Source organism: Megascapheus bottae, chromosome 12 (genome assembly GCF_031878675.1).
Source record: "Megascapheus bottae isolate mThoBot1 chromosome 12, mThoBot2.hap1, whole genome shotgun sequence".
NCBI lineage: Eukaryota > Metazoa > Chordata > Mammalia > Rodentia > Geomyidae > Megascapheus > Megascapheus bottae.
In genome coordinates, this window is record NC_143520.1 from 53,310,501 (window position 1) to 53,382,589 (window position 72,089).

Sequence of the window (72,089 nt, forward strand, 5' to 3'; positions counted from 1 at the left end):
GATCAGTGTTTTATGATTCCTAACTGTATCTTGAAACATTCAATGCCTGCAGACAGTAAGAGAGCATTAGCACGCCTTAACTCAGTGTAATTGCATCCTGACTTTGTGATGATTAGTTATTTACTTCAATTATGCAAATGTTTCCCCACAGGAGGTAAATTCATGTGCAATTTACTTTACCTGTAGTGGCGGAGACTTTTCTTATTCCTGAAATTATGTGTGTCATTTCCCTTTCCCCACTCACCTTCATACTGCGGTGAGGTTTGTTATCCATTTGTGACTTTTTTCCTCACACATTCTATCTCGAGATCCCCCACATGCATTTTTCATTTTGCTTTGTGTTTATATAATTAGTAAAAATATTGCCCTTCTTGTCATTTTCCTTTATTCTTTAGAGAAATGTTCACTCATGTCTTCCATCTATTTTTTCTATTAATGTTAGCTGTAAAATGAGAAACACTTGTAGTTGCTTGTTCTGCAACTGTGCTGTTGCTGTTGTCCTCCTCTGGATATCTTAATAGTGACTCTCACAGAAAAACAGGTTTTTAAGTTTAGGAATGCCCAAACAATCAATTTTCCTTCATAATTAATGATTTCAGTGTGGTAAGTAATTTTTTACCAACTAAACCCATTGAGATTTTCATCTAAAAAACATACGTTTAGATGTATATATATATATATATACACATACACATATATATATACATATGCATTCTTTAGTTCTATCATAGATATATGTATATGTACATATTTTTACATCCATCATAAATTCTAGACTTTTTAAAAAATTGCATGTTATATTCTGCTTCTAAATTCCTTAAAATAAATTTTACACTTAAAATACCTGCAATAATAAAATGTCAGTCTTCATTCACTGAGTTTCCCTCATTACTTTGTCAAAAAGCTGTTAATTGTACTCATATGTTTATTTTCCTGGGATCTTTTATGAATATTGAAAGATACTTTTGTATTAATTTTCTGTTTGCTCACTGTGAGTTCCAGGACTTTTTTTTTTGAGATTTTTGACCAGATATAGATGTTGTCTAAAGAACAAAGCTTTGTTTTTTCCTTCACAGTGGGCTTATTTCATTTACTTTTCCATTGTTGTTACAGTAACAAGAGTTTCTGGTACAATGCCAAAATGAAACAGCAAACAAATCCTGTTCCTGATCATAGATTAGAAAAAGCATGAAGTCAGCACAGAGGCTCACACCTGTAATCCCAGCTACTCAGGAGGCTGAGATCTGAGGACCCTGATGCAAAGCCAGCCTAGGCACTAAAAAGTCCACGGGAGTCTTACCTCCAATTAACCAGAAGTGGTGCTGTGTCTCAAGGTGTATGGTGGTAGCCTTGAGCTGAAGAGCTCAGGAACAATGTCCAGACCCAGCGTTCAAGTCCCATGACCAATAAATAATTAAATAAATAAAATTAAATGAAAAGGAAAAGGAAATGCATGAAATCTCTCATTGAATTTTTATAACCAATGTGGTGTTGACTGAAGTGTTTTAATATTGCCAATTTTTAAATCTTCTTTATTGATAGGCACTGATGGCTCACACTTTTAATCATAAGTATACAGAAGGCTGAAATCTGAAGGTTGCAGTTTGAAGCCAGACTAAGCAGGAAAGTTGGTGAGACTCTTATCTCCAATTTACCACCAGGAAACCAGAAATGGTGCTGTGGCTCCAAGTAATAGAGTACTAGCTTTGAGCAAAAGAGCTCAGCGGCAGGGCCCAAGTTCCGAATTCAAGCCCCATGACCCACCTTGCTCTCCCATCAAAAAGAAAATCTTCATCACTTTGAGAACTTTTCTTCTATTTCCACACTAGAATACATTTTGAAAGTTACAAATAAATGTTCAATTTTTTCCAAATGTTATTCCTCACTAGTTGAGATTATATTTTTCCTTAATCTACACTAAATTGATATTTAAATATCAAATAAACCCTACTTGTTTTTCATGTTTAATTCAATTATCATGCTAAGTCTTATTAATATTTTTGTCTGAAGTATTTCCTATAAACTTAAAAGATCCTGTGACGTTTCCACCTATTCCGCTTACTTCCCATTAACCATTTTCCTTTCTCTACTATCCTATAAAGCTGATCTGGGGTTGCTGCCATGACACAATAGATGAGTTTGTGCTACTTATACAAAGTGGATCTGTATTATTTGCACCATCATTCCCAAATTGAAGAGAGAAGAGTGAGTCTGAAGGTTTCATAACCTTGATCTTTCATGTTTCTTTCTTCCATTGTTAGCTCTTGTCATTATGTACATAATTGTGGTAAGTAATGTTTCCTCTATGTCTGTCATTTACTAACACCAATCACTTAATTTGCATTGTCATTCCATGCAACATAAAAACTTCTTCAATATCCTTTGCCACCTGTGTCTAATTCCTGCTCTTTAAATAAGTCATTAAATTATTTTCATCATGAACAACTTTTTTTTCGCCAGTCCTGGGCTTGAGCTCAGAGCCTGCGCACTGGACTTGGACTTTCTCAAGGTTAGAGCTCTACCACTTGAGTTTCAGCACCACTTCTGGCTTTTGTCTATGTATGTCATACCAAGGAATCGAACCCGGATCTTCGTGCATGTTAGGCAAGCACTGTACCACTAGGCCAAACTCCTGACCCTCATCATGAACAATTTTAAGGGTGATTTTATTTTCCATTGCAAGTATGACTTCCCACTGCAGTCAAGCAAAGTAAAAATCTTGCAATTCTGGTTTTTATCTTTCTATTTGACATTTTCACTTCTCTGTCTCTCATCCTACACTATATGATGATGCTTTTCTTCAACATTTTACAGTGTGATTGCATTGTTATTTTTTTCCCTTCAGAACAACAAATGCCTGTATACCTTAAAATCTTAGTTCCTATGCTACCTACCAAAAATAAAACTTTTTAATCACCCTTCTGTGTGGAGGAGACAAAAGAGTCAAGCATAATATATGTTGGAAAAGCTAATTGAATTTGTAGATATCATTGCGTCTTATTAGGATGTGCAATTCATAAATGCAGGCTCAAAAGTTCTTCAGTTATGTAGTATGTAGAAACTTTCGACAGGACCACTGAAATCTCCATTTGGAATATCAAATTAAGCAAGTAGTAGTTAACCTTTTATGACTTAGACAATATTATCTCAACAGTGAAAGGTTATTTGCATAATCTACATATGTATATTCTGAACTTTATCTTCCCAGTATCTTTCTGCAATTTGAATGTGTCTACAAGGCACAATCATAATAATTCATTTAGGCAGTCCCTTTTCATATACAAAGAAGTCTTGTCTTTTTGGTGTTATTTCCAACAAAATGTGTAAACATTTGCTTGATTTAATAACAATAGAAAAATTATGAGAAAAGTATCTAGGAAGAGAACCATCAACCCACCACTATAATTTATACTCTGCCATGTGAAACACCTTTTCAGTGTGTTTGTATTAAAATGTCCATAAAAAATGAATGGCTGGGTGGAATTCATTATTGAATAGTATTTGCATGAAAGGTGAGTTTTCTGCTGAACAAAGACATTGTGAATGCTTTAGAAAAATTTGGAACACTAAAGACTGACAATTTAATTTTTGTGACTAACAAAACAGTCTAAGGTTTAAGCTAGCAAAAGATAGATGCCCTAGAAAATCTGATGTATGGAATCACCTTAGGAATCTTGCTTTCACCATGTCTGAGTCATGTCACTCAAGGCAAAGACCTAAGACTCCACTATCTTACACTGTGAAGGGAAATTGAATTGACTTGCTGGTGGAATCACTAACCTGGAAACTGAAGCACATAGATTAGTAACTTAAATAGGTACTTCAGTTCCTGGATTATTTTAAGACCATCAATACTCCATCACAATGTCTCAGCTTTTTGGAAATTTCTGCCAAACTGAAGTACAGCAGAAATCCTATTGAAATGACACACTAATTAATTATACTGTGCCAAAAACTGGAGCTGCTGATACTCCAATTGTGTGCACATCTGTAGATTTGTGATTCTCTTTAGAATACTGGACACAAATTTACATTTGCATGCTGGGATTCCTGGCTCGCTTATGCCCTTTCTTTCTGTCACAAAAAAAAAAAGGAAAACAAGTTGGTGCCAAAATGAACAAAGCCTATTTATCCATGCATTGCCCATTTATTAATGGATTCATGAATATTCATAAATTTGATTATTCATAAACCCATCTGCCCTCACTTTTGTTTCCACATGGGTTCAACGGCATTTGAGAGGAAAAGGTTTGTTAGAGAGTAAAGCACTGATTAACATTGCATTGCTCTAGCCAAGTTGGAAAATTGGAATCATGAAACTTGGTCTTTGAGTACATTAGTTCCTTGGTTATCTGAAATGAAAGAAACAAGCAGGTGGAGCTATCTCAAGAGGAAGGGCTATTACTTGTTAGAGAGTTCAATGTATCTGGCCATTAGCAAGTGGAAACTGAGGGATGGTTTGTGTGCTCGTGTAGTTACAATAGTGTTTGTATGAAAATGAACAGCAGGAGGTGGCTTACTGTTCATGCCAGCGCTTCTTTGGCAAGGTTTGATATTTGCCACTTGAACTTTTCTCTGAAATACCTTACCACCTTTTGTGATGTGCTTTCCAGCAGTGACATGTCCTAGGTGATCATATTGTCCACTTGGCTTGTCAACCACTTGTGAAGCAGAGCATAGGAAGTGGCCTACATTTCTCACAAGTGGAGAGGGAGGCCTTTCACCTAATTCTGATTCCCAAACCCAAACTTTCACCTTATTTAGTGCTTTATATTATTTTTTTCCCAAATCAAAAGGTAATAGCATACTAGAAACTTTGGAGCCACAGAAGCCCATGTTTACATTTGAGCTTAAATGTCTATAGCCCAACAATAAAATGCCAAAGAGCATGGGACTGTTGAACAGCAGATCACATTGTTGATATTGACAAGGCCTGAAACTTATCTCTGAAGAATTTAGGCTTACACAATGCTTCACTTCTGTGATGAGCTGGATGACTCCCAGACAGCCTGGTCATAACACTGCTTTCATTTTGCTTTTCAGAGCAGGATATAAGAAATAAATAATGCATTTCTCCTTAGGTGTTATCATAAGGCTTCAAATTAGTACAAATGAATCCCTATCAGCTGTGGGACAATGTAGCGTTAGATGGGAGACAACAAGAGAGTAGGACAAGGGTGTTTCTTAGCAACTACCTGGATTATCTGTATGTAGATATTTGTTAATGCCATATTTTGACTCAGAATATAGGTAGATGGCTCCCAGCACAACTCTGGGCACACATCTCACATACTCTGCCCAACCTGTCTTTGGGTGTATATCAGCTCTAGGTAAGTGTGAAACAAAAAGCTAGCATAGGTAATTTATGAATTGGAAGGAATTCCCTCTTTGGGTTTCTACTAAGAAATGCAGAGCCAATGGACTTCTAAGTGAGACTTCTCTGTTCAGCCTCTGAGCTAGGTGAACCAGAGGGCAATGAATCTATTTATTTAAATCAATATGCATTGATTTATAGTTGATGTGTTTGTCTTTATATATTACGTACTCCAAGAAGGGTACCTAAGCTTTATTGCTTAAATTTTCTAAGTTGCTCCAAAAGGGCATAAAATCTTTCAAATACATGCTATAGGCAAGAAAAATGCTGATTCACTCACAATGACAACCCACCTGTAATATTAATTCTAATAGCTTCATCTCCATAGACACCTTTCTAATTTAATGCATTGCAATAGGCAAACAATCATTCTTAAGGATTATCCTCCCCATTACTAGAGGTTTATTATACTTATTCCTACATCCTGTCCACAAGCTTCAATATTATTACCTCTGAACAAAGGAACATTCAGCTGAGATCTTATGAATGTGAAACTTTTTTCATTAACTATAACTCTCCTCACCTCCAAAAACTGACTGAACCCATGTTTTACTGGATTTATATTCATATTGTCTATGTATATATATACATATATACAGATACACATATAGGTATCTATCTTGATATTTATTCTTGTCATGTTTATTCATGTTGTGTATAAAATTGATTTTACTATATATACATATATATACAAAATCCACATTGCATATATTCACATTGTACATATACAAAAATTTGCTTTATATTATATATACACATTATATTTATGCATAGATTATGTAATATATATGTATGTGTGTGAATATATTATGTCTACTTATTACATAATTATATTCCCAAAGATTCCCTGAAGATGGACTAAAACCACATACTTTGGAGAAGAAAAGCCATTTCTTCCAAATTAGTGCAATCTGCATTTGCAAAGTTAGTGGCTTTCAACAGGATACCAGGCCTTATTTTGGTGAAGCAGCATGCAGCTCTGCAGAGTACACACACACATGCTCATCTTGTTACAGGGCTTTACCCCACAGTTCATTGGCATTGTGGCCTTGAGCATGTGACATACAGTCCCTGACCTTCAGCTTCTATCAGAGAGTATTGTGGGGTAAACTGGAGGTTTTGATGTGTTTTGTGAATGAGAACCTCCTTCCTGACAATCAGCAGAATCCTTCTTACAAGAAGTATCCAGAAGACAGCTTCCCATTGCTGCAATGGAATGTGGGGGAGGGAGGTTGGGGGTTGTTGAAGGCTTTGTGAGAGGCTCTTGAGATTTTCCCCTTAGCAAGCTCCTTAGCCCTCATTCACAGGCAGGCAAAAAACAAAGGAAAAGAAATGGGAAGGTACTTTGGAAGTCAATGTGCTCTATAAATCACAGGTGTTATTCTTAAGCAGATGGGTAAGCTTTTTATCAACCACTCAGTCTCCTAAATTCTCAGCCCTGCAGGGGTTCTTTGCCCTGGATATCTATTATACACTGAGAAATTCTCTGTCTACTTTTCTTTCCTCTACCATTTCTTCCTGATTATGCAAGAAAACACCATACCATGAACCTCAAATGGAGCCCACTCTGCCACTGGAGTTGCTAGGAAATGAGAAGATGGAGGAGAAATAGTAAAGTCAGCTTCCATTCTTTAAGTGAATGCAGAGTGCTAAGTTTCTCTTCCTGACCTATCCTTTGTTCTGTGCACCCTGTCATGTCACTGTCCCCGCTTCTCTAGTGGTCAACACGTAGATACTATTCCAGAAACTCCTTGTGCATTGTACCTCATTATTATCTTAGGTTCCCCCCAACAAGCTGCTTTAAGGAAACAAAACATGATCTTAACTACCATCCTTTATATACCAGGTCCACAGCTGACCTAGCATGCACCTATTGATTTCACTTAGTCTTCTGTCTCTGATGGGATCCATAAAGTGTGCCAACTGTGGTGAGAGAAGATCTGTCAGTCCTTGGGAGTATTAGACACACAAGAGAGCCCAGAGAAGACAGCATTCTCTTATATCTTCTAACAAATAAACCCATGGAATAATAGAAACTAGAATTTAATCAAACATTTTAGAATTAGCAGTTTCATTGTGAGTTCACATGCCACATATGTCCAGTTTTAACCTGCAATGTATTCATAGATCTGTGCAGCCTCTGTCATCCAAGTGTATTTTAAAACTTAATTCTCTACCACTTATCTTTCACTTTCATTTTCCCCTCTTCTAATTGTGAGCATCACATGGCTGCTTGCCTGCACTCTCTCTAGACTTGCTTCCTTGAAGCAATGCATGTTAATAATGGCATACTACATGAATGGTTGTGTCAGTCTACTGTGACTTAGTATAGTGTTTTCAAGGTTCATCCACATGTAGAATGCATCTATATATCTATCTCAAGTTGCCCAGATACCATTGGATGATGGGAAGAATCAGATTGCTGATACGTGTTAGACTTCTCCATTCACAGAAACATGAGAAAATACATGACTCCTGTTGTTTATAGGGAAAAGCAGAGAGAGGGCAAAGAAAGGGTTGGCACTGTCGAAAATGAAATGCACTCTTTGCCTAATTTATGTAAGAGTAGCACTTCAACATTTCAAATAAAAACATAATAAGAATAAAGAAATTACTTTTCATTATTAATTATCCAGTCTGTAGTTCTGTGTCTGCATAGCCTGAAACCAATCGACCAGCACCCTCAAAGATGAGCAATCTTACTTCTGAACTCTCAATTCAGTGTTATTTATCTACAGGTGTTTGTACACATACCACACAGATCTAATTACTGTAATTTTGTAGTAAGCTTCGAAGTCAGGGAAGTTCATTTACTTTGTTCTTTTCCTGGATTCTTTGCCAATTGTGTTCCGTTGCTATTCTGCATGAATGTTATAACCAGGTTGCCATTTGCAGATTTCTTCAAGGTCTCCACTGAGATCATGTTGATCCTGGAGATCTCTTTGGGGTCTTGCAATCTTAGGAGAATTCAATCCATAAGGATACCATATTTTCCAATTTTTGCACATTTATAATTTCTTTTACTAGCATTTAGTGAGATTAAATATAAATTTTCTACTTCTTTAAATTTAGTACTATATTTTTTTACTTTTGGTAGTATGTATATGTGACTGTTTTCCTTAATTCAAACAGTGCATCTGAAATGTAAAAAAAACAAAACAAAACAAAAAAAAAACTCTATTTCATTTCATTTGACCTTGCTCATTGTGTATCTTGAAGCCTAGACAAATTTATTAGTTCTAATTGCTTTGTAAGTGAGTGTCTTACTTTTTTATATGCATATAAGATCAAAGTATCTAGAAATACTGATCATTTTACTTCATTCTTTCAAACCTGGATATCCTTTTTTTCTTTTCTTTTCCAACCTGCGCCGGTTTACCCCTCCTTAGGCAACCTGGTGTTCCTCCGATTCTGGGAGATTACCATATTGATGCTGAATTTAGTGAGGACACTACAGTCCAGAAGTCCTGGACTCAAGCCTTCTGAGTAGCTGGGACTTACAGGCCCGCACTCCACCGCACCCAGCTCTTCTTTTTTTTCCCCATATATTTTTTATTGTAATTAATATAAGTGTTATATTATATTCACCAGATAGAAGGTGCATTACTTCACAAACATTGATACCCTTTTTCATGTCTTGGTCCCCTCCACCCTCACCCCTCATCTTGTTTTCCTCCCTTCCTTATCAGATTTCAAATAACCAGAAAGGCATTTATAAAATATATCAGATATCAAGGTGAAATACTGTAACAATATGAGATAACCAAGGGATAGCAAAAGAGATGAGAGATACCATAGTACATTAAGGACAACAATCACTCATTATATGGCTTTTGTTTTTATATCCTGGAGGTCCTTTCATTTGGCTTCATACTGTATGGCCTTATGTATCCAGGTTTTGTTCTATTGTAAATCTCTGCTAGGAGAGCCCAAGGTTTTTACTGATTATGACAAATGAGGGAAACCATTGAGCCTATGTTCCTTTGAGTTTGGCTTACTTCACTTAATACGATTTTTTCTAAGTCTTTTAATTTCCTTAGAAAAGGGGCAATGTCGTTCTTTCTGACAGCAGCATAGAATTTCATTATGTATAAATACCAAATCTTGTGGATCCACTCATCACCGAGGGGCATCTGAGTTGGTTCCATATCTTTGCTATGGTAAATATGCTGCAATAAACATCATTGTGCTAGTGGATTTAGTCTGTCCTTGCTTCTGGAAGATTGGGTAAATGCCAAGTAGTGGAATTGCTGGGTCATAGGGGAGCTCTATGTTAGTCTTTTGAGGAACTGCCAAAGTCCTTCTCATAGTGGATGAAAGCATTTGTACTTCCACCAACAGTGTTGTAGTGATCCCTCCTGGCCACATCCCCTCCAGTATCTATTATTACTAGATTTCTTGATCCTGGCCATTCTAACTGGAGTGAGGTGGAATCTTAGAGTTGTTTTAATTCACATTTCTTTTATCTGACCCTTTTCTTTAATTTCATAATTGCACTGGGTAGAATCTTCAAAGTTATATTGGAGTATGGATATCCTTTTGTTTAAGATCTTAGGCACACATGCAGTCTTTCTTTTTCACTTTATTTATTTATTCATTTAGTCTTCTTTTATTTATTTATTTATTCATTTACTCGTGATGCTTGAACTCTGGGCCTGGGTGCTGTTCCTGAGTTCTTCAGCTCAAGCCTACTGCCCTTCCCCTGGGCTTGGGCATTGTTCCTGAGCTGTTCAGCTCAAGGCTTCTGCCCTGCCCTTTCCCTATTTCTAGTGATTAATTGGAGATAAGAGTCTCAGAGTCTTAGGGTCTTTATTATCTGACTGTCTTTAAACTGCGATTCTCAGATCTAGCTTCCTGAGCAGTTAGGATTACAGGCATGAGCCTCCATGTCTGGCTGTAGTCTTTTACTTCTAAATAAGCCTTATTTGTGTGTTTTACTCATACTCTCCTGAGTGTTTTATTATCAAAATGTGTACATTTTGCTGAATAGTTTTTCTGCATCTGTTGAAGCAATCATGTGGAAAACTCTGTTGATATGTTATTTCACACCAACTGATTGTCAGGGGTTGAACTGACATTGCACAATAACATCTGTTGAACTTTCTGTTGGTTTTAAGAGCCAGGCTATCTTAAGCTTCCTAACTGTTACATGCTACTGACAGTTCCTGTTAACAAAGTCATCTTATTCAAACCCACACACTTGTTTAATATATTTTGAACATACATTCTGTATGTAATATAAGACTGCTCAGGAAATTCCACTGTGTGCTTCTCCTCATCCTCTTCTTTTGATGCTGCAAATCTCTTTGTCTTTGCTCTAGTGCATCTTCTGACGTTGGTCTATTTTCTTTTCTTCACACTTAGAAAAAAACATTTCCAAATTTTATTTATGTGTATGCTTACTTGCCTCGACTTAGTGCCTCATTCATATCATGTTACTCATCTTTCCTGACTTCTCTGATCCCTCTGCTCCATTTTCTCACCTTACATTTACATTACTTCTTAAGTTATTTCAGGTAAAGCAGGAAATATCATCCAAATGCTTTCATAGAGAATCTACTATGTCAAAGATACTGAGTTAAAATCCAGGAAACAGAAGTGACAAGGTCAGATTACCTGCCCTCCATAAATTCCCCAAGGGGAAAATGCATTCCTAGTCAAGACTACTCATGCATAAGAGGCCTAAGACCAACATTCAATTCTAAGGAGAAGCTACAAACTGTATCATCTTAAACCAGAAAGCTTGATTTACCAGGTTTCCAGTTTTATATAACTTCATTTTTCCAACTTTGTTTAATTATCTTATTTTCCTGTCATTGTCTCTCGGGTAATGGGAATGCAATTCACAGCTAATTCAGTAGTAGTACTCACTAGACATTATGTTGAAAATGAACTATACAACTGGAGGGGAGAGGATTCAGGAGGGAAAATTTGGAAAGAAAGCAGGAAGAGGTAAAAGGGTTCAAAGTAACTTGTTCTCATCAATTCTTTTGTTAGTGACTTTGAGCATTTGATTGCTGATGTGCTTGTAAACAATGGTATAAGGTGATATTTAGGTACACAAATAGGTGTTCCGGAAATAGGCTGATATTAGGCTATTAATTATGAGGAGAATCTTGAAGAAAAAACTTAGAGTGAAGCTGTGAATTACCTCTCACACCTTTCTGGAGATTAACAGCACTGCCTCTTCTTGGAAGAATTAGGAAGCACTGAGTCAGACCAGCCTAAAAGGGGTTTGTAGTACCTTGAAGTACCTGCCAGGTGATCTGAATACAGAATAGAGGGTAAGAACTTGTAACTAACAGACCAAATAACAAGTTCAATTCAATACTTCTCGAGCATTTCCTTGTATTTTTATATCAAAAAAGCTTAGGTTTCTATCGTGGGAACAGAGATTCGACATGCAACACTATCAACTACTTTTCTTCCCATAATTCAACTTGTCTTATATTTTCTAAGTAGATTTGTTCTTGTTTTCTGCCTCTTTCCCCAACAGAACAGTGCCACTTATACAGCTGTCACTCATAGTTATTATAGTTCTCAGTTGGGACGAGAAGAGGCTGCTGTGGGATATAACTCAGAGCAAGGACCAAGGTTTGGGGCATGCAGTATGCTAGGACAAGAGTGCTTATTTAAAAATAAGGAAAATATGAGACAGCTCAAGGACCTTTATACTATTAACCTTGCTCATGGGGAATAGTGGTCAAATAAAAATGAAAAGAATATGAGAACATGCCAAGCATTCCACAGAGACATTTAATAGCACTAATCATTATCTTTTAGATATATTTTGGGTGCATGTAATCATTATTTAAAACTAAGGTTTATTTTGAGTCCTCAGATTTAAAATGAGTCTCTCACAATACCATGCTGGACCTTAAAGATAAAGAAAAGCTATTGATGCCTGTGGCAGTCTCATAGAAACACTAGTCTTGTGTAAAATTTTCTTCCTACAGTTTTAAAATAAAACAAATCAATATACTCATATGATTTTCCTTCCCTATAATGAACATTTTATATTTATTCCTTCTCCCCCCACCCTTTCTCTTCTATCCTTATGGTTTATCTCATGTTGTTACTGCATCTGACTTTCATATACTGTATATATGTTTCTTTGTTTATTTGAAATAAGGAAGACAATGAAGGAAAGCAAGATGATTGGGATGGGGTGGTGGGAAGGAACCTGAGAGAAAAACTTGAGAAGGGATATCAATGTTCAAGAAGTAATGTACCTGCTACCTGAAGAATGTAAATATAACCCCTCTATACATCACCCAACCATTAAAATACATTTGAAAAAGAAAAAGAAAAACCTTATCTGTATGAAATGAGCATCACTGTGAACACAAATTATTACCTTTATTTTATGCTGGTCTTGGAGCTTTACCACAGGACCTAGGAAGTGTCCCTGCATTTATTTTGCTCAACATTTACAATTTACCACTTGAGCCTCTGCTCCATTTCTAGCCCTTTGGTACTTACTTGGAGATAAGTGTCTCAGGGACTTCCTTCCAGGTCTTGCTTTGAAACACAAACCCCAAGTCTCAAGCCTCTTGAGTAGCTAGCATTACAAGAATGAACCACCAATGCCTGGCCTGTATTTTAAAAAAAGAAAGAAAGAAAGAAGAGGTGGATCTTTGTGATTTTTGTTCTTGTCCTCAGTGTATTAAGAAAAGTTATTTCATTTCTCTTTTTTCCCCCTTATGGTTTATCTCATGTTCTTACTTTACCTGACATTGGTCCCTGGTATATTATATATACATTATTTTGAAATAGGGAAGGGAAGGAGGAAAACAAGATGATTGGGAGAAGAAGGGAGGTAAACTGGGAGAAAAACATGAGAAGAAGTAACAATGTTCAAGAACAAAAGCACCCACAACCTCACGAATGTAACGTACATCAGACCAACAATAAAATACAATGAAAAACAAATAAATATAGACTTTGAATAAAAAAGGAAAGAAAGAAAAGAGAAAAATAAATCAAATAGTTTTTTTGTTTTTGTTTGTTGTTCACTATTCTGTATTGCAATTGAGACAGTGACATCTATGCAAGGATCTCAGTTTATTTTTACAGCCATCATTATCCTTTCCTTAAGCTTTCAAGATATGTATGAGAGTCGTACAAATTAGATGAAAATGATTTTCTTGCTTGAATCCAATGGACGCCATGGAAATGCTTCTCAACCCAGGACCTCTCTCAAGCCCGTTCTTCAGTTTATTAGAGAAAGAGAAATAAATTATTTCATGGTGGATATAAATATGGGAAATCATTTTTAGCATTAACTTTTTGTGTAGACTTCCAGTGTTATTTTCTTATTTTTTAAGAAGGTATATAAGACAATATTATGAACCAACTAGAATTTCAATTTAGAATTTTTTCTCTTTTTGGGCATCTAATTTTAAAACTTGTAGGATGACAAAAATGTTTTGCAGTTCTTTGCTCCAACTCGGGAATGCAAAATAGAATATAAAACAATGTATATAAGCCATTACCTTATCCAGAAATTCTCATTAATCTAAGTGTTATTTAGCACACATGGGAGAAAACAAACAAACAAAAATACCCTTCTTTAATTGTGTATCTTTCTATAGCCATCTTCTATTGGTGCGTAAGTTTAAAACTGCAAAAGTAAATGGCATTGATTTCTTTCAAAATTGGAGCAGTCATTAGACCATACAGAATATCCTGAATAATCACAATAATTCTTTAAGAAATGAAAAAAAATTTCAAATAACCAAATACGCATTAGGGAAGGGGGGAAAACAAGATGAAGGGTGGGGGTGGGGGGAGGTAAATGGGGACCAAGACATGAGAAAGGGTATCAATGTATGTGAAGTAATGCACCTTCTATCTGATGAATATAATGTAACCCTTCTATTAATTACAATAAAAAATGTATGAGAAAAAAAGAAATGAAAAAACGAGGGCAAAATTCTTTGATACTGCTACCAATGGTATATCTAAACTTTCTCTTAGAAAACAGCATTGCTGATGTTCATATTTTCCATTTCAATTCATGAATTTCAAAATTCATAAAGAGGTCTGAGAAACATTTTTCAATGTTGGAAGGTTAGAGTAATATCAATTTTTGATAAAGATCTATGCTCTATGTAACACTCTGTAGATGCATAATGATAGGTCATAGGCTGGTCTGGGTCCTCAGAAAACATTCTGACACACATTTTTGCTGCCCTTCTAAAGCTTACCAGGTACTATACTATCTACACTATTTAGTAGCTTCAGTGCAGAAATAAGCATGCATAAAGAATTGATTAGTTTACTTTTCATTTAAAAAAAAGTCCTTCTGAATCAACATTTTATAGCATATTTAGGTCAAGATTTTTTTCTTACAGTATGAAAGACAAAGAGAATAAAGATCCTGGAAGAAATTTTCATTAAATGAATCAGTGAGGGCATAAGTATAACATAAACTATTCTTCACTAAAAACCTGCAATTTTCAAGCTTTACAAAACCTTGTTTCTTTCGCATGATATGCCCAAACATTCTAACTTTAACAAAAATCTTATAAAATGTAATATGTTACACTTCATTCTTCTAGACCCTGACAAGTTGCGTATTTCATCTTACATTGGACATAAAGTTTTAGTAATCTTTACAGGAAAATAATTCAGAATTCTAATTGCTGCGCCAGCCCTACCACAATGGCTAAATATGATTGGCAGATGGGTCAAATATTGATCATTCACTTGCTTCTCTCCTTATTGATGTGCAACATTAAATGATGTTCCTTCCCTCACAGGATTCCATTAGAAACATCTGATATACCTGATCTAGGAGAATGGCTTCTTATAACCACAAATGAGAAAATAAGCCATGGAAAGAAAGATAAGGAAATTTAGTTCAGCTGTATTTGATCCGTTTTATTACCTGGGAGAACATAATCTCTGTAGTTTTTTTTTTCAAAATAGCTCATAGCCTTTATTACTTAAATCCCATTAGGCATAAAATTGTTTGTATTTATCACTGGGTATACACACACACACACACACACACACACACACACACACTCACACACACACACATTCTAGCCTAAGGAAGAAAAGGAACTTTTAAAAGTAAATCTTCTATGTGATATTTCTTGTATCTCCAGCTGACAGGGAAGTTTCTGATACTTTTGAACCCTGAATTTTTAAGAACATTCACTAGAATATAAAGGACAAATAGCTAGTCGAGGATTTTCAGAATTGTTCATAACATTTATAAGAATAGAAAATCCACTAAGTATCCAATGTCTATTGGTAAGTAAGATAAGCTGAGATCAAATTGCTATGACTGACAATGACTGGAAAGCAGTTTATTTGTATATTATAAGTCAGCACATCTCTAAAGTCCACACAGTTATTATGAAAGCATTCGTAAGTTAGTGAGTTATTTCACACTTTAGTAGTATGATTCTTTAATAGAAGTGTGATCTTTAGGAAACTCAAGCATTCTCCTTTTAGCACTAAATGTATAATAATCAGTGAATACTCATTCCATTCTTTAATAATTTACCATGCATATAAACATGATGGAGCATGGACACAAAGACATTCTTTGCTGAACTAAAGACCTCAACTTGTAGACACAAAGGCAAAGAATTTTATCTAATTATGGGCAAGCTCCCAAATATTGTAAGTTTAGTTTAATGTTCAAAGAGTGCCTGGGACAAGACTGATCTATATAGTGGTGACAAACCTTGTATAGATATGCAGGTGGCAATCCCTGGGAAAAGGTGTGTTTGTATCTAATGTGCCACTGAGAAATATGACTATTATCTGAAATGTGTCATTATGAGAAGTGGGCCATAGATGACTCCCGCTGTTATTGTTCAACTGTCCATCTCTTTGATTCTGTCTGTGTCCATTCATAAATCTAGCGGCATTCTTGTTTAGGCATATGCATATGAATATGTATATTATTATGCCTTTTTGAAAGATTTCTGTATATTTATGGGGGGCTTTAGCAACATTTTTTTCTCTTCAGGTCTACTTATGTAATATTTCTATGTAGTCTCCCTCTGAAATTGGAGTGCCATTTCCTTCTTTTACTCAATCTACTTGTGTTTTTAAAGCGAGACTATCCTATTTGTAGATAGTATATACAGCTGAATTAAATTTTGGTTTTCCAGTTTTCCTCCATATTTATACTTCAAATCTTTATGCCGCTCTCTGCTCTTGAATTGGAGTGACTAATGTATTCATATTTAACATATCTCCTGCTAGAGTAAAAGATACATGTGCTATTTGGCTTTGGTTTGTAGTATGTTTCATTTCCTTTATTGTTTTTTGTACTCTTCCTTGAGTTTTTAAATTTGAGGTAGAGTTTCACTATACAGTCCAGGCTGACTTGAAATTCACAATCCTTCAGCCTCCAGAGATGTATGATTGCAGCTAAACACCACCACGCCTGTTTAATGAATTTATGTTTAAAATTATTAAATGTTGTATTACCTTAATTTCTATATCATTTTATCTCTTTTGCTTTTCATGTGTTTGCTAGCAGTTGTCATGAAGATTAGTATCTTCATTGCTAAAAATTTAGTTTTACTCAACTTAATTTTAACAGTATGTAAATATTTCATTCTTATAATCTCCAGTTTAAGCTTTATCTTCTTTGCATGTATAGATCATAAAATCTCACTTCATTGAGTGTTTTTTTTTCTTTCTTTTTTGTAATGTCACTGCAAATCCTAAAATCTTTGGATATCTCTGTGTTCAGCTATAATTGGATACAGATACTCTCAAAGCTTGGAAACAGTACATCTTTTTTGTCATTGTTGATAAAAGGCACACGTGTGTGTGTGTGTGTGTGTGTGTGTGTGTGTGTGTGTGTGTGTTAGTGGGCATTTCTTAAACACGAAGCCAGAAAACTGGAAACTTTAACCTTTCTTCTTGTTTATAATGGAGCCTCAAGGCATTGGGTCCGGTGGCTCATGCTTGTAATCCTAGCAACTCAGGAGGCTGAGATCTGATGATCTCAGTTTAAATCCAATGCAGGCAGGAAAGTCCATGAAACTCTTATCTCCAATTAACCACCAGAAAACTGGAAGTGGCACTGTGGCTCAAGGGGTAGGGCAGTGGCCTTGAGCTGAATAGCTCACCAGACACCACTCAGGCCCATAGATCAAGCCCCATGACTGATCAAAAAAAAAAGAGGGCCTCAAGTTTAGCAGAAGTGGGAGCTAACAGCCTTTTTAGCTGTTTTCTGACATGTGTATAGCAGGTTAAAAATGAGGCTCATCACTGTGTATGGTCTTCTAAAGTCTCAGAAGCACATTAGGTATTTTCAAAGCTTTCTATAAACACTTGATTCTTCCTTAGATTTTTCTCTTTGAGCTTTTTTTTTTTTTTGACAGTCCCGGGGATTGAACTCAGGGCTTGGGCAATGTCTTTTGAGACAAGGCTAGTATTGTGTCACTTGAGCCACAGCTCCACCTCTAGATTTTTTTTTTTGTGTGTGTGTGTGTGTATGTGGTACCAAGGAATTGAACCCAAGGCTTTATGCCTGCTAGGCAAGCACTGTGCCACTAATCTTTGCTTCCAGCCCTCTCTTTGAGCTTTGTGGATAGCTTGTGATTTGTCTAGACTGTTATGCAATGCGGAAGGTAGCTACAATATGGAATAATTTCCACTTCCTTTCCTTAACAAAAGTCCCAAGGAAAAGACTGTTGGCACTCGGAGGACTGAGGTGGTCCCCAGTGAGAGTGGAACCCTCCTGCCAAGCTTTCAGATAGCATAATAGGAAGTCTGCTTCTAGGCAAAAGGCCAAGGGGTACAGCAGTCCCAGAGCTGCCTACAGAAACTGCAATGTCACTCTCTCCACCACAGATTGCTCCTGGCCCTTAAAGCAATCATGGAGGGATACGAGGTGGAAAAACGCACAAGTTAAAATGCCTCAAACTTCAATTTCTTGACTTGCACATTTTTAAAGTTAAATAAACATTCCCAGCCAGGTTATATATTGTTGGTTAATTTCCAAACTTCTGGAAAAAAGAAGAAAAAGAAGCCCAACATTTATTCTAAAAATGTTTTCCAGATTCCTTGCTGCTTTTATGGAGAGGAGACTATATGGCGTTCCAAACATGCTGCTCCTCCTGACACCTGAAACTCCTAGGTACAAATTCCAAGGCATATTTCTCTTAATTGTATATAGATTTCAAAAAAAAGGTAGTAAATGTACATTTGAGGTAACTTGTTTTTCCCTTCAGTTTTTATGGACATTAATTAGATGTGTGAGGGACTTTCAATTTGACCTGACAAGACATGCATATGATGTGCCCTGATCAGACTCATCCCAAACAGCACTGTCTCTTCTCCTCCTCCCTGCTTCCCAAGTCAATCTCACCAATCTTCATTGCTCCATCTCCACACATGCACATAAAGTTTATTCACTATATTCACCCATCATCGCCTTTACTCTTCAAGTACTCTTTTGTTTTTGCCAATCCTGGAGCTTAAACTCAGGGCCTTGGCACTATCCACCATTTCTGGCTTTTTTCTATGTATGTGCTACCTCAAAATAGAACCCGGATCTTCATGAATGCTAGGCAAACACTCTACTGCTAGGCCAAACTCCTGGCCCTGTAATTGCCCTTTTTTAATGTGTCCAGGTTTATGAATCCTGGATACTCCTTCAATTCATACTGAATTAAGACTGTTAACATCTCCTCTCACAAATTCTGATTGCTTTAGATTCTAACTCTACTCTATTTCCAACTTATTTCACTTGTGACTATATCTTTATCCTGTATTCTATTCTAGCTATCTTTCAGAAAGATAGTCTTATTTGATACTTCCATGTATATTCTGAGAGCTCACCCCATTCTTCCTTTATGAAAGTCAAACTCCATTATGCTGGTGCCAAGTATCAGACTTGTCAGGAATACAGTAAAGGCTTTGTCATCAGACATCGGAGCCTTGATTGAAAATTAGTTCCAAAACATTGCATTTGGGACACTCCCTGTGTGAAAAGTTCTAACTCTATTATATGATGAGAAAGCAAAATCAAGTCCCGGGAATAAAAGCAAATCATAACTATCACAGTTTGACACAGTAACTTGACAACATAAAGTCAGTACCAACTAAAAGAGGTTATACTTCATATAAGTCAGAAATTTGAGCCAGGAGTGTGGCCTAGTGATCAGTGCTTGCATAGCATGCATAAAGCCATGGGTTTGATTCCTTGGTATCACATAGAAAAAGCCAGAAATGGCACTGTGGCTCAAGTGGCAGAGCACTAGCCTTTTGTCCAATTATAGTGCCCAGCCCCTGAGTTCAAGCTTCAGACTGGAAAAAAATAGATATTTGATGCCAGTGGTTCGCATCTGTACTCATAGCTACTCAGGATGGTGGGATAAGAAAAGCAAAGGTCAAAGTTCAGGCAAAACAGTCCATCTATATCTACCTTTTGGTATATTACAATTAGCCAGCAAAAATCTAGAGTGAAGATGTGGCTCAAGTTGAAGAGTTCAAGCCATGAACAAACAAGCCAAAAACAAAACAAGAAAGGCATAAAACTCTGAGTTCAAGCTATGGAACTGTGATAAAAATCAAATAAAATAAGTCAGATATTTTCAGACCAAATATTTTAAGAAAAAAGAAAGCACATGACACATTTTTCAAATCATCCCCTTAATTATTCTCTAGCACTTAAAATTGTATTGTGTGTCTAGTGACTCTAGTATGGTAGAAGGTGTAAGTGATAGGAAACCATTATTGCAAGAAATCTCCCATGGTTCTCCTGGGACCAGATAACGTCAGGCCTCTTGTCATGGCTTTGAGAAGGTATACCAGCATCTTTCTCTTCCTCATCCTCTGTTTTCAGGTTGCCTTTGCTGTGCAGGGTCTCACTGAGTAGTGCAGGTTGCCTGGAGACCTTACTTCCTTCAGCTCCTTGGTGCCAGGATTATAGACACACACCAGTTTCTTCCTTCTCTGTGTTTCATGCTTAATACATAATCAGCCTTATCTTCCCCCAAAGCAACAGCTTCTCTTTAAACTGAGGATACATGTTTCCCAAATTGTTCTTATCTGGCCCTTCTTTGCTCTGTTGCATTTTCAGTCAGTTGACTGCCAGGCAATTGCAAAGAAACTGTCTTTATGCTGCTGCTTCTCATTAACTTTACTAATCTCGCTGTAACTGTGATTTCCCAGTGTTATTTTTGTTATTTGTCTCCACTATGAATTTGGAGATGCATTCAGGATATACTTACATCGCATCCTTGGCATTCCTCAACACAGAGACTAAGTGGATGCCAGGCTACTAAATTAAAAAGTCTATGAATATGAATGTATGATAGGAATGTAACATAAAATGAAACTGCTTGTCTCCCCCCCCCCACACACACACACAACCAGATCATGGCAAAAAAATGTCAAGTTGGCTAAACAAGTTCATGTGATGCTTTCTCATCAGAGTTTTCTTCCCTGGGCAGAAAAAGGCCAATTTACATTGAATGTCTTGTCCTTTCTTTTCTTTGTGTGAGTTGCCAGTCTTGAAGGGAATGACACCAAGTGCAAATGAATGATGGTCACATAACAGCTTCCATTGCATCTTAAATGGCAGAGGGTGATGGATTCACTTCTCCTGCTTGTCCTTGAGAAATGTCGGCACCATGTTGGGTAATAATTGCTCTGCCTTACTTGAAGGCATAGCACTTGGCTTACAGGACATTGATGCATTTGAATCTTGTGTCTATTCCAGCCCTGGGGCACTTCCCACTGTTGAATTGTCACAGAACAGGAAGAGATGTATATGTGAAGGTTGGGGCTTTGGGGACCCCTGAGGCTGATATTGATGAGGCAGTAGCCTTAGCAGTTTGCTTCCTGTGGCTTTTATTCCATCACAGGAAAAGCAGACAGAATCCACCACCAACCTATTGGAAGCCATCTTTGAATCATTTCACAGAGACAGAAACATTAGAGAACTTCCAGCACTAGTAGACAGGGACTAGAAATGCAACCCATAAAGAGTAATCACATTCATGTATTCTTCAGGTCTTCAGATGAAAGTTCAGCCACTTTCTTCCTTACCCTGTGGAAACCCCAGCATCTTGAACATACAATAATAACTGGAACCATGCAGATACTCTCCTGATTCTATGTTCAACAATTTTGTGATGAGGACTAGCATTGTGATGATTAGTACCAGGCTAAGGTTAAAACTACTTAAATTTATCACCAAGAAACAGTTACCTGGAGATTAAAGCTGTGTCTCACTTCACTCATAAAGATTACAGCTGTCTGGACAACATTCTCCTTGAGATTACATGTCCACAGCTCAGCTCCCATATTCCTTAGCCCAGACTCAAGCACATGCTGGGTTTAGAGCCATTTCAAACCCTGCCAACTTTATCTGAGAGCCATCCATTCCAGATATTAAGTCTCTAGCTATACCTTTCCCTAACTTTTAAAAAATACACAGGCAAGGTTCTGAAAAGTGGTATTCTTCCTCAGTGGGTAATTTTAATTCTAATTATCTCATTACTAGCAATGATTTCTTTCTCTGTAAAGACCTTTTTCAGCTTTGCTTTCTGCCTTATTTCTCTGCATTTTGTAAGCTGATGGAAATCACCCAGACCCATCCCTGTAGCAAGTGATCTCCCCTTTCCCAGCCTCCCAGATATTTCCACAAAATACTCTGAGTTGTCCTTCTGCACTTGTCCTTCTGACTTGTATCTCAAATTCCTCCATGAACGAAGCCCTTATACATGCATGTGTGCATGTTAACTTCTACTTAACTCTAAATCTTAATTGCTTCTACTTCTCTATCAAGCTGACTAGCTAAGGACTAGTTTGTGAGCATTGATAGGAAAGCCCTCTGTCTTCCCTTATGCAGCTCCCATCATGTAGGTTTCAAATCCCTGTTAGAATCCCACCTTATCATCTTCTCTGCTAATGAAAATGTGGAAGGTACACACTTTCCCTCTTAAAAGATTATCTATTCCCCACTCAGTTCACTGTGCTCGAGTCTTTAGAATAGAATGTTACATACAACACAACAGCCAACTCACAATGGTGACAGTCAAATTATTAATATTATGAGATTAATTCAATATATTTTTCTGTTCCAGCACATTAAAAAAGCTCCTTACTGTACCTACATACCATTTTGTGTGGTTAGAAAAGCTGAGAGTCTCATTGTCTGACTTGCTGAACTTAGTGATCATTGCATTCTTATGGTCAGCTTATGCTCATACATGGAGACCTGTCACAGTCTGACTGGTGCAGGCATCATAGACTTATAATGAGTGCAACTCTAGACCTCTATTCCCAGAGAGGCAAAGGGCTAAACCTTTTTCAAATATGTGAAATGGTATATTAGTCATTGGTTACCAATACCTGAGATACACAATTTAAAGGCAGGAAGGATTCATTTAGGCTCATCATTTCAGATGTTTCAGTTCATGATTATGAAACTCCATTGTTTTAGGGCTCATTGTGAAAAAGAACACCAAGTAGCCAGAAAATCACAGCACAAAGCTGCTTCTTTCATGGTGACCAGTAGAAAACAGAGAAAGCTCAGGAGCTCAATGTCCTCTTCAGGGATGCCCCAGTAGCCTCATGTTCTTCCACGGGAGCAGAAGAGTCAAATGACTATACCTTCAATAATATGTGGTCTTTGGGGGACATTTAAAGTCCAAATATAACAAATATGTCAAGCAGAACCTCAAGGAAGATGTTTAGTATCCACTGAGTTCTAACACATTATCTATTTTGGTGCCCAGTTGGTGTTTACAGATAAAAAAACAAATACCAGGGACTACTTTAGCTATAAATATCAGTTTTTTTTGTTAGTCATGGGGCTTGAACTCTGGGCCGGGTATTGTCCCTGAACTCTTCAGCTCAAGGCTACCACCCTACCCCTTAAGCCACAACGTCATTTCCAGGTTTCTGGTGGTTAATTGGACTTTAGTGCCCACGCTGACTTTGAACCATGATCCTTAAATCTTAGCCTCCTGAGTAGGTAGGTTTATAGGCATGAGCCACCACACCTGGCTCATTCTATGATTTTTATCAGAGATTTACCCTATTTGGCCTTTTACAATAACTTACAGTGAGTTGTGACATGCTATAATTGCTAGAGACAGATTTTACATATCAACACAGACTATAGTTGCTTATTAATAATTTATTGGAACAAGCTTCACTCTAATATAATAAATAAATTATTAATTGATGCTTTTAAGGAAAACAGTTCTGAACAGAAGTTGATTTCTTTCTTTTTTCCTGCTTAGGTTTTAGGTTAACATAATATTTACTGAAGAAACAGATTCCAACAATTTAATTATATAAACAAGTCACACAATCACTTTTCAGGATCTATCACATATTTTTCCAAAATATATCAATATTAGTACACTCAGCGACAAACTAATTTAAAGTGTATACTCAAGCAGGGAAGAAGAGCCATTCTGGGCTTTGGAAGAATTAATAGGTCAATGCTACAACAATACTAGTTTATTTCTAGGTAGAAAACTTTATCCATATTTATTAAAGAACAGAAGCTTAATCGTGTATATGTGTGTGGATCCTGGTGCTTGAACTCAGAACCTGTACACTGTCCCTGTGCACCTTTTCTTCAAAGCTCATGCTCTACCACTTGAGTCGCAATTCTAATCAGGTTTGTTTTTAGAAGTTTACTGAAGGTAAGAGCTTCTTCCAGTCTGGCTTCTAGTCACAGTCCTCAGATCTTAGCTAAGATGACATGCCTGAGACACCAGTATACAACTTAACTGATACTTTAAAACAACAGATGCTACCAATTGTCTGGTTGTTGTTGCTGTTGTTTGTTTGTTTTATACTGCTAGTCATGGGGCTTGAACTCAGGGCCTGCAAACTGTCCCCGAGCTTTTGCTCAAGGCTAGTGTTATATACTTGAGCCACAGCACCACTTCTGTTTTTTTCTCTTTATGTGGTACAGGAATCAAACCCTGGGCTTCATGCATGCTAGGCAAGCACTCTACCACTAAGCTACATTCCCAGCCCTGTATCAATTGTTATAATATAAATGACTATTAATGAATAAATACCTATGAATTATCGTGCGTGTGTGTGTGTGTGTGTGCGTGTGCGTGTGTGTAGGTCTATACCACTTGATCCATGTCTTCAGTCTCTTTTCCTAAATTAATTTTTCACAAAAAGCATCACCTTTTACCTAGGCTGATGTGGCAATTATCTTTTAACCTATGGCCTTCAGATGGCTAGATAACAAGCATGTGTATCCCAAGATGAATGTGTTTATTGACATAGAGTCCTGCTATTCTTTACTTTAGGCTGGCTTCAAATCATTATCTTTCTGATCTCTAACTCCCAAGTAACTGTCATTTTAGTCATGAGCTAGTGTATGCTTCTTCAACTCTTTAAATGTAATGATAAAATATGGTATTATAGTTGTTGACATTTTTTAAAAATAAAAGTATCGGCCAGGAGTTTGGCCTAGTGGTTAAAGTGCTTGCCTAGCATGCATGAAGACCCGGGTTCGATTCCTCGGTACCACATACATAGAAAAAAGCCGGAAGGGGTGCTGAGGCTCAAGTGGTAAAGCTCTAGCCTTGAGAAAATCCAAGGACAGTGCTCAGGCCCTGAGCTCAAGCCCAGGACTGGCAAAAAAATAAAATAAAATAAAAATAAAAGTATCAAGCTAGCTCAAGACAGAAAATTTACACTGTTGAAGCATTCTAGGATAATTTAAAAACATCCACAAATGGCAAATGCCTAGAGGAGAATTTCTGCTCTCATCCATTATTAATTGATCAAGGGTATATACCTGAGATGGGTCAAGAACTTTGGTTCTCACTAGAGATTTAGAATTGAATGCAGATATTGTCCTTACCATTGACCTTAACTGAATAGAAAAAGAATATAAACAATTGGAACTACAATACTCAGAAATAGCTCAAAGAATGATTTTTCTTTAAAGGTTCCAAATCCAATCACGTAATTATCTTACTAAAAGCCCATTTCTGGCTTTTTAGTGTCTGCAAAGTAAAACTACACTCCTTAACAGTAGGCATTCTGCACAACCTTTTCTGACCTATCTATCTGTTCAATATTAACAATTCTTTTCTCCCTCATTACCATGCTTAACTGGAGTATCATTTGCCTCTCGTATTCAAATACACACGTTCTCCACAAGAATCTCACCTCTCACTTCCGACGTGCCCTCTCTCAGCTCCCCACATCAGTTCAACTCCCTGTAAAGCACTAGTTTCTAGTTCTTCTTACCCTTTCAGATCCTGCTGGGATGTGATCTTTTCCAACAGCTCTCACTGACAAAGAACGACCGATTATAGGCATCAGTGTTGGTGCTGTAAGTGTTAAAGGCATGTCATAAAGCCAAGGGTTGAGAAGAAGGCTTACCAAGCTGAAGAAAAGAAATCACAAGCAGATTTATTTTGGGGGATAAAAAATATTATTTATTGTACCTATGTGAAAATAGGTACAGGTAACTCTAAGGGTGAAGAGGATTGGGAAAGATGGAGAAGACCAATGCAAGAGGTGATGTTAATAAAGATATAATTTACCCATAAACTGAAATGTTCAATTGAAAACCCTTGATAGGATTATGTGAAGAAAATAAAAATCATGTAAATAAAAAGTATGGAAGGTGGATATAAATTATAAACATATATGAAAACATACTTTTTTATTTTGTGTTCAGGTATGTGTACAGAGTCAAATCAGCTAAATTATGGTATATGCAAAGGATGATTCCACTAACAGTTTAACAAATGACTATACATACACATCTAAATAACAGTTTAACAAAATAAGTGCCAGGAAGCTGAAACATGTTTGGTCCAAGGGAAATTAGACTCAAGACAGATGAATGAAGCACAGAATAGTGAATGAATACAGTCATACTATTGAATGTACAGATGTGAAAATGGAACCAGGTAGCTTGAGGGGATGGAGAGGGTTGAGAGAGACGGGGTTGGTGAGGGAATGGATGACATTGATCAAGACACATTTTATTCAGAAACTGATTATTGAATTTAAAACTCTTTGTATAACTACTTAAAGATCATTTTTTCGCATACTTTTATTGTAATTAATAGAAGGGTTACATTATATTCACCAGATAGAAGGTGCATTACTTCACATACATTGATACACTTTCTCATGTCTTGGTCCCCATTCCCTCCCCCTACACCCGCCCCTCATCTTGTTTTCCACTCTTCCCTATTCCAATTTTAAATAACTAATCAAGCATATATACAATATATCAGATAACAAGGTAAAATACTGTAACAATATGAGATAACCAAGGGACAGCAAAAGAGATGAGAGATAATATAGTACATTAAAGACAACAATCACTCATTATATGGCATTTGTTTCTATGTCTTGGAAGTCCTTTTTAAAGATCATTTTTAAATCAAGCCCCAGTACTTACAACAAAGAAAAGCTGGAAGGGCAGGAGTAGGAGGAGGCAGAGGAGAAAGAGGAGGAGGCAGAGGAGGCAGAGGAGGAGGAGGAGGAGGAGGAGGAGGAGGAGGAGGAGGAGGAGGAGGAGGAGGAGGAGGAGGAGGAGAAGGAGGAGGAGGAGGAAGAAGAGGAAGAAGAAGAAGAAGAAGAAGAAGAAGAAGAAGAAGAAGAAGAAGAAGAAGAAGAAGAAGAAGGAGAAGAAGGAGGAGGAAATAAAGATTCCCTGATTCAAAAACAGTTATAATTTTGCAGTGTATTTTGTTTTTCACCAATGATATGGTTGAAGTTTTTTTCTCAGCTTTAGTTTACTTTTCATACTTGAATAAAAAACCCTTCTTTCGTTAGTTTATTTTTGCTTTGCTTTCTTCTCATGGATATGAATATTGCTATATTTCTTTAGTAGAGGAAAGTATAACAAATTACCTCTAGATGTAGTCTAGATGTAGTGGGTGTATGGTCCTCATAGCTCCCCATTGCCATCAGGTGTGGTTGTTTTTCCTGTCCTGGGAACCTCTGGAGTACTTCTGGGGTTTATCACGTGGTTGTCTATTGTCTACAGCATGTATTTTTGACTAGGATTTCTATCTAAGTGGCTCTCTTTTCAACATCTTAAAGTCATGCAATCCTTGAAAGCCCCTTTCTTTCTTTTTAGTGGTGTATATGTTTCCTCAAAGGTCCTTATTTATTTTACTTCACTAAATATTCAGTGAAATAAAAAAAGAAATATAAAATTAAGAAGAAACACAAATACACATCTTTTTCTCCAAATGTTTTTATTTATTAATTTTTAAGTAGTATGCTGGTTTGCACTCAGTGTTTGGTGCTTGCTAGGCAAACAAACGTTTCTGGAGTTTTTTTCATATATTTTTATTGTAATTAATATAAGGGTTACATTATATTCACCATGTAGAAGATGCATTATTTCAGATACATTGATACCCTTTCTCATGTCTTGGTCCCCATTTTCCTTCCCCCACCCTGCCCCTCATCTTGTTTTCCTCCCTTCACTGTCTGACTTCAAATAACCAAATACTCATTTATGCAATATATAAGATAACCAGGTGAAATACTGTAACAATATGAGATAACCAAGGGATAGCAAAAGAGATGAGAGATAACATAGTACATTAAGGACAACAATCACTTATTATATGACTTTTGTTTCTATATCCTGGAGGTCCTTTCATTTAGCATCATTCTATATGGCCTTATGTATCTAGGTTTTGTTCTATTATAAATCTCTGCTAGGAGAGCCCAAGGATTCTACTGATCATGACAAATGAGGGAAACCATTGAGCCTATGTTCCCTTGAGTCTGGCTTACTTCACTTAATATGATTTTGCAAATACACATCTTAAAAGCATCTTGCTCTGTGTACCTACTCACATTTTGTAAATCGGTTCTTCATTCTACTCAATTATATAACATGACTCAAAACCTATAATGATAATTTTAATTTTTTAATTGAAGAATTCAAGCTAAAAACTTAATTTCATTTTAGGATTCCTAATTCTAAGCACTTACAAATTTAAGACTCAACTAATTATTCAAATGTTTTCCTGTAATTCTTAAAATCTGTGAAATGTATTAAAATGTAGATATGAAAGAAGAAAGGTGTATTGTGTATTTACATCCACATCTGAGAGACAGTGGGGAAGGGAACAGAATCTGAGAAAAAATAGGTTGAAAAGTACAGCAGTGGAGGACACTGGCTGCATGGGACATTGAAAGTGAACTATGCATATCATTGCTGGAGATGGGAGAGAGGAAAAGGGAGAAAATGAAGGAATTGATGATGCTACACAAAAGGAAATGAACTTATATTGCCAGATGTTCGTAAAGGTAACCCTGATTTACAGCTCTAAAAAATAAATTGTAAAAATGTAAATAAAATGATAAAAGAGAAGGAAGGTCATTTTGTCTGTAATTCAATAGCATTATTTTTTGTAGAATAATTGGAAGTTTGATAAGTGCTAACGGATCATGCCTATAATCCTCACTAGTCAGAAAGGTGAGATCTGATTATTACAGTTTGAAACCATCTCGGAAAGAAATTCCAGGAGAATCTTATCTCCAATTAAAAACAACACAGCTGTGGATCAAATCAAAGATCCCTAGTCTTTAGAAAAAAAAAGCTAAGGGACAACATCTAGGCACTGAGTTCAAACTACAGGATTTAAAAAAAAAGAACTGGAAGTAATAAGTGTGATGTTCTGGTCAAGCTGTGTATGTGCTCATATATACAACATGTACAACGTGATATGGGCTTTGACTTGAATTTAAAGTTCCTCCTCAGTGACTTTGCATCAAAACTAGCATTGCTAGTATGTATGTTTTCTTATAAATACTGATCTAATTTGAATGTTTGTACAACAACCCCCATTTTATTCCTCGAGGAAGCATTCAAAGCCCTCAGTGCATGTTCGAAATTGTATGTAGCAACAAATATACTGTTTTCTTCTTATATGTATGTTTCTATGTACTTTTACATATAATGTAGATACATTAAAAATTACCAACATGCACTAGTCAATCCTCCAGTATTATAGAAGAAATGACAGGTACACACACACCCACAGTGTGGTGTCCCATATTTTCAGGCTAGACAGGAAAAGCAAAGACCTCAGAACAACATGACTATTGATGAAGACCCATTTCAAAACTGAAGCCTGAAACTTCCTAGAGAGCCACTGGTGTTAAGTCCACTTTCAAAGGCTGAAATTATGAGTCTAAGAGCAGCAGTAAAAACACAACTGCTCAACAAGGAATCCCATTTGTATGCATGAGCCAGTTAGCCACCTGCTTTTTGTTCTGTGCAAGCCTTCAGCTTACTAGGTGGCACCACCTCAATCCACATCAGGTTTCCCCTCTGTTCACTGATCTACACATCAGTCTTCTCTGCATGCACCCTTCTCAAAGGAGGTCATGGTGAGCTTTGCAACTTTTCTACACATGTCTCTTAAAATAGAATAACTCTAAAGAAAATAATTTTCTTTAGCTCAAAACGAGTGGTAAAATCAATAGAATTAACAGCAACTAATTTAGAATGAATCTACGGCTGCCCTCCACCGTTCCACACATTTGAAGAACCTGTTTTCATTAAATCTTCTTAATATAAGAAAGACCCCATTTTCACCATACCTATTTTAATGGTTTAGGTCCATTAAGTAAAATAAAAGTTACCTGCTCACAGCATGGCAACACTACAACTGCATATCTGATAACTTAAATGATTACTAAGTGAGTAGTTGCTGGGGCTGGATAAAAAAATGATTGACAGCCACATAGGATAAACTAGGACAATGAAAGACTTCAATATACTATTCAGAAATAAGAAACAGTTCAAGCATTTATGTTGACACAATTAATTTGTAAGTAATTCATGAATTATTTATTTTTACTATTTTCCATTTGTATTTCCAAGTACATTTCACTGCAGGTGACTGGAAGGGTTGTGTGTAAAATTTCAAATAAAGGGGGACTACTCTTATATGATTGGTCAGGTAGGTGTGCTCCAGATCTCTATCAACTAAGGAATCCATCATGACAAGAGCATCTAATTCGATTATTATTCAATTCTCTGAGTTCCATCTTTTTTCTACTGCACCAGGTACAAAGGAAATGTATTAACTCAGATTTGAGGGTGCATGAAGTCATGGGACTGTACTCAACAGATTTGGTGGTGAATAGAGCAAGTGAGGAGCTTCTCCCAATCATTGTTTGCAAGGCTGGAAATTCAGAATTGAGAAGGGTAGGGTTGGAAGCAAGGGGGAGAGTGATGAAAGGGATGACATTGATCAAGATACATTGTATTTACAGACAGGTTGAGTTGAGCCTCTTGTGAAATTACTTAAAGATATTTTTTTGCCAGTCCTGGGCTTGGGATCAGGGCCTGAGCATTGTCCCTGGATTTTCTCAAGGCTAGGGCCCTACCATTTGAGCCACAGCCCCACTTCTGGCTTTTTGCTACATATGTGGTACCGAGGAATCGAACCCGGGTCTTTGTGCATGCTGGGCAAGCACTCTATCACTAGGCCAAACTCCTGGCCCTTAAAGATAATTTTTAAAGGAAAGATGAAAATATTTGATGATCAGATGGCACCATACAATAGTTCTCCACTATAGATTATTGACTCTACCCATAGTTGAAAGATGGAAGTACATGTTATACCTGTCGATGTAACACTCTCTCTGCAAGCCCAAACAGGAGAGTAAAACTCTGTGCATTGAACTTGCCTATTCATGATGATGTTGGTTATCTAACTGATGAAATTTGTATGTGCTTATTTTTTCAAATCTAGAAATCTTTCTTGGAACCAAGTACAAAGTAAAACATCCAAAATCAGAAATTTTCCATAAAACATAGGAACAGCAGGAAAAGTTAACAAATGACAGGTTTAAGAGTTAGATGGACTACTTAGACAGGACAAAAAAATCAAGAAATATGTATCTCACTCCCAGTTTTCTCTATGGAGCTTTAAATCACAGAGAATCTTAATGATCGCTTTCCTGCTCAAAACTAAAGAAGCAGGTAAGCATTGTGGGGTTTGTAATATAAGTACACAGAATACATGCTCAGTAGAAGTGAGGTTGAGGACCCTATGCACCATTTCCTCACATTTCTGAGATGGTCCTCAGGCTAGCTCCTTAATTTCCATGTGTACTATGTGTAAATTCTATCTTACACTTTCATGGGACTCCACCTTATGAAATGCCCACAAAATGAAGGTATTTCTGTCTTTTTTCAAAGAATAGGTCTTATGTCATTGGGAATAGTCAAAATTTCATCTCTAAATGTTTATCCTATTTTATTGAACACAGAAATACATCAAACCAACCAAGAAAATTCATGCCTGGAAAAGGTAGGTAGAAATAAACTGAGAGAAGACAGAACTGGTGAAAGAGGAATAATGGACAAGAAATGAGACATAGGAAATCCACCTAGAGAGTAGAGATTTCCTCAAAAATGAAGAGTAATTTATATGAAGAATTCCAGTCTATCTTACTGTGGTTGTATGGAAGCGTTGCCATCAAACCAAGAGTTTGGTTTAAAAAAATTATTATGCCTCCACCTACTTCCTGTTATTGCATGTACATGTAATGGATTAAATAACTGACTAAAGAACAAAATGGGCTTTGTTTCCTCTGCTCTGTTAAATTCCAGTTAAGCATTCTATCAATCCACTGAAAATACTCCTGAGGGGTACTTTAATTTCTTTAGTTTGTCCCAATGAAATAAATATTGATTAGCAAGTTTAATTTGCAGACTGTGAACTTACAACATATTAGGATTCACACAGGATCTTTATTAATTTTTAAGTATAATTCTAAGTGTGTTTTAACTTTTCATATGTTGAAGCTACAATGAAATATAGAGCAGCGGGAGTTCTAACACTGGTGCAAATTGGAGTCTTGTTATCTGTCTCAGCAACACGGAAGTTTTAGGTTTATTGGTATGAAGGTGATGTGCAGAGAGGTTAGAGTTCAATAGGTCAGGTAAGTAATATAGTTGTTTGTGGACACGGTCACCACTCCCCTTGTTCTATGCCATTTGTTCCCTCCTATTCCCACCCACAAACTCTATAGTTAATTTTCAACCTCGTGTCTAGTGAGTGCCACTACTGCATTTGTTCACCTTTGTCCATTCCTGTTCCCCACTTCAGCCTCCCAAAGTCATATAAATGAAAAAACAAAAAAAAAAAGATGAAAAGAAAATAAAACTAACATCATTTATTTCTGTTTCATTGTATTTGCTTAGTTTTGGACCATCTATTCATTTAATTTCTGTTATTTTTCTCCTACATGCTCATAAGAGAGAACTATAAGGAAGAAAAATAAACATCTACTAGTGATAATTTGGTCCTAGCCTTTAGCTAGGATTTCAAATGAAAGGACAAAGGGTAACTTTTTGAGATATTTTCTAGCTGAAGAGGGCCATAGGGGTTTCTTTTAGCAGGAAAATAGCTCTTCCTTCAACTGTTGATGAGCCAGGGTAACAGGAAGCCTACTACTGACTATTAAGCATCATAGATTCTAGCAATTACTTTGGGAAGAGGAAATTAACAAGCTATCATATCTATACGATATTAAAAGAGAAATTTGGGGCCATGTGACATCTTTGAAGAGGGTAAATATAAAAACGGATAATCCAGCAGAATGAGAAAAGTATATGACAGTAGGAGAAGAGCCTGGTACAGAGGTGGGAAGGAGACAAAATTAAAACTAAAGACAGAAATTAACTGGACATATTACTGAATTTCCAAAAAAAAGTTATTTTGCTTCCCTTCTGAGGAGTCATTATTATTTATACATTTTTAAAATGAATTAATATATTAAAACCCCAAATAATAAATAATGAAACAAACACTGAAGAAATAATTGTATGCCCATAAGATTCCATGTAAAAAAAAAAAGTGAGGATTCTAATGTATGTTGAGGGATCAGGAAGTAGCGCTTTTGGCTGGTTTTTGAACGAAGGGCCTACCCATTCTCCTTTAGTTCTTTTTGCTTGAAACCCATAATCTACCACTTGAGTCACACATCAACTTCTGGGTTGTGTGTGTTGTGTGTGTGTGTGTGTGTGTGTGTGTGTGTGTGTGTGTTGTGTGTGTGTGTGTGTGTGTGTGTGGTGTGTGTTTAATTGGAGACAAGGTTCTTATGAATTTTCCTGCTTGGAGTTGTCTCCAACTGTGATCTTCAGAACTCAGTCCCTTGAGTTGCTAGAATTACTGTTGTGAGCCAATGATACCAGGTAAAATTAAAGATTCTAACACATGGGAAAGCCAGGCACTGTTGATTCTCCACATTATTTAGTAATACACCTGAACTCCATAGGTTGACTTGCTTGTGTGTGAGAGATAGCAAAATAAGTGCTGTGTATATCTCCACTGACTACAGTTTTCTCTGCCTAGTAACAGCAACATACCATGTTTGTAGAAGAATGACTTTTGCACTTGTCCCCATTTCCCGAAGGAGCAAAGATGCCCCATCTCACATACCCTGCTTGTGCTTACTAGTCAATTTTTTTATGTATATCAACGTTTGATAGGCTATACACTCTATAACAGAAACAAAACGTGTGGTTTGTGAACTCAAGAAAGCCATGAGAAGAGACATAGGTTAGTAAGAAAGTGAGACTTGACAAAATGTTTACAGACAAAGCTGAAGACTGGTTATTTGCAAAAAATATATTTTCTTCTTCTCTTGTTATTTCATGCAGAAGTGCTATCTTGTTTTTGAATGCTCTAGTTCATCATTACATATTTCTTATGCTTCATGTGCAGTTTTCTGTTTAGCTCATTCCAGTTATTAAAATGTGTATCTCATCACTCTAAAATCCTAAGTACCGAAAGTGTACCTATGTCTTAGGAGATTCTTGTACTGGGCATAAGATTCTTCTTGCTGCTTTTATATCTGAGCTTCTGTCTTATGTGTTCTTTATAAAACTACCTGCAAAACGCTGGTTTCTATGCAGCTTTGCCTCAAATTGATACTACCATTTTCAAGCTGAGAATAGAATGTCACTGATTGCTTGAAAATGGTGCAGACTAAGAATGAGAAAGCCTTTTGCTCTGAGGAAGGATTACCTACAAACTTTGTTTCCTGAATTGCTTTCTTCCAGTCTCCATGACCTCTTTATTGCTCATTTCACACCTTCATTTATTCATAAATTTGCTAAAATGAAAAAAGCAGAGGAAATCACTTACGCGAATTAGAAAAATGCAAAAAAGCTAACCACACTAAAAGTGCTGTAAACAGCTGAATTTGGGATAAACAAAACAAAGTCTAGTAGCCTAGAATATCAGTCATCAGAATTCAAAATAATACAGTAATATTGGATCTAATAGAAATAATTGCTGTGAGGAGCAAACACCAGATGACCTCAAATCATCAACCCATATTCTGGGGACCGAACAACAAAACAACAAATATAGATTTCAGAATTTTCAGCCTCTGTGTTCATTTTAGCTTTCTGTTCTATTTTGGCCACAATAATTTAATTTAGCCTCAGTACTGCTGACAGATAAGGGATTTTTACTACTGACATTACAGTGGATAATTCCAGGCCAGATCTGTTACTTAGGATTTCCCTTCCTACCTTTGGAAATAGGATAGTCTGGTTAAAGCCAATGTCCTTTTAAGATAACATTTTCCACTAAGACTGCATGAACTGGTGCATCCTCGAGTTATTGTATTTTAATATTATTTCTCTCTGTAATTTTTTTCATTTATAAAGCAATCTCAATGAAAAAGCAGTAAGGAGGATTCCTTGAGGCAATAATTTATTGTCAAGATAAGGCAATACAATTTTATCTCTCCTAGCTGAACATACACAGTATTTAAACAAGGCTTAATTTGGAATCTCATTTTTAATACTTAATTCAGTTCTCAATTAACCTTTAAGTCTCTCTTCTGTCATGTGTTTGTTTGCCTAGTGTAAAAAGGTTCAACTGTTTACCCTGTTTCATAGGTCAATTCTATATAAAGCAACTATTTCCCTCTCCTTAAATTCTTTTTTCTCAAAATGGCTATTACATTAGTGACAACTTCCTGTAAATTGTTAAAAGGAATGCATTAGAAAAGTTTCTAAGAGTTTTGCTAAAGTACTAACCTTGCATCAAATTGGATTGGATTGAACAGCCTAAGCAATGTTCTGGCTAGGTGTGTAGAAAGCACATCAAGTAAACAATGAGTATTGTGCTCTTTTTGTTGATGTTTGTCCCTTTGGATATAAATTTAAGTCAGTTTATTTAGGCAAGACAAATAGTCAGTCACATAACCATCCCTAGGGAAAAGTCAAAAAGGGAATAGAAGCTCTACTCATGAATATGTGGCAGCCAGACAGCACCTTTTCACTCACAAGTTGATAAAATAAGAGTGACAGAAACACAGAAGGTATATAATCCAAGAAAGAATGACCTTCATGCCCATGTTGGCTTTGAACCCTCACCCTCAAATCTCAGCTTCCTGAGTAGCTAGGTTATAGACATGAGTCACAGATGCCTAGCTAGATTTCTGCATTTTATATTCAGAAATTCTTCCAGTTTAGATTTTCTTTTTTCACCTTTTAACCTAAAACTACAGTCTTAGAAAAAACTTTTAATACTTACACAATTGATAGAAAGGAATAATATCTACATTATTTAAGTGAAAGATTAATAGTCAAAAACTTAAAACCTTACACAAGTAACCATTTAAGCTGCTACAAAAAACAATGGAAGCAGTTCTCACATAGAAGTTACCCTGACATCTATAAGGGTGAGAGATTTGATGAATTTGTAAGATTTGATTTTACAAAATGAACAAGCAATTCTATGGATTTTCAAGGCTCAGAATATTTGAGTTATTCTTTGAGATAACTAAAGGACCCAAAAGATCTCAGAGAAAGTGCATGATGCAGAAATATTTTGCTGATTTATTATGAGTTTATACCCTGCATTTCTCCATGATTTCAGCTCTCAATCTGGTAAATGGAGATAACAGTAGCTGGTTTCCCACCTCACAAAGTTCTTGTTCTGATCAATTGGGATTAGCTTTGTTAAATTACTTCATATACTACCAACACTCTAATATGTCAGAGTTTCTAGAATAGAGAAGGACCAGTGTTAAAAGTGTTTAGAAAAAGATTACAGAATCTATGATACTTAACAACTGAATAGAACTGTCAGTTGTGAGAAGGAAGGATAAATTTGATGTTTCCCAGGCCGATAGAAGAAAGATCTGATAGAGCAACTCTCAATGTTGGGCACAAAAAGAATAATAACAAATTGGAGCCAAGTTAGAATAATATTAAATATTAGTTTATTTTGGACTTGAGGTATGGGGGATAAGAAGAAATACATAACAGAATAGTTCACGTCAGAATATGATGTTCACGGGACATGGTAAGGTAGAGATAAAATTATGTAGTCATCATTTTATAAAGATTGGCAAAAGGAATTCCAATTCATGAAAATGAATAAAGGAGAAGGTGCAGATCCTGGCTCTCTGTGTTGACTGAACATCCAAATATTACATAAAGCTATTTTATTTCCAGAAATTTCCATATTCATTTATGCTTCCTATCCATTAATTCTTCTACAATGGAATTTTCCTGCACTGAATTAGCTGGCCATTCTACAACCATTGACCCAAAAACAAAAAAAAATCATTTGTGATCAAAATTGAGAATGGCAAGAATTTCTCTGAAGAGTAGAAAAAGTCATCAGGACAAGCATCTGTGCATTTGAGAAAGAAACAGAAACAGCCTTATCTGGAATAGCATTGTAAAGGGAGACTTAGTGGGGTAAAGATATGACTGCAGTCTGTGAACCAGGAATGTACTAGAAATTCTAGAGATCAGGGATGGGTACTTTTATCAGAATATCAGAAATAATGGCAATTATCAAAGAAAATTGAATAGACCTACATGGGCATATCAAAGGAAGGGGAAAGACAGTATTTCAACCCACAGACGCTCTACATTTAAACAGAGGAGAAAGAATTAGGGGTATGAGAAGAGATCTGTGTAATTAAGGAGGCCCAGTGTATTAGTGTTCTTGGCTCACTCCAGGAGGTACAATGCTCATTTATCTCAGGGTTGATCAGGAAAGGCCTTATAATAGAAATAACTGTTGCGATTTTGGTGATCTGTTCTTCAAATATGTTTTTCTTTCCTGGATTCCAAGATTGTTAGAAAGTACATGCACAAGGAAATGAATCAGAGAAAAGGATAAAAATGGAAAATGGATCCTGGGTGGTAAGCTTTTATACTATTTGTAGATAATTCATGAATGGAAAAGGTTAATGCTTTCCACCAGAGGTAGCATTTAAGTATCTGTTACATAAAGAGGAGAAGAGAGCAGCTGGGATGACTTAAGGAAAAAAGTATGAAAACAGTTTTTGACTTCCTTGTTCATTGAAGTTTAAAAATTATTAATTTGAAAATAGTATGAAACATTAGTGTATATTGAGCCTGGTCTACAAGATCTAATAAAGAATTTAAAGTTTGAGGAGATAGGCAGAAGATGGCAGCAGTTCAGTGTGAGTCTTTCTGAGCTCTCACCAAGATACCAGTTCTAGCATCATAGGGGAAAGTTCATACCCAAAGATTGAGCTTAAGTAAGCTTTAGCACCACAGGGATCTCAGTCAGAGAAGAAAAGGGCAGAAAATCGGTGCAAGAAGACAGCGTGGAGCAGCACCAGACGCTTGGAGCAGCCACGGAGACAAACCTTCCCTCCTGAGCCTGAGCAGACAGCCCTTCTCGGCAGCGCAGACATGCAGGCTCCAGACAGAGCCCAGAGCTGTCAGCAGGCCTTGGCACAGACCTGCCAGCTTCATAGAACCAGAAAATCCAGCAATTTGTGAGTACCTCCATGGAAAAGTTTCCACTTTTGCTGGTGGAAGGAATCCCCTCCCCCACCAGATGAGAGCAGCACCATCTTGATTGCTGGCAAAGACCCAGCCAAACCCATCTGGAGCCTGAGAAGTGGTTCTGGCAGCGCCATCATTCAAAAGGGCAAAGGATTTCCCAGAGGCAGCTTAGCTGGACGTCTCCCCCCACCACAATCAGCACTAGTGGAAGTTACACCTACTGGGCAGGGCCACAGTCCTGGTAAACAAAGCCACTCCTGACTCTACAGGTTTCTTTTTATTCTGCCCAATCAAGAAAACTGATCAGAAAAATGGCAAAGCAAAATCACGAGAGAAAAAGACTCTTTGAAGGGTTTGGACCACAAATTTATTGGAGACAAGTTTCCTATCCTGTCTCCCACCCCCCCAAAAAAAAATTGAAGAATACCGTATTTTTTTCCTACCCTTTTTCATTTGCATTTTATGTGTTCTTATTTTTTTCCCATATTACCTCCACTTTTTTTATAATTCTGTCCTTTTTTTTATCCCCTCCCCCCTGCTTTTCTTTGGTCATTGTGGTCATTCCCTAGAAACATACTGAAAGCACTGGGTACAGAGTGGATAAAAATGATATTAATATTGGTACAGCCAACTGCTTTTTAATCTGTGGATTCTTAACCCTAGTATTTTTTATCTAAGAACTCACAATTGTGTGGGATCTCCCCCCATGCTTTTTATTTTTTGTTTTTTTTTTTTATTTTTATCTTTAAAAAAATTTTTATCATTGAACTCTCCTTTATACCTTCCTCTTTTCTCTATAAATTCTTATTATTACTCTTCTTATTTTTGTAAGTTTTATCTTACCCCTTTATGCTAAAGCTCTGGGGAAACTAGGAATCCATGGAACATTCCTCAGTATAATAAAGGATGTGCATGACAAACCCACAGCTAGCATTATACTTAATGGCGAAAAGCTAAAGCCATTCCCTCTACAATCAAGAATGAGACAAGGATGCCTACTCTCTCCACTCCTCGTTAACATAATATTAGAATTCCTAGCCAGAGCAATAAGGCAAGAAGCAAGCAAAAAGGGAATCCAAATAGGGAAAGAGGAAGTGAAACTTTCCCTCTTTGCAGTTGACATGATTCTGTATTTAAAGAACCCTATAGACTCCACTCCCAAGGTGCTTGAGCTGATTCAAAATTTTAGCAAGGTAACAGGGTATAAAATTAACCCTCAAAAATCAACTGCCTTCCCATATGCCAACAATGACAGGAACGAGGCAAAAAGCAGGAAAGCAACTCCTTTTGCAATAGCCTCAAAGAAAATAAAGTACCTAGGAGTTATCTTTATTAAGAATATAAAGGACCTTTTTGATGAAAATTTTAAAACCCTGAAAAAGGAAATTAAAGCAGAATTGAGGAAATGGAAATATCTCCATGCTCCTGGATTGGCAGAATTAACATCGTGAAAATGGCAATCTTGCCAAGGGCCATCTACAAATTCAATGAATACCCATCAATATCCCAATGTCATTCTTTAACGAAATGGAAGAGGCAACCTAAAATTTCATATGGAATAATAAAAGACCCCATATAACAAAAACAATTCTTAGCAGAAAGAACAGGACAGGAGGAATTTCAATACCAAACTTTAGACTGTATTACAGAGCTATAGTGACGAAAAACAGCTTGGTATTGGCACAAGAACAGGCCTGAAGACCAATGGATTAGAACTGAAGACCCAGCTATTAACCCACAGATCTATGACCACCTAATCTTTGATAAGGGAGCCAAAAAATAGAATGGAAGAAAGACACCCTCTTCTGGATAAGTGGGACTGCATTAAACTGCAGTGTGGCAAAGGATATAGAAAGCAAATTAACTAGAAGCCTACAAAGTGGGAGAAAATCTTCACCTACCCTACAATGGACAAAAGCTTCATATCTAAAATATATCAACAGCTCAAAAAATTGAAGCACTCCAAAACTATTTTACAAAAATCAACCATTCCATTAAAAGATGGGCCAAAGGCTTAGAGAAAGTCTTCTCTGAAGAAGAAATAAGAATTGCCTGTAGACACATGAAGAAATGCTCGACATCTCTGGCCATAAAAGAAATGCAAATCAAACCAACTCTAAGACTCCCCCTAAATCCAGTCAGAATGACCAGAATCAAGAAATCTAATAACAACAGATGATGGAGGGGATGTGGCCAGGAGGGATCACTACTATACTGTTGGTGGGAGTGCAAACTCATTCAACCACTATGGAAAGCAGTGTGGCCGTGCCTCAAAAGACTAAACATAGAGCTTCCCTATCACCCAGCAACAAGGGCATACTAAATCCACTAGTACGATGATGTTCATTGCAGCACTGTTTACCATAGCAAAGATATGGAACCAACCCAGATGCCCCTCAGTTGATGAATGGATCAACAAGATGTGGTATTTGTACCCAATGGAATTCTATGCTGCAGTCAGAAAGAACGACATTGCCCCATTTGTAAGGAAATGGAAAGACTTAGAAAAAATCATATTAAGTGAAGTAAGCCAGACTCAAAGGAACATAGGCTCACTGGTTTCCCTCACTTATCATAATCAGTAGAAAACGGGCTCTCATAGCAGAGATTTATAATAGAACAAAACATAGATTCATAGGCCATATAGAATAATGCTAAATGAAAGATATAGAAACAAAAGCCATATAATGAGTGATTGTTGTCCTTAATGTACTATGTTATCTCTCATCTCTTTTGCTCTCCCTTGATTATCTCATATTGTTACAGTATTTTCCTGGTTACCTAATATACTGCATATATGCATATGTCGTTATTTGAAGTCGGATAGTGAAGGGAGGAAAACAAGATGAGGGGCTGGGGTGAGGGGAGAGAAATGAGGATCAAGACATGAGAAAGGGTATCAATGTATGTAAAGTAATACACCATCTCTCTGGCGACTATAATGTAACCCTTCTATTAATTACAATAAAAATATATGAAAATAAAATAAAATAAAATTAACACCGGCAGCTCACTCCTGTAATCCTAACTACTCAGAAGGCTGAAATCTTGAAGAACCAAGGTTTCAAAGCCAGTCTTTTTCTAGCAAAAATCTGGGCTGAAAGTACAGAGCATAAGAGTAACATAAGTGTAACAACATAGCAATAACAAAGCAAGAGGACTAAGGAGAGATTTATCAAAGGAAGAGGTAAAAACGGCAAAGAAACATATGCAAAGATGCTCATCATCCATGGTCATAAAGGAAATGCAAATAAAAACAACCCTAAGATACCACCTCACCTCAATCAGAATGGCCAATATTCTGAACTCAGATGACAAATGCTGGCATGGATGTGGAGAAAGAGGAACCCTACGGCACTGCTGGTGTGAATGTAAACAAGTATAGCCACTCTAGAGGCAGTTTGGAGGTTCCTCAAAAAATTAATACTTCTTTATGACCCAGCCATACCACTCTTAGGCATCTATCCTGAGCATCATAACCCAGAATATGATAAGGACACCTGCACAGCCATGTTTATCTCTGCACTATTCACAATATATAAGCAATAGAAACAACCCAGATGCCCCACTAGAGATGAATGATACAAAAAATGTGGTATATATATACACACACACATATATATACATATATATATATATACACAATGGAATTCTACATAGCCACCAGACAAGATATGGTATGATCCTATATTCTTAATATTTGGATTGAGAGAGGGGGAGAGAGAGAGAACAGAGAGGGAAAGAGAAAGAGATGGGGACAGAGACAGTGTGTGTCCAGTGCTGGTAGCTCAGGCTGACAATTCTAGCTATTCAGGAGGATGAGATCTGAGTAGAAAAAATTGTGAGAATGTTTTCTCCTATTAAGCAAGAAGTAAAGATGTGGCTGAGGTGGTAGAGAACCATCCTTCAGCCAAAAGCCAAGTAAGGGTGAGTGGCCCTGAGTTCAAATCTCAGTATTAGCACAAAAACAAACAACATTCAAATGAGTACTTAGTGAAAATGTTTGGGAAATGCAATGTGATCACAATGGCAAACTAAGATTCTATGATTTAAGACATTATCAAGTTCCTATTTGACAAGTCATTTGCACTTTAATAATAAAATATAATTTGAAAATTGCTTGAATTACTTTTTTAACAGAGAAAAAGTTTCTAGTGTATAAGCATTCATGAACTCTTGAAATATGTTATTGATATAATAAATGTCACTGTGAGATAATTCTTCTGAATAAGGCATCAATGCAAAATTCACTGCACCACTGTCAGATACTGAAGCAGCAAAGCAGATAAATATCTACTTTATACTGAGAAAGGAAACCAGAAATTCATTTACAGATAGAGAACCAGCTTTGAGAAAAAGATAAATAAATGTCAGTTTTAGACAAAAAATAAACCGAAGCAAATATACGTACCTTGCCATTTCCAAATAAAAGCAAGAGAAGTTAAAAAATACATTGATCTGTTTGGCCAGGGTCTGCTCAGAGCATCAGACATAAGGTTATGTGCTGAACATCGATAGAATTGAATTAATGGGTTAGTAAGGCTGAAATAAGGTCCAGAGTATAAAGGTATCAGTGATCTGTAAACTCTTGTACAACTAACACAGTAAGTGTATATTCTTAGTTGATGTTTAATTTAATATTATCTATTTTTTACTTGGATAAGGATATTTCCTTGGAACTTTTGACAAAACAGAAGAGAGAAAAAATAAAGTTTAGTTTCCAGCTACATCTGATACTCAGTATATCTAGCTCCTTATAAGTATACCTGTACATGCATATATTTTGCTTAACTGAATAAGCACTAAGGAGCTGGTTTCTGTAAGATATAGGAATTCTAGTAACTTCAGCAAGCACCTACAATGGTGGTGATAAGTAGATTGGGTAAATATATATTTTAAAAACCAGTAATTTGGCAGCTCTGTCAAAATAACCTTTGATACTCCTCACCCAACCTCTCCATGAAACTCTTGGTAACTTGAAAGGGTGTGGAGTTCTTCCTCCAGGTATTTTATTTTAAGCTTTCAGAAAATGTCTGTGAGAATTAGAAATAGAAACCAAAAATAGCTATACAACCCAAAGCATACCCAGTGCTCAAAGAAATTACAGGAGGATCCTGAAGATAAAATGTCTTAGACTCAGATGTAAGATTATGTCCTGTTTTAATAAATCCTTTATCCAGATGGCTTAGTTGACTTTGTGCCTTACTTGATCTATTTTTGCAATGTTTCAGTGTTTCCTGAAGAATAAAATACCTATTATTTAACCTAAAATTTAAAACATTCAATAATTTAAACTAATGTTGTAACTATTGGAAATAGGAGAAAGTGAGGAGGCACCATTGAATTCAAGAATCATATTTACTGGATAAATAAATGTATAAGCCCTAATTAATTGTTTATTACATTTATGTCTCATTTTATTTGTGACTTCAAAGAATACAAAAAATTTTTTGCTTCTAGGAAAATGTGTGCTTTTCTCCCCATGATTCATATATGGGAGGTTTGATCTTAAGATTTTTAGTGATGAAATGGCAGAACTTTACATTAGCATGTAGTTCAAAGTAATCCTATCCCTCGGGCTTTGTAGTCATAAATGAATTAAGGCTATCTTGCTGAGTGGGTTGTTAGGTTTCATAGGGTTGAATTTGCCCATAACCCCAAATGGATTGTTATAAAGTGATCCCACCCTGTGTTTGTCTCCTTGAAAATAGGGCAGATCCCCTTTCAGCTCTTCTACATTGTTCTGACATAGACAAGAGGCCTCTGCCAGGACATCAATAGCATCGGGTTTGGGCCCTCTACCTACCATAATTAACCATTTTCCAAATAAACCTGATTTAAAAAGTACATAGTATCTGGCTGGCATTTTGTTTTAGCAGCACAAAACATACTACTTGGATATTTTTCTTGGGTCTTTATTCCTGTGTTCTTACTGTCAAGTGATAAAACTTTTTAAAAATGTTTTCTATGTATATTTAAATATAACCTGGAAGGATTGATGTATAGACTGAAAATAGCAGATGAACTAGAGATCTCAAGACACTGAGTTTCCTGAATTCCTTTTTTGCCTCAAAATTCTCAGATATAGATGGAAGAAGCTGGTTGACAAAATACTACAAGAGTACAAAGAAAAAGCCCCACCAAAAGTTTTCTCTATAGCTAAGATGTGGGGGGAAAATGTCTAAAAATAGAACCAGCAATCACTTCAGACAACCACTCTAAACTGAACACCTTACAATAATTGTGTCTTATCACTCAGCTAGAGCTGATGAAACAGCCTACGTGTTCATTCTCTCCATACCACTGGAAAGCATCCCAAACTGCTCCATGGAGACTCCAGAGAAACTTAGAAAGAAAGAAAGGCAGCCATCCTGTTGGGTAGTGTGGTAACATACTCTGGAATAAAGGTAGACCACATAGGAATCTTGGACCTTCTAACACATCAAGCAGTAACCCAGACACACTTTTTCCCTTCATAGTGGAATGCTATGTTCGGAGACCTGGTGGAGACTCAAAATTTTCATCCAAGTCCAAACTCACACTTTGAGAAACAGTGATAAGGTTCTTTGGACTTTCGCAGAAAGGGGGTATCTTGCAGTACTCATAAGGATTAGAAACCCCACTTTCACAAAGAGTTAATGAAGTATACATCTTCCACCCTCAGGTCCCAGCTGGCAATATGAAAACAGTTTCCTCATTTCCCTCACTGAAGTGGTATTATGAAGCACAGCTAAGATAGGTTATCAAACACAATTCAGAATAGGAGAACACAAATCTTACATGATCATATTTCATGTCAAAAATAGATCATCATAGCAAGGATGAATAGAATCTTCATTTGAACAAAAAATTGATGGTATCCATTCTTTGTCCCTGCTACAATAAACTATCACAAAGTTAGTCTCTTTAAACAAACAACCATATTGTCAGACAAGAGTTCAGAAGTCCAAAGTGGCTCTGGTCTAGCTTACAAAGTATTAAAAGGGCTACAGACCTAATGGGGGCTCTGGGAAAAAAACCCATTTCTTCTTTGTTCCAACTTCTAGAAGTTGTCTTGCATGCATTGTCTTGTTTTCTCTTTTCAGAATCAAAGCCAGCCATAGCCAGTGGCACCTTCTTTTTTTTCTTTTTTTTATTGTGATTAATACAAGGGTTACATTATATTCACCAGATAGAAGGTGCATAACTTCACAAACATTGATATCCTTTCTTATGACATGATCCCCTTCTTATGTCTTCTTTCTCTGGTGCTTATTTTTGTCTCCTTCTCCCAATAATGAGGACTCTGTGGTTTCCGGGGGATCATCCAGACCATCCAGAAAGATCTCTTTGGGTTTTCAGCAGCTTAATTCTATCTGTAGCCTTCATTTTCTTTTTCACATAACGAAGGTGTTCCTCTGGAGATAATTTACACATTGACATCTGTCTGTGGTGGTCGTCATTGTTTTGTATGTTTTCTCCTCTAGTTCTTGGGATTTATCTAGGGTTTTGAGTTACCAAAGCACATATTCTATTACTAAGTGATACCTGAAGCCTAAGGTATAGATGTATTTATGAGATGTTATTTTTCTTCTTCTAAGGGGAAAATCATAACATATTCAAAATCTTTTTATAAATTCTCAAGATTATATCCTTTAGTCCTTGATATCTTTGCTGAGTTGGTAATTAATTGTAAGTTTTATGATGTCTATTTTTTCCCATAAGTCACAACAAGAAGCCTAGCATATGTTTCTTTCTCTTGGATGAACTATTAAGCTTCTTTCTTTCATAATAAATTTTCCTCTCTTAAATGTAAAGCTAACAATAAATACAGAATAAAAAGAATCTCTAGTTCAACATAAATATATACTTAATATGGACTTTTCCATGAAAGAAAACTGAAATCTGTTGTGACTGATTTGAGCTATCAAGTTCCCATGCAGATTTTATTACTATTTTCAATGTTAATAATAATAATTGTAACATGATAAAGCAGATTTCTAGCCAGTGCTTTTGACCCATGCCTGTAATCTTACCCATGCAAGGAGGCTGAGATGTGAGAATCTGGTTCAAAGCCAGCCTCTCCCCTCCCTCCACTCCATGAAAGTCTTTGGGACTCATCACTCACCTCTGGTCTCACCTGTAGAGTAACCAAAGGAGACTTTCATTAATCTATCTGCTTGTGCTTGACTCACTTACTTATTAAGTACTTTTAAAGAGCTTGAATCTTGGGTCTAGAACCAGTAGAATCGTGATTAGATCCAGAGAAATACAGGCAAGCTTTCATTAGGAAGTCTGCTTGAGCTAAGCTTGAGATGTTGCTCTCACTAAGAGCACTCTAGTCTGTGGTTCTCTGAACAACAAAAAAAGGGTCACTAGTCTAGAAAAATTCCTACCAGTAGTTTCTACCCATAGAAACTAGCAAAGCATGTGCTCTTCACTGAGGTTGTCTCTAAGCAGCTCAATGCTCACCCTTAACTACTAGAGTACACCAGCTCTGGACATTAAGTCTTGCTCTGGTATTAATAAAATGCATTTGAAATCACAGTCGCCATTTGTGTCCTCATTTGCCTTTACTGTGAGAAGTAAAAGGCTTGCTTAAAAATTGCTTTTGCTAGACTTCTGAAATAAGTAAAAATAGGAGACAAGTTTTGCATCTCTGCCTCCATTTTCCATGTCTCTGCTCTAAACCATTTTCTCTGTAGTCACATTCAAATTTGTAAAGGATAAGACTTATCATTTATCCAAGGGACAACTTATGGTAATTCCTTAGAAAGCCCAAATTTCAGCAAAATAAAACACCAGAAAGTAAGCACTCAAAAAGTTTGGGGTGAAGTGGAGAAAGTGGTAAATGAATAAAGAGAAGAGGGGGAAAATGCAGTCAAGTATCCAATGTATATTATACAAAATTAAGAAGAGTGAGAGATGAGATAGTTAGGGGAAGAATAAATGGGGATGTTGAAAGGGGCTACATTGATCAAGATTCAGTGTTCATAAAATAACTTGTTAAGTGGGTAACTCTTTTGTAGAATTACATAAAGATAACTTTAAAATATCCATAAATAACTAATAATAATATCTTTATGGTGATAAAAAGTACATGTAAAGAACAAAAGAGTGTCTTTAGAAAAGGACACCAACCAAGCAAAGCTGAGCTGTTTACCCTGACCAATGATCACCTTAATATGAGCTTGGGAATCCCTCCAGAAAGAAGCAGTGCGATAATGATAATGATCAACTCGGCCAGTCTATGACTGGGGCAACTTATGCATAACTTTCCCTTATTCCCAGTTCCCTACTTCGCAAAGGTTTCTGAAGATGATCTTCAGTGATGTTTTCCCATGGTATGCCCATGATATACAATAACATCTTTCTCTAGCCTTAACTATGTCTCCTTACTTGTCATGTAGAGCAAGTGGCAATGAAATACTGGAGTTTGGATATAAGGATAAAATCTTCATTTGCAAAAGCACAAAACAGGTATGACCCTAGAAGCATGGTTACTTCCTAAAAGGTGGTCATTCTATCCTACTTTTGAGTGGTCATTCTGTTATATTCAGCTCTATAAGAACAGAGGAGGACACTGGCACAGTGTCCTAAAGTTGTTAAAAGCAGACATTAGATTGTGATATCATTTTCAATATCAAAGAGTAACAGGGACAAAATGGACTGGAACCTGTTAACCATCCTGTCACTCTTCCAGGTTGGTGAGAGCAAAAGACAAGGGAAGGAGTTCAAATCCACCCTGGTAAAGCTTTAAGACCCAAGAAGATTCATGAACCCAGGTCTCAGGTCAAAGGAAAGAGTCATCTCTCAACCTTCTCCAGGCACCAGTAGCTGTAGTTAGTTAGAAAGAGGGAAACCAGTGAAAAATCTTCGTTTAGGAATTCTAGAGGCATTATCAGCCTTGTTATATTAACTGTAGCTTGAAAGGTTAAACTAAAATTAGCTCATTTTTTCCTGAAAATATATGAGCACTTCTACTGAGTTGTATACAGAAGGGACAAAATAAAAAGCAAATATTAGTACTGCCTATTCTCCACTTCAAAGTAAAGCAGGATGAGAGATATTAAAGCCAATATATCTCCCTTGTAAGGTCAGTCAACTGTGAAGACTGAGTAGACAAGGGACAAAGATATTCTGGCCTCCAGTGTCTCTATCTGCTTGGAGGGGAAAATCAACAGAAAAGCCAGAGCATCTCAGCCAGAGCCCTGGCTAGCCAGGAAAGACAACCACCATACCTTCAAGTGGATGCTCATAGAACATTTGTGTGCTCCTGACGATGAAGCAGCCACATTGTATGGTCTGTCTTCCTCATCAATGGTAAAACCTAAGCTACCTAAGAGCCCTGTCCACCAAGGTTTTCCATGCAAATTAATTTACATTAAATGAAACATGATTGTCAGTGGTTATCATGTCATGGTTTGTGGGCTTCAACTAATTTTGGAACTTGTGTAAATCCATAATCACCTGGGTAGCTTCTGGCCTCAGAAGAAAAAAAGGATATAATTGAGAAAATCAAACAGAAAGGGAAATGAGGTGGAACTGCAGAGAATCCCAAGTGTAGGATAGAGGATTGCCATGGAAAAACATGATAGTTTTCTTCTAGCTCCATTTAAAACATACTCCCTGCAATCCATCTCAGTCCAAGCAACTAACAATGATTCCTGCTCGCAATGAGTTATCACTCATGATCTCTGCCCTGGAATTAAATGAGCACATAATCAAGAATAGTCCAGAAATAAACAGAGCTATCAAGGGAATGATAAAAGAGATATGGAAAATTGCTAAACTTCTTCCTGGACTAATATGGGATGCATTTGTTTAAAGCTTTTTTCACTGACCAAAGGCAGATGGCACATTACCCTGAGGGCTGTGGACAAACCTGAAGTCAAACAGAGGAAAAGAGGAAAATCTCAAACTGCTCCCACTGCAACGCCAGGCAAGCTAGTATCTGTTCCCAGACAATGGCACTTGTGCTCCTTTATATGCCATAGGAGAAGAAGTCATCAAACTCCCATTTATTAATAGAGGATAGTTTCATGTGTTGCCCAGGGCTTTAGTGTCGATGTTTGCTTACATTTCAAAGTAATAGAGTCATTTATTTTCTTTATAGCTTCCTAGCAATTTTAGGTAACACTTTTATGTCTTCTCTCTTGTGAAGACATCAGTGCTTTTATTCAACATATACCAACGCTCAGGAAAGGCGATGGCATTTTCACAGAAACCATCAGGGAAATCACTGATGATGACAGATTCCAAGTTCTTTCGAATTATACTTGTTAAATTTTATTTTTCAAAGAAGCCTCAACAGACTTACAACTTCTAGTGGGAATATAGAAACCCTAAAGAAAAGTTCTGAAAAATAGATGAGAACCAATCCTCCTGATTTAATTAAAGTAGACAGAAGGAACTAGAAAATAAAGATGGAAGAAATGTGTTACGTCCCAAAATCATTACACTATTCAGCTTTCCTCCCTATGTCCACAATCCTTTCTCTATAGTGTATAGAGTTCTCAATTCAACTTCTGAATCACAGATCCTGCAAGCCAATATTTTAATTGAAGCCCATCAGTGATTCATTTTGAGGATCAGTAAATTAATGACACATCTGTTAACCTGACATTAAACATTTATTCTCCCTTCTGGCCTCCAATATTTTTCAGCTGTTGAATAATGGGAAAGGTTATTTTTTCTCTCAAGCTTACTAGATGGTGCTGCATTGTTCACCCTACTATGTGTCACCATTTCTGTGTGCCCCTCTTGCCTTTCCTAAAGACAGAAATGATCAAACAAGACAAAAGGAAATGTTTTCACTTGAAAACAGCAACAAAGGAAAGAAAAGAACTTGTTTCCATTTCCTGGAGTTCATGTTGATAAGTATTTTTATATGTGACCATCCAAGCACACCCTCATTATTTGTATTTGCCTATCCTGGAAGCCATGATGCCATTTCTCAAATGCCTTACTCTCATTTTTGTACTCTTGTACACTGAACTAGTAGCCGACCCTTCTGCTTCCTCTTTCATCTGTCTACTTAGGATTTCTGGTCTTCTATGCTGGGGTTCTTTGCAGGAACTAATAGGGTTGCATTTGAATGGGTGGAGCATAGTCATTTGCAATCAGTGTTAGGCTACAACCTTGTATTTTCACTTTATTGAATATGGAGTTTGAATAGAGGCTTGTTATTAAAAGTGTCAATTCATAGGCATGCTGGAAGTGCAGATTGTATGAAAAGTTAAAAACTTTGTACCTTTCCTCAAGAATTAACAATATTCAAGGCATAATAAATAGGCACACAATACACATATACAAAACCATACAAAACTAAATGGTTTCATTCATTCATGTATTCACTTATTCACTCATCAGTATGTACTGAGGAGCCACTATGAGCTTAGTTTTGTGTTGGCTGTGCTACACAGTTACTGCAACGTCAGACTAAGAAAATGTCACCACTTTCCAACAGAATGGGAATAAGCGAATAATTTTTTTTATAATTTATGATACAGTGTACTAAATGTAGATTTTTGTACCTAGAAATGATGATACATAGGTGGGATACGTTGCTGACTATTACCCTACTACTTGAAAATTTAATTTCTCTTCCATGGTAGCTCTGAAAGTACTTGCTAAGCCCTTTGGGGTCTGCTAGGATGGTTCTTGTCTTTAACCTGCAACTCTTTCTGCTCTATTTAGATCATTCCTCGGGTTCTTCCTTTTAGAGCCGGAATTCTGTGCAACTCAAAGGGCATTCAGACTCCTGAAGAGTTCAAGAGAAAGATGAAAAATGGCTCTTGTCCAAGTTAGTAGAATTTAGGAGTAAGCACAAAGCAATACACAGTTAGAAAGGTACCAGCAAGGGGGGTTCACCACCTCCACATCACCTCTCCTGCAGTTTCTCCAAACATTGAATAATGTTTGAGTCCAAGGTCATTATTAAAGCAGGTCTAATTTTCACTCATGTGGGTACTCTATTTAATGAAAAAAAAAGCATTCAAAACACCTGCTAATCATCTGCTTCAGCTAATTTAAAAGGAAAAGTATTGAATACTATTCTTACATTTTCTAATTAGGTAAGTGTTGTGAGTTTTAATTAATGTCTTAATTAGATGTCATTATCTACTCTTGGCACTGGTACATTATTTGAAACTAGGCTTTGATTACCATATTGATATGTTTTTTTCAGTTATTTTCATTTTTATTTTGTGGAAAAAATACAAGTAGCTGCTGTCATTTAGCTTCTCTGAAGCAAAACAGTGCCTCTTCTAGGAGACATTTTCCACATTAGGGTTTTCATGGTTGCTCAGGCTGTTTTCTACATATGTCTCTTGCTTGCATGTGGCTCTGATCATTGACCTTCATCTGAACTTCCATATCTCCTCTCTGTTTTCCCTTCGAGAAATCCCCCTGGGTAACCAGTGAATGACACTGCTTTCTGATGAATGGTGAGCGTACAAAGAAGGCCAAACGATCATTTAAGTGAAGAATGGCAGATAACTCTGCTAAAGAAGTCAATAAACAAATTCTCAATAAGATATGCAAAACTTGCCACCTGACTGAAAAGGAGAAACCACTTGACGTTATATTCTCAAAGTATGCTAAGCCTGAAAAATTAAATAGAAGTAAAAGGTGGAACTAGTGACCTCTTCAGAAATGTCAAATATTCACTCATATTACACGGCCCAGAAAACAGTCAGGTACATATAGAAGAGTCAGTTTGAGGCAGAAATCAAAAGAAAGCTGCCTATAGAAATGACTATGATTACTTGTCAGGGTAACTTTTTAAAATACAAAATTATCCTAGCTTAAATCTCACCTAGTGAGACTTCTAAGATTATGATGTATGGGGAGTTAAAGATATACAGAGACTTCAAAAATTAAGTTAGAACTACTAATTTGATTTAACTCCAGCCAATCAGATAACTTTCCCATCTATTTTTTTTTTTTTGACTAGTCCTGGGCTTGAGCTCAGGGCCTGAGCACTGTCCTTGGACTTTCTCAAGGCTAGAGCTCTACCACTTCAGCCTCAGCACCACTTCCGGCTTTTTTCTCTGTATGTGGTACCGAGGAATCGAACCCGGGTCTTCAGGCATGCTAGGCAAGCACTTTAACCACTAGGCAAAACTCCCGGCCCTCTCCCATCTATTTTTATCTTCATTTTAATTCAAGTGTAGCTCATAGTCCTACAGCTAGCTTCCTTATTGGAACAGTCTTCCATACAGGTGATTTCCTATAACATGAGCTTTTCTCCTTTTATTCTATGCAACAATAACCTTGTATCTCAGGTTTGTGATGTGTCTTTGAGAGGAATTCTCACAAGCTCAATTTGGAATGTAGTCTCAACTTTCCCGGTCCTTTGTATGCAAAGCCACACTGTATTTCAGAGCACTTACAAATTTAACTAATTAGAATGAAACCTATTCTTTGAACTATTTCAAGGTCAGGATTATAATATATTCTAATATTCTAATATAAACATCTTTTTATTTTTATCATAATTTTGTAGTTACGATATCTAATAGTATAATTTTCACAAATTTGGGATAATTAGTTCTTTTAGTTCTTCTAAATGGGAAATTTCACTTTAATAATAGACTATTGGATTCTAAAGTTATATTATACACAGAAAATAAAAACATACTGTAGGTGGCCTGTGCTAGCTGGAAAGCACTTTCAGTTTAATAATGACTTGTAAAATGGATTTTTTGTCCACTTTTACAAATTAATTGTATTTTCGACATCTGGGGTAGTTTAAACTACTTAGTGATATGACTATTGTTATTGCATCTTTATGAAATATTTTAAATATAAAATAGTATGGATGGGATATGCCCCCAATAACCACCAATGAAACTCAAAGAAAATTTTAAAGCAACATCATCAATTTCGCTTTATCTATACCAACAGCGATTCCTTCCAATTTTGAATATTTGGAAATGAAAGTTTAAACCACATTATTTCATGAATAAATATATCATCATTATATTCCTAATAAGGTAAAAACTTGATTAGTTTTTCTTTTAAAATAGCTACATGACTATAATCAAATCCATAAATGTCTTTAGTTGTAAACATTGAATATCATCAGTGATTTGGAAAGTATTTGCTTTTTCTTGTGTCCATTTTCTGAAAGTTTGCTTCTTTGCATATAGCCATTTGTCAATATGACTCTTTAGTTCCATGTAAGTTACCAACTTTTCTACTTTTTTTGTCATGAAAAGTTTCTCTAATCATCCCTCTGTTCTCAGTGCACATTTTGTTTGTTCCTGCAAATTGATATTTATGCTTAATGAATTGTTTAAACTTTACCATAATACTTCACAGAAGTTTTTATATTTCCACTAGACATACCACTTTCAAACGGGCTACCTTGAAGGTGAATTTAAGGCTCTATACATCAATGATTAATTTTTATATGTATCAGGGTATTGGGGACTGAAAAAGAAATATGTTAATTCTATCTCTTTTTTGGTATATTATTTTGAATGCTTTTGTACAAGAAACTATTCTTTGGAGATCTTGACATCTAGTACATACAACAATGTTTTCTATAGTTTTATATATGTCTTAGAAATTATCATTTATTTTTCAGGCATCCTCTGAATGAGTTCATGCATTTGTTTGTCGATTATATCTATTCTTAGTCATTATTCTTGTTTAGTGTGCCCAAACTTCAGCCAATTGATTATTGAATCAGAGTAATAAAATATTCTTTATCTCTGAAAACATCTTGGTATCTGGTAGGCCTAGAAGTTCTGACTTCATTTTTTCTGTTTTTCGTCTGAAAATTTCCCCATGGCACATTCTAATAGGAAATGACATTTAGGAGCACAGTGTCAGCTCTGTGCTACTCAGGAGGTTGAGATCTGAGGATTAGGCTTCAAATTCAGCAGGAGCTGAATGTCTATGAGATACTTCTCTTCTGGAAGCCACACTGTAACTCAAGTAGTCTTGTGTAAAAAGGCCAAGGGTGAAACTTTGATGTCAATTCCAATACCAGCACAAAAGACAGAAAAAGAGAAGGGGAATGAAGGAAGGAAAGAAGGAAAGAAGGAAAGAAGGAAGGAAGGAAGGGAGGGAGGAAGGAAGGAAGGAAAGGAGGAAGGAATCAAGAAAGGAAGGCAAGCAGGCGGGCAGGAAGGCAGGCAAGCAGCTTATTTTCATTGATCTGATATATCTTCATAGATGTTTTCCAGGAAAGAGCTAAAAAAGATATGCAGTTCTTTTCAGAACTAAAATGCATTACAAGTTCGTCCTGGTATTTCCAATTCAAGTTCAGAATTGTATGGTCCTTATGCATAGTCTTACCTTAACCTCTTCTCTATCTTATTCTGATCACCAAAGGCCAAGAAAATTATTCACTGCTTTATCCTATAACACATCTGAACCAGCTCTGGACAATAATACCAAAGGGAGACCATCCTCTCTTTAGTTGTGCTTATATTCTTTTTTTTCTTTTTCTTACTTTATTTTTCCTTCCTTCCTTCCTTCCTTCCTTCCTTCCTTCCTTCCTTCCTTCCTTCCTTCCTTTCTTCAATGAAAACATTGTGTATACTATGTGTGTACACTTAAGCAAACAACAACAAATCCTTCTGTTATAGTAAACTACCCATAGTCTTCTACTTCACTTTACCTCTTTTATAATACATGCAACACTTTGACTCATAGTATAATAGAAAGCATTCTTCATTCTTTTACAGCAGATCTGAGTGCTTTCTACAGACTGACCTTGCATTCTGTCCATCCTTTGCTTTTCACATAAATTCTCTGAAATATGTCTTGTACATATAATTTGAAACAGATACTTTGAATATGAAAAACTTAGATTCAAGAGCAAATGATCATACAAGCTTTCAAAATGCTGCCAAGTCTCAAAGCAATAATATTGTGTCATTTTCAGTGTTACTGACACTATTTTCCTGTAGTTTCAATAACAAAGTCTATTGTCAACCTTTGGGTTTTTCCAGTATTTCACAAAATACAGGCTATTTTACAATTTCCTTGTATTTCCCACTAGTAGAATTTTTAAAAAATTAATTTTATTGTCAGGATGATGATCATATAACATAATGCTATGTGAAATGAATTTCATGACATGGAAACAAGAGGTTTTACTTTGTGGTCATTGTTTTTAAAGTGCTATGTGAAGTAATTTCTTTTATCTTTTGCTTTTTCCCCTTATGATTTATCTCTGTTTTCACTAGGATAATTTTTGTATATAATTAACCTTGGCCCCTCTCTCTTTATAAAATATATGTAGGAAACTCCTGTCCATTTTTCTATGTTGGTATTTATTTTAATATTATGCTTCCTTTAAGAAGATTGTATTTGTAAATAAGTCATAGAAACTCTTTGTCAGTGAGAAAGTCATGAATATCATCAAACATCACTGATGCATAAAAGTCCCCATTATCACTACTATTAAGAAGAAATGAAAGACAAACACTAATGGATCCCATTTTCTAGAGAGTAAGATAAACTAAGATTCAAATGCAAAGATACGTGAATACAAAGCCTTTGAGTTTATGATTGCTTAAATTTACAGAGTAAGAGATGCAGTTTGCCAAGTAGAAGTACAGAAATTCCCAAGGGAGGGTTCTGATCTCTGTAGTTTGTTTCATGGGACCCTTGAAGAAGGCAAAATATGATGTGTGTTTCTTTTCACTCTTTCCATTAGAGAAAATGACTGGGAGGGAGGGGGGCAGTGTCACAGGGGAAGCAATAAAATGTTTGCAAGAAGAGATGATAATTGAAATCTATGAAAGTATCTGCAGTCTGTCAAATGATCACAGTATGGGTGATGCAAGGAAACAGAATACTCACATAAAAAGCCATTTTTCCTCAAGCAAGCCATCATAAATGTGCCTGAAGTTTCAAACCTCATTAATACAGATAGGTTTTTTATGAGTTAGATAGAAATTTGGGGGAAAACCAAAAGGACAAAGGCCTATTTGAGTTTTAATTTGGGTTCGGAAAAAGAGCTTGCTCTTATTTCTTTTAATTTAATACTTAAATAAAAGTTTATTTCTTGTTTTATCAAAATTAAGAGAATTGGAAAAAAAAGCTTTTAGAATAGTCTGAAGAAGTATCACTAACCTTTTGTGTTAGCCTGGAAAATAGTATAGATTGAGTCAATATGCTATTTAGGATTGGAAATGGAAGGTTTGTCCCAAATGTAATGTGATTTTTTTTTAATGGAAGTTGATTCCACTATGTGATGGATGGAATGCCAACCCTCTCATGTGATTTGGATTGCATTTTCCTGTAAATTCCAGACACTGTCATATACAAATACATACAAAACATGATCTAGAGAACTGTGGATGTGTTTGAAATGGAACATGAAGCTTTCTGTTTGAATCTCCTAAACCCCAATGAAAATAAGTAAACAAATAAGCCCACTGGGTTCCATTACTAGGCTCCACATACAATATTACTTATTGGAATGGCTAGTGCAAAATTCAGCACTCTTGGTTCCAGTAGCTTATGATTTTTCTTATTTTGCTTCTCCTGAACTAATCTTATTATACTCACAATATAAACAAAATATTCAACCTATGTCACTGATCCTTTGTATATCAGATAATGTTAATATATTTAATATGCAATACCAATAATTTTGAATTAAACTTCAAAGCTGAGTAAAAACAAGCGCTTATAGTGTGCCCCAGAGAGGGGAAAATTGCTTATCACTCTTCCACTCTGGTCCTCTAATTAAAAGTCCATTACTGGACATTGCTATTCTGTACCCAGGTGGAGAATTTTCTTTTAATATTGAGTTTCATGGACAGAATTAGAAGGAAATGTGCAAAATAGTCAGCAGGGCAATCTAGACATCTGTGGAAAAAAGAACAGTAGAAAGATGTAATGGGAGCTGTCATACTGTGAGCCTCTCTAATCTATCTTCATTAATGGCTTTTCACTCATCTCAGTAACAGTGAGAAATGCCACAGTTAACTTAAAAGACAAAGGATTAAATGCAAGTTTTTCTTAAAGTTTCAAAACTAGGGCCTGGAGTTTGGCCTAGTGGTAGAATGCTTGTCTAGTATGCACGAAAACCAGGGTTCGATTCCTTGGTACCACATACATAGAAAAAAAAAGCCAGAAGTGGTCCTGTGGCTCAAGTGGTGGTAGAGCTCAAGCCTTGAGAAAGTCCAAGGACAGTGCTCAGGACCTGAGCACAAGGGCAGGAGTCGCAAATAAAAAGAGAAAAGTTTCAAAACTCTTATTTTGACAGTTTGATAATGTCTCTAAAAATGAAATTGAAGTGAGACTTGAGTTACTTCCTCATTATAGATGTCCTTGAAATAGCATGCCAACCTCATTGCTCCTTCCTTCCAAATGTTGAGGGTCTCTCTACAGCCCTGAAGCAATGAACTTAGTGGCTCTGTAAAGCAACATAATCACATTTTGATGTCCAGCTAACAACTCAAAATAATTGTTTCAATGGAAGTACTGTAGAATCAGTAAGTGATACCTATGCTTAATATGTGTGAGTATGATGCTTCTCTTGTGAAATATGGTTACCATGGTAGGCAGGGGTGTTTATCAAGTATGGCTGAATAAGTCCAAATTTACCTGAATAATGGGCAACTTTTTGTAATTATATTATATCCCACATACAAAAATATGACATCATAATGCATTACCTCAAACACAGGCCTGTAATTTCATGGACTTTGTTACAAATGGAGATACCCTATGACATCAGGAAAATTATTTCACTCTTGGAATGTTATTCCTCCAAAACTGGTGTAAGTCTCTCAAGCTGGAAAAGTTTTTCCCTTTTTCTATACTCAGTTGATTATCTTAATTCTTCCAATTATCAACTTAGATATCACACAGAATGCAGCTTTTCCTTACCTGCCCCTTCAGAATAACATATAGCCCTTGTCACTTTCTGTTTCCTTTCCTTGATGCACTTGATGTACTTTCCTTTCATTATCACCATCTAACAGAAATGTGTTTTACTCACTTACTTGTCCCAACTAGAATATAGGTTACTTGTAGCAAACAACTTTTGTCTGCTTGCATTATAACATCATCATTAGCACTTACAAGAGCACATGCAATAGAGCAACCTGATTAATACATTACAGAGTAGATCAAATAAAATTACTTTTCATGGGGGAAAATGTCAACTTTGAGGAATATTGCAAAGAAAGTAATAGTTTATTACCAAAGGGCAAACATCAATTAACTTGTGTAAATTTTGTGTGGCTACTGTAGGTACAGAAGCTAATAATGTGTGTTTAACCCTAGACTATACTAATCTTGAAAATTTATTGGTGAAGTGATACATTCAAGTATCAGAGGTATAGTAAATAATTAACAAAATTTCATTAAAACTAGAAGGTAGCCAGAAGTTTTGCCTAGTGGTAGAGTGCTTGCCTAGCATGCATGAAGACCCGGTTCAATTCCCTTGATACCACATACATAGAAAAAAGCTGGAAGTGGTGCTGAGGCTCAAGTGGTAGAGCTTTAGCCTTGAGAAAGTTCAAAGACAGTGCTCAGGCCCTGTGCTCAAGCCCAGGACTGGCAAAAAAAAACCCAAAAACAAAAAACTAGAAGGTAAAAATTAATGATGAAATGTGGATGCAACAACAAATCATGAACACTAAAAATCACAGAAATTTTCAGGGACAATTTACTTAAAGCACAAACAATGCCTTGGTTGCCTGGTGAATGGAGTAGTGGGGAAACTCTAAATCATCCCATAATGTGATGAGGATGAGTAAAGGTTGAGCATTCTATGTCTTTGAGTGCTGAGATTTTTTAGGTTACTGGAGAGCATCCATTATAATGTCTGTTTTAGATCCTTAAAATAATTATTGTACATTTCCCATTTAACAAAATAGTACACATTCCCAGTTTCACAAACTCAGCAAACTAACAGCATGGGAATATCTACGGTGGTTCATGGTATATCGTGAAAATATCATCAGAGAAGAAGAAATCAAAGTATTTCAAACAGAAGAAATTTAATGTAGAAATTGGTTATCTGAGCCAGGAGTTTGGCCTAGTAGTAAGAGTGCTTACCTAGCATGCATGAAGACCCAGGTTCAATTCCTTGGTACCACATCCATAGCAAAAAAAAAAAAGAAAAAAAAAAGAAATTGGTTATCTGAGAATGGAAGTTTGGAGAAAGTCAAAGGATCTAGCAAAAATCAGAGGACTTAATGCCCTCTGAAAATGGAGGGCTAAGAAGAGAATGTAGCATTGCTGAAGTTGAGGAGGAAGGTAAGTTGTAAAAGCAGAAGTACAATGTGGGCAGCTATTGTATCCTGATATCTATAGTGAAGGCTCACTTAGATATCTACTAATTAAAATGAAGTATTTCAAAAATGATTTTACTAAAATAAAATGTTAAAAAATTGAAAACTCAGAGCATAGCAGGAAATAAATATTTTTTAGTAATTAAATCTTTTATAGAGGCAAGTTTATTCCCACATCTTATTCCAAGGTACAAGATATGTTTTCTCATTTGCAAACACTTGATCCATTGGTAATGCAAGAGACACTAGATAATATAAAGAAGTAAATATGACCTCATTCTTATGGAGCTACACATGCTCTAGGCATGTTCTCAAGTAACACCATGTTAATGTATCAGCGTTGCCAGATTTGTGCTCCTTGCCTGGATTGTAGACTCCAGGAACAGAAAAGTGTGATTGACAGTTTTGTTGACTAGCCATGAACAAGAGAACAGTGACTGGAACCGGGGGGAGGGGGGGTGGGGAGAGGGGGATCTTTCAGGTTAGTTTCCAACACTCTATGAGTTATATACTGATTAGATGACCTGAAAATAAGCCTAATCAAATCCGTGTGTTAGTCTGCTGTACAATGCATGGCCTTTCACCATACTACCAAGTGATGGTGCTTCCTGCCCTCCATGAGGCCAGCAGAATACTTCATAAGCCTGATAGTAGTGACTGCTCAGCTCACCCCTAGCGTGTCCACCATTTAAGCCTAACATTCATGAATTTCCTAAGTCTTTTTTTCTCTACCACTTGAATGACCAATATCTATGCAGATTTTGTTCTCTTTCATTTCTGCATTAAAATTTCTTTGTTCTCTGTGTCTGTTTCTTACATGAGCCTTGTATTTTCCCCAGGCACCTCACCCTCAACATTCTTCCTCTTTACAGCTTTCCCATTGATCTGCCTATAAGTTGCTATCTAATTTACAAATGTTTTAGGAAAACATTTGGAAGTTTGTAAAAATTACTCTAGTGAGCCTGCTTTGCTTTGTTTTGTTATGTTGAGGCAGGATCTCAAGATGGTGTATTGGCTAGCCTCATACTCGAGGACTAACATCATTGTTCTATCTCAGCTTTCCAAGTAGCTGAGATTATAGATGGTCTCCACTACATAGAAATGGGAGTCTTCTCTTATTTGGCTACAGTAAGCTATAACTTGCCTACTGCAGCCACAAATTAGTAGTTATTAAATCCTTTTTCTCTACCATTTGAATTTTTTGCATATTTACATTAGGAGGCATCTTCTAATCCTTATAATCCATTATTTGGATGTCATTTTAATGCTGGATAGCCAAAGAAGTGGAAAAATCAAGATTTACTTATTTAAGAAAATAAATATTTTATTTACATAGTTCCACTGTTTACGGTTGTTATTAATTCATTGATAAAGATAAAATTCTTGAATTCAAATTTTACATAATTTTAAATACTTAGAATGAAAAAAATCTTGGCTTTTTTGCAATATCTCAGGCATATGACTTGGATTTTTCTGGTAGATGGAAGTACTTTTTTCTTTTTCACAATGGACATGAGACCAGTTTTCTAATACGCTTCTCACTGTAAGATGGTCTCTATGCTTCCATCAGAAATCATATTATTGCACCATTTGTATGAAAATGGAAAGACTTGGAAAAAATTACATTGAGCAAAGTAAACCAGACCCAGAGAAATGTAAGCTCCATGGTTCTTTCATGTGTAATAATTAGAATGTGCCTATCAGGCTAAATGTTTCTTAAATTGTTTTGTCAGAGTTTGATAACTAATCAGAGATCATGAAATCTATGGAAATCTATTACTTAAAAAATTGTAACTATTCTTATTTACCAATTTTATATATTTGAGATATTTTATATTTATAATACTGTTCATGAAAATGTTACATGCTACATTTATATTATTATATATTGATTCAAATGCATCTTTTATTTTGCTTATACCTGAGCTTGAACTCAAGATCTTGAATTATGGCTCAACATTCTGGCTCACAGAACTGTGTTTTCAGCTGCAAACTGAGAGACAGTGTCTTCTAGTTGGCTTTTCTCCATTCCAGTCCTCATAGTCTCAAATGGACATCACAAGCATGAGTCATTGGTACCTAGTTTGCAATTTTAGTTTTTCAATGCACTTTCCTCTTAGGTCTTCAGATTGTAAATTGTTCAAACTAATGACTTCAGATCAATTTTGGGAATGTGTGCAATGACCAAAAAAATGGGCCTTGAAAAGGGAAAAAAAAAGAATATTGCTGAAGGAGAAGCTTTCCTTTTTGCTAAGTGAGAAAGCATTTCACAGAGTGTTTATTGAAAACAATCAATAATTCTCTAGTAGGTAAATCAATAAATATCAAGTCAAAAGTACATTATTATTTGAAAGTCAATATGTTTTACCGAACATATGGAGAATTTACATTAAGATATGCACTGGCATACTGGAATTTCCAATCCAATCCACTGTTGGGTAGTATAATGCACAACAAATCAAGCAAAATTTTGTGTTTAACTAAATCTCACAGTAAAAGCCATCTTAACCCTACTTTGAAGAAAATCATATTTCATTTCATTTACTCTATAAAGTATGCTCAGATTAAGTTAGTCCATCAGCATGCTTTAAAGCACTTCACCCTTCTCCCTTTAACTTGCCATGACAGGGAAAAAGGCAGTAGTTTGCTCAAACATTTAGGAACCACATACCTGGATTTTAAGGTGCATTTAGTTCTTCCTAACTCTATAATTCTGGGGAAATGACTTCATCTCTTAGAACTCATTTTTTTGTTTCTAAGAATTGACATAACAAAGCATTTCATAAACTCTAGATTTTACTTTTCCATTAATTCACTATTCCATATGGTCTACTTTATAAGATGAGTAGCGGAAGTTTATCTTACTACCTTGATATTCCAGCTCTGTCTACATTTAATAAACTATCTTGCTAGCAGGTCTCTGGCCTCAATGTTTTCTCTGGTTATTCTCTGAAAGCATCATTTCACAGCAATGGAGAAGAGAGGTTTCCTTGGAAACCAACAGCAACTTACTAATCAGAATTTGACATCAGTAAAACTAGTATCAATCATATTCTTATATTGCTATATTGTACTTTAATAGAAGGAAAGTCATCTTTATCTTAGCAAGTATGCATCCTTTATTTAATCAATTATGCATTTTTATTTTCCTATTTAGAAAACAAATGGAACTTAGAAAAAGTGCCCAGGAGAGAGAATATTTTCATTTTCCCAGAGTCAGAATCTGTTACCAACAAGCACAACCTGGCAAAGGAGCCTGTGGTCCTAGGATGAAGAGCTTTAGCAACAAGGCATTAATGAAGCCAGTGTATCATTTGCCTTTTTGTTCATCCTATTTTTCCCTTCTAAGCACCAATACACTATGAAAGTAAGAATGTCATAGAGTCATGCTATACAGATCTTGAATGCTTTTTGTAACCCACATCCAAGAAATTATTTGAAGACAAAATCAGATTTACTTAATGGAGATTCTTGGTGGGCATTCTCGCTCTAAACCAACATTAGAGGCAGAGATAGAGGAAAGAAATATTCTAATGACCAAGCTTAAGACCTTGATTCTTCTCCAAAGGCTTTGAGGCTATGGTATATGGCTGAGTCTATGTGACAAGGAGAAAGTATGCATAAAGGTAGGTTGGTAGTTCTGGTTGAGAAAAATGAATCTATAATCATACATTAGAATTAAATTTTAAAATTTAGATCTAGGATTGCTTAATTTTGAATATATATACAAATATAAGTCTTATATATTAGTATAAACATATATATTAAATATGTTGTTATTTATATATTTAATGTTATTTATATACTTAAAGTACATATATATATTAATCTTTAAGATCTGAGATTTTTGGGAAAGAAAGTGTTAGGAGTGTAAAGTGCTATGCTATTTGGAGAAAAGAAGTAAAATCAACACTTACAGTGACTTAAATCTTACAGCTATTAATATCTAAACTGTATTTGCTGGAACTCTAAGTATTATGAATTATAGAAAAGAAAAAAGTCTCTACAGTTATAGGGTTTGTCTGACTGGTTGGTTTGCTTTAGTTTTTTTATCAGATGAAATTGAACTAAGAAAATGTAATCACATATGTCAAAGTCAGGCACACATCACCACAAATGTGAAGGACTTGTAGCACATAGAATAGCCAAGGTTTAGTCATTCTCCTTGTAGAAATACCTTGAGAACCATTGTCTCCTGCTCATAACTTGAAACGTGATTTTTTTGCAAATGTATCTCCACTGTGCTGTATGTTCCTAAAACATTTTCTGTAGTAATAACATTTGAGTGTCCAGTCTAGGGGTTGGCCTACATGAGGCCTCTATAAAAAGGTTTACTGACTATAATCTACAGGGCCTGAGCTAGAAGTAGAAAAGTGGTACAGAGAAAGATTATGCATTTTACTTGTTCTCATTGATCCATTCTTGAAACACTGCTTTCACTCCATTCTTGAAACATGGTTTTTCTAGCATGGCTATTTACAACTTCCTATTTGGAAGACAGAATTAGAGGAAAGAAACTAGACATACTAGATCTTGGGCTGAAACAATCTTCTTGGATGCTTTACTATTTAATGTATTTGTCTTAAAAACTATAGGAGGACTATTAAATGAGGCATTGAGCAAACATGAGAGACTCTATCTGAAAAATAAAGGAAAACAGACTGGTTCAGTGGCAAGTGATTCAACACCATCCTAGCAAGTGCAGAGCTGTGAGTTCAAAAGTCAAACACGACATCGACCCATTTGTTAGGAAATGGAAAGACTTAGAAAAAATCATATTAAGTGAAGTAAGCCAGACTCAAAGGAACTTAGGCTCAATGGTTACCCTCATTTGTCATAATCAGTAGAAACCTTGGGCTCTACTAGCAGAGATCTGCAATAGAGCAAAACCTTGATACATAAGGCCATATAGTATGAAGCTAATTGAAAGGACCTCCAGGATATTGAAACAAAAGCCATTAAGGAATGATTGTTGTCCTTAATGTACTATGTTATCTCTCATCCCCTTTGCTGTCCCTTGGGTATCTCATATTGTTACAGTATCTCACTTTGTTATCTGATATATTGAATTTATTTGTATTTGGTTATTTGAAATTTGATAGGGAAGGGGGGAAAACCAAGACGGGGGGTGGGTGGTGGGTGGGGGGGAGGGTAATGGGTACCAAGACATGTGAAAGGATATCAATGTATGTGAATTAATGCACCTTCTATCTGGCAAATATCATGTAACCCGTTTATTAATTAAAATAAAAAATAAAAAAGTCAATAGCAGAAAGAAAAGAAAAAGAATAGAAAGAAATCTCTCTTAAGCTAGATGACTTCCTTTATTTCTTACTAATAGTGTGACAATGAAAAAGTTACTAATTCCATCTGAATATTTGTGTGTCCATCTACAAAAATGGTAAGTTAATAATAACCAGATAGGACAGCATTAAATTATATTGAGTGATGCTCTTGAACTGTTTTATAAGTGGGAATGGAGGAACACAGTAGCTCTTCACTAGAGGCATGAAAGACTGTTCAGGGTTGCTTAAAGAAATGTGTACATTAGCCTTAATTTGGAAAGTAACCTAATTCCATTTAGCCTTGAATGGAGATGCCAAAGCCATCAATGGAAGAAACTCAAGCATACTATTTAGGCTCAGGAGAAGAATTCATTGCTTTCAAAAACAAAACAAAACAAAACCATGACTTCTGTACAAAACAATTTATTATGAGCAACATTACAAAAGCTACAGTTTGATGAATGACAGTGTGCTAAATTCACCTTCAAACCTCACAACTACTGTATCAAGTAGGTGATATATGTGTTCATTATGACTCCAAGCTTGCTGTGGTGCTTGTGGGAGAAATCTAAGTGCAGACATTTTGTTTGTGAGAAGCACATTCCATGTTTATGGTAGAGACTAGAAATTAGCCATATGACCTACAGATGCTCTGTCTGAAGCACAGATTTTGAAAGTAAGTTCTGGTAAGAAGATGAGAGACGATCAATGACTTCTTGTGGGAAGATGGGAACCAGCCCTGGAAGACTACTTAAGTATGTGTCCCTACTCTTGGAAACAAGATACAGCTTTAGGAGTGCTAACAGGGATAAAAAGCCTGGATAATCCTTTTTATAAACACAATCAGGTAACAGTTGTATCTGCCTTGATTTGATCAGATTAGCAGAATGTGCTTCCCAGCTTCATACACAAAGTAGAACTATGAGTTCAGAAACTTTTCTTCCTTTAGAATTAGTCACATTTTGCAGTGCATATAAGAAATTATGTTCAATCCATATTTCTTCAGAGAAGGTGTGATGGAGTAAAGAAAGGATGCCACTGACTTTAGTCTCTAAGACCAAAGTTCAGGAGTACTGGCATAGGTCTGGCCACTGGTACAGATATGCCAAACTGAAGGCAAATAAAGATTTATTACAAAGCAACCATAAGAGGACAACTTCAGGCCATCCATCTTCCAGGGTATAGACCTCCCTTGGATTCAGGTTAAATAGTCAGAATTGGGGCAGAGTTATGAAATATACACATAGTTAAAACAGTCTCAAGTCACAGAAATTATTAGTTGCTCAATTCTTGAGCAGGGAAGTTACAGAAAAGTTATTATAACTTTATCCCTGGAAAGCACACAGAAATCAATGTCTTGGTTTGTGATCTCCTGAGTTTTGGAATGTGTTGTAGGTATGTATGTAGATAGATAGATGGATAGAGATCTATCTCTATATAGAGATCTAAATATGTACTTATATATAGTATCTATTGCATTGTATATATTGTATGTATTATATATATATCTTTTTTATAAAGATGACGAATTGGGGTTACATTTACATAAGGAAGGTAATGTGTACATTTCTGATTAAACACTGTCACCCCATCCCTCAATTTCTCCCACTTACTCTTCTGTCCAGCACTCTCCTCTAAGTGTATATTTCATTTCCAACATAGTGTCAAGTTAGTATCATTGTATTAGTTCATCCTTTGCCATGCTGTTTCTGTGATTCCCTTTCCCTTCCACAGATCAGATAAATTGATGTGGAAGAAAAAGGGTACACAAAACTAAACCAGAAAGAAATAACTTCATATGGAATATAATAAAAATGTCTTCATTCCAATTTTTAGAGATCATGTTGATAAGTTTCATTATAGATTGTCCTACGCACTTAGCAATTGGGCTCTGGATGTTACCCTGCTAAAATATTATAAAAATATCCTAGTTATTACAAATGGTTTACTTTGTTTAATGCATTTTTTTCCAGGCCTTTCCATTTCCTTACAAATGGGGCAATGTCATTCTTTTTTTTATAGAAGCATAGAACTCCATTGTGTATGTATACCACATCTTCTTTATCCATTCATCTCCTGAGGGGCATCTGGGTTGGTTCTTTAAGATGATAAGAAGAAAACACTACTTGTTTTGCCTTCTGTACAAGGTGCTCACTGATCCATGGCAAGCTAGTCTATCAGCATCCAACAGAGTTGTACAACGATTGGGGTAGAGAATCACTTGATCAAATGGCACAGATACAAAGTGAGGAAATTTTAGTTCACAAGGCCCAATGAAAGTATTTTTTATGTTAGCTTTTACGTATTCCATTGTGTTACTTAGCTTGACTATATTCTTTTCTGCAAAATGGAGACATTGATAGCAATTTCCTTAAAGAAATTTAAACTAATTAACATTTGTAGCCATCACAGAACAAATACCACTACAAGCCTGGAATTTCTCCAGTCAGGCAACTCATTTCCACATTTCTCATAATAGTCTATCTTCCAAATAACCTGTTACCTCCGGAATTTAACGCTACTCTTTAGCCTTCATGGTTAGTGTTTGGAAAAGACACATATTCCTAGAAGAGTCAGAATTCCTTAGCCTTAACATTCATTCCAATGTCACTTCCTTCTGTGACACTTTGATCTTGTTTCCTCAATATGTATGTCCTGCCTTCTAAGCTCCTGTATTTTATCATACTCCTCCCACTCCTCTCTCAGAAATGCTGATTTAGGAAATTAACTCAGCAGTATTACCTGCGAGTTTTGTGAGAAAGCACAAAAATTATGCAGTCAGTCTTATTTTCTGACCCTAAAACCAAAGAGGTGTAATTTGACTGCTTTCTTTGCTCTGGGACATGGTATTTGCAAGTTCTCTTTGTGGCTGTGCATGCTGCCACGCATGATTACGGTAATCAGGAAGTCATGGAGGCTACTGCTGGGGAGCTTTGCCTCATGCTACTTCTCTTTGTTCCTACTTCACACCCACCTCTGCTCAAGGCCAACTGGATGGAGTAAACGTCTAGCAGTAATTGGACTCACAATTGTGTATTCTTTTCCCAGAACTCCAATTGAAGGAGAGACAGTATACGGTGGGACAAGTCTCTGCAGGGATGTGTGGCTTCACATTCATGCCTGAAAGGGCCAAACAAGTTCTAATTCTTATTGAGGATATCATAGGACATCTCTATTTTCAGCCTCACTAGATGATAGATGAAGACTTCCGTGAGCTTCATGGTATCCACATGTAATCATAGACCATCAAGATCTATGTGTGGAAAAGTTATCTCACCAGAAGGAGAGTATCACAAAGTGAAAATATGAGCAAGGCTTGCTTTGAACATATAACAGGTTAACGTTTAGAGAAATGAAGAAGGGAGGGACACATTTCTGCTCCTTTTATGGGAATTAAAAACTCAAAATGGCAAGTCCTAGTCCTAGTCATTATTCTTTCTAAACTTGCCGTATATCTGTGTCATGTTGGTAAGCAACCACTAAACCTTTAATAATGGTTCTGGGTAAGATGTTCTCCCAGGCACCAGTGACTCAAACCTGTAATCCTACCTATGCAAGAGGATGAGGTCTGAGGATTGAGGTTCAAGCCAGCAAAGGCAGAAAAGTCTTTGAGACACTTATCTCCAATTGACTACAAAAAAAAAGGAAGTGAGGCTGGGCACAGTAGCTCATGCCTGAAATCCTAGGTAGTCAGTAGGCTGAGATCTGAGAATCACAGTTCAAAGTTAGCCTGGGCACAAAAGACCATAAGACTTTTATCTCCAATTAACCACCAGAAAATTGCAAGTGGCAAGTGTGGTAGCCTTGGGCTGAAGAACTCAAGGACAGCAGCCAGGCCCAGATATCCAGCCCCACAACTGACCAAAAAAAGAAAAAGAAAAAACCTGGATCTGTGGCTCAAGTGATAGAGCACTAGCATAAAAAGCTCAAACACAGTGCTCAGGCCCTGAGTTCAAGCCCCAGGACCAGGCCAAAACATAAGAAAATAATTAAAAGAAGGATGAATGAAAATTCTGAAAGGGGTAACATTGATTGAGCTGCATTAGTACTTATAAATCACTTTGTTGATTGGCAACTCCTTTATATAACTCCTAAGGATAATTTTAAAAGTTTAAAAAGATGTGTGCTGAATATTTATAGAGATTAGGTGAATTGAACAAAGAGGGACAGCAGATGTGTTATGTGAGTTTAGGGATACCTATATCCAGACATCCTTCTCATCTTTTTCCATACCAATTCATGAAAAGTCCATAGTTTCATACTATTTCAACAGGGAAAGCCAGTTTAGACTGCCCCTCTTAGATCTCTCTATTCAGTTATCTTAACAAAGAGAAGGTATGTTGAGGGAAAAGCTTAATTCCTTTTTCAGTTTACTATCTTGTTAAAAATAATAGAATTTCTCTAATCAATCTAGCCTACTTCATTCAATAACACACCCCAGAAATGATTTGTGATCCTCAGTAATATATATTTGGTATTCCTATCTGCTCTAAATACATTGATCCACTGAGGTATCCATGCTGTCTGCCCCATACTAAGCAGTCTGATATTGGCAGGTGTTTGGAGATTCTGGATCTACATCTTGTTTGCTTATTTGTTTTTCTCTCCTTATTATGTTTTCCCCAAAGCTTTCTCTTCCTGCTTTTAGCCAGATTGCCAATAAGCAATTGTTTATATCACACTCATCCCTATCACATTCTAATGTATGCTTCTAATAAATTATTCCACAAGCAGCGAAATTCAGTAACCATCCTTCTGAGAATTATATCACACAGGGGAAAAAGCAAAACAAAAGAAAAACAATCTAAATCAATGCTTTGAGAGTTCAGGGTAATAAGCATTTCCTTCTTAGACTCCTCTCTGTGATTCAATTTGTTTTCTCTCCCACCTAGACTGTGAGGGCCACCTCTTATCTGCTCCATTCACTACATCTCAACTGCTACTCTGAAATTTTTGCTTCAAAGTACTGAAAATTCAAATACCACTAAAATGCTTTCCTATTTAAATAAAATAATTTAGATTTTTCTCACTGACAAATGATAAAAATCTAATTTCCCATTGTTCAAAATAAATAAAATGCCTATGCATCAAGCCATTGAATGTGCTACTAATACAAACTCTTCTTTGGTTCATTACTTTCATTCAACACAAGGACCATTTACCTGGAGTTGAGCGTCTAGGCTGGTTCTTGCTGCTCTGCAAGCAAGAACAATAGCTTGTTCTTGTGCAGATACCTTCGAAAATAAAAGCAGAGGTTTAGGTCTCAGACCAAACTGCTGAGATTATATATGTCCAATATGGCCGCTCATCCCTATATTGCAAATAAAGAGATGTGGTAAAGGCAGAAAAAGTAGAAAGGTTTATATGTGACACAGGCAGGAGGAAAAAAAGATGGAATTTGAACACATCATCAGCTATTTGAGGAAATATATATATATATATATATATATGAAGTAAGTTCAAATAGACAAATAAGCTGAGCAGAGAGAAAGAGGTATTCATAATGATGAAACCATCCTAGTCAACATATAGTCTTGATGAGTATCTCAGTCCTTATCTGTGATTGTAGGGAGAAATCACTGTTACTGATCCTGGCAAAGTCTGATGCTCTGTTCCTTTGGGGCAATTTCTTCCATCCTTCCTTGTAAACATACTATGGAGGAGGCATACCTTTTGAGTTCCAAAGTGATTATAAAGTAAATGACTTAGAACATGGATATATACACACACACACATACATATATATATATATATATATATATATAGAGAGAGAGAGAGAGAGAGAGAGAGAGAGAGAGAGAGAGATACAAAATAACAAGCTTTTCTTGTGCTTCTAGTAAATTCATAGACCCAGAGTCAGTGCCTTTCAGCAAAAAGCATTTTTTTAAAACACCTGTTATGAAAGCACTTATTGTTCTATAATTTAATTATTCTTTCACTTGCCAGGTCCCTCTGTCAAGCTGTGGCCTTCAGGGGTCATGAGGTGTATATTTAAATTCTCTGACATGAATCATAAGACCATTAGATTCTTTCTTGTCTCATCCATGCCTCCTGGTGTGTTCAAAATTCTCCATCTCGTCTGGTTGATTCCAGTTTCCATACCTCAACCGGGCATGTGACTACCTCCACATGGACCAAGGCTTCTCACCAGATGAGTTTTTCCTCTGAGAACTCCCAAAAGATTAGAAACCATTCCCTTCGCATTTCAATTTGACTTTCACAAGTAACTGATATCTCTTATGGGGTGTTTAGCATTTTGTTACTGTGAAGTTTTTGAGCCTATCTGACTCCTAGCCACGTATTTTCTTGACAAGAAGAAATAAGCTTGATTTTACTTGATACCGATGCCTAATTATAGTGGGCATTCTATGTATGAACACTCTGCTAATTGAGTAAAGGAGCATTAGAGTGTCTGATTTGCTTGGTGTTTGTGTGTGTTTGCTTCCATTGGTTTGGCCATATTTTCATCAGTGGTGCTCAAGTAACGCTAAACATAAGAAACACATGGAGATGATTTTGTAAATATCCTTGACTAGTGTTCCTCAAATGTTAATATGCATGAGAATCACCACAGTCTCTTGGAATCTGATTAAGTAGGACTGGAGTGGTGCCTGACATTTTATATTTCTAACAAGATCTCTGAAGATTTGCATGCTGCTGAGCCAAGATCACAGTCAGGGGTGAGCTTCAGCCTTTTGAATTAAAATATCTGGGAGTCTGGCCTGGTAGTACATAAGTCTTTATTCCCCAAGTAACTGTGATAACAGGTTGTTGTCTCTATAAGGAGATACTGTACATGTTCTGTACTTATCATTTATATAGTTCACATTATTATGGAAACACTTGGAACAGGTCTTCAAACAGTGTTTTTGCTAAAAACAAATCAAAATAACAAAAACAAAAAGCAAAAAAGCAAAACAAACATTGACTTCGTACTTGGAGCATTACTTAATTCAGAAGTGAGATAAAAGCTACTATTTCAGCTTCTATTGTGTTTTGCTACTCTATGTTTTGAGTCATTCTCTCCCCTTGTCACTGTTTACTTGTTTGTTTGTTTGTTTGTTTTTGCATCCATCTTGGGATCCAGAAAGGACTAGACCCCTGCCAAATGTCAAAGATGATATTGTAATATAGTTAGCCTGACCAATCCTGAGAGAATCTTCTGTCAGACCACCTGAAACTGCCCCTGACCAGTTTGTAACACATCCATTATTTGGGACTGTCTCAACTATGCATGCCTTTCTCATCTCTGCCCCTAATTCTCTGTATTTAAGCTTATTACTTATGTTAAAATATATAGAGTATATACTCTGGTGATATCTTCTCATGACTGTCTCATACCTAATCTTTTTTCTCTGCCCTTCACTGTGTCTCTTTATCTGGCA